Source organism: Malurus melanocephalus, unplaced genomic scaffold (assembly GCF_030028575.1).
Source record: "Malurus melanocephalus ecotype Western Australia unplaced genomic scaffold, MMel_1.1 scaffold_35, whole genome shotgun sequence".
NCBI lineage: Eukaryota > Metazoa > Chordata > Aves > Passeriformes > Maluridae > Malurus > Malurus melanocephalus.
In genome coordinates this window covers 1,603,547-1,675,635 of record NW_026623267.1, presented here as the reverse complement: position 1 = coordinate 1,675,635, position 72,089 = coordinate 1,603,547, and the positions used below count along the sequence as shown (strand labels likewise).

At 38.5% G+C, this 72,089-nt stretch overlaps 1 protein-coding gene across 1 annotated transcript; it reads right to left on the bottom strand.

Annotated features, from left to right (window-relative positions):
* Positions 1–47,062: 47,062 nt before the first annotated feature.
* On the bottom strand, positions 47,063–69,324 carry MCHR2 (melanin concentrating hormone receptor 2). Its single transcript, XM_057364117.1, is given in 6 exon segments — positions 47,063–47,872; positions 48,311–48,390; positions 50,617–50,692; positions 50,695–50,803; positions 65,371–65,495; positions 69,204–69,324. Coding segments are annotated over 6 exon segments (828 nt in total). The 3' UTR covers positions 47,063–47,555.
* Between the last annotated feature and the right edge of the window lie 2,765 nt (positions 69,325–72,089).

Below are 72,089 nucleotides of genomic sequence, written 5' to 3'. Positions count from 1 at the left end.
CAAATTGTTCTTATTTCGTCTGCTAGTACCCCTTATGAGTTAAGAAGCATTGTGTACCAGAGGGAACATGCACTGAGCAGAAAGTTCTAAGACATGTTTACATGATGTCTGGAATACCTGAAGTTCCTTCCTCATACAACATCTGTGTGTTCATTTAAATATCTCTTTAATTTACCGTCTGAAAGGTGACAGGACCAAGAGGAGTAACAGAGATGTGAGTTGCACATACTTCTGGCCTCAAGAAAAGGACAAGAAAGGGTTGGGGGGGAACAGTACAGTGTACAAAAATGGCAGATGCAGAAAAATGGAAGAAATCTGCAATAGTGAATCAATATGCAAAAGTGGGAAAATATATAAGCCTGGAACAGTTATGTTAGTGGTCTGGCAGTGATATTTTTCCCTCTAGTCCTCTGTTTGTCTTGGCTCTACCTAATTCTTACTTTCCTTTTTACATCCACCAGGACCAGGGGAAGACACAACCTGATGTGCAATGGTCCTGGTAGGGACCTGAGACTTTGAGAGGGAAAATGCTGACCACTGATGGATTCTACTTTCAATTTCCCTGTTTCTTCAAAAACCTTGAAAACCTTCCAAGCAGGCTTTTGTGCTTTTGCTGCGATCCAAGTCTTTGGGCAGCAGGCAAGTTTCTCAGTGCTTTGAGCAGAAAGACTGCCAGACAAAATGTGTCATAAACAGAATCTCTTTTTAATGTTCAGAGTGTTCATTTATATGTATAAGCTCTCACTGCAGTTGATATCAACTGTGAGGAGGAGCACCAAGAATTTTTGCTGTCTTTAAGGTCCTTTTCTTTGTGATTCATTGCCTTGAAGATCTCTGCTCCTCCTGAGCTCCATGATTTAGCAGACAACACAGGAGTCTCATGTTTTTCCATTCCCATGCTTGCACAATATCAGTATGGTTATCTAATCATTCCCCAAAGTCTTCTAAATGTCCTGCTTTGACTCCCTTTAACTGCTGTGTTTGTCCTTGGCATCTGAAATGCAAAGAAATGTCTCTTTGACATGCAACAGACGAAAGAGGTGAAGGTCAGGATGACTGAATGAATCAGTGGAATAAGGAGCAGGTGTCTTTGATGGATGGCTGTGGTAACAGCGATCAGTTGGGCAACCTTCTTCCCAGCAAATGACCCCAGTGTCCAGAGGCTGCCCCCTGACCCACCACTTTCCTCCAGATCTGCATCTTTCCATGCTGCTTCCCTTTTTCCTTTCACAACACCTACCCTGAAGCTCCACTCCTGAGTTAGTTTGCCTGGTTTAGAACTGGATAATGAGACAGAAAGATGGAAAGTAAGGCTGCATCCTTGGTTTGTGGGAATTTAAATGGAAATCATAAGATAAGAAGAAATAGAGAAACGAGAATCACTGCTTCTGCATTATCCTCATCCTGCACACATCCACACTGGCGGATGAGAGTTGGACATGAGCCTGCAGTGTGCACTTGTAGCCCAGAAACCCAATTGTATCCTGGGCTGTAGCAAAAGCAGCGTGGCCAGCAGGGTGAGGAGGGGATTCAGCCCCTCTGCTCTGCTCTGGTGAGATCCCACCTGGAGTGCTGCATCCAGCTCTGGGACCTCTGTACAGGAAAAACTTGGACCTGTCCAGAGCAGGACTACCAGGATGATTAAAGAGATGAGAACCTCTAATATGAGGAAAGACTGAGAGAATTGGATCTGTTTAGCCTAGGAAGGAAAAGGCTTCAGGGTGACCTAATTGTGGCCTTCCAGTACCTGAAGGGAGCCCACAAGAAAGCTGGAGAGGGATTTTTCACAAGAGCGTGGATTGACAGGACAAAGAGGATTGGATTCACACTGAAAAAGAGTAGCTTTAGATTAGATATCAGGAAAAAGATTTTTATTGTGAGGGCAGTGAGGCACTGGAACAGGTTGCCCAGAGAAGTTGTGGATGCCCCATTCCTTGGAATGTGCAAGACCAGGCTGGAAGGGACTCTGAACAACCCGGCTTGTGAAATGTGTCCCTGCCCATGGTAGGGAGCTTGGAGCTACATGATCTTGAATGTTCCTTCCAGCCCAAATCATTCTATGATTTTATGATAACAAATAAATATATTTTGAAGAGAAAATGTGGCTCTAATTCCTAGACCCTCATCTGGCTGAGTAAAGCAGTGCAAAAGAAGATGATGAGAATTTTGAATAAAGATATATCTCATACAGTTACACTTGAGTGAGACTCTGAGCAAAATTCCAAGAAACTACTTTTATATTAACAAAGTGGCTGTTGTTGACAAGTGGAGCATGTGGTGGAAGGAGATTGTTGTCAGTGTAAATGGTGGTTACTGGAGATAGGCTGTCACTGAGATAAAAATGAGGTGAAAAGCCTTCAGTTGGTGAAAAATGACATTGGCAAAATTGGTTTGTTTCAGCTGTGGGGGAGCAGTGGGACTTCCTAGCTGTCATGACATGCTGTTCAGTAGAGTGGGTTATCAGACACATTCTTCATTTATTGAATATTCTGTTAAGGACACACATAATACCATTAAGCCTATCCATGAAAAGCCAATAGAAACATTTATAAGTCATACATTGCGAGCGCTGTTGTGTACTGTCCTTCTTCCACACACACAGCTCTCTCTAATGTCAGCTCTTCACAAATCTAACGTGGCTTGTGACCCTGAAGTTTCATCCTTTCCACATTGCTAGTGCATTACTTATTGGGCAGTGAAAACAGGCAAAAGCCTTGGCTTCTTTGGAATAAGAAATCAGAGGCGTTACTGGGAGACTAGCAAGTATTAGAAAGTAGATCAAAGGGGCAAGGCACCTTAGAAAATGCTCAGACGTGGCCTGAATCAAAAGATCTTTGCCATTGTTTTTCACATAAATGCATGTGTAAAGTACTGGGCATGAGCAGAAATCCACCTGTTTATGCACCCCAGCTTGTTGGCATTGGCTTGTTGAGCTGCACCTCAATTGCCCCTTTGGAGAGCTTCCCTGGATTACTGTTACAACTTCTGGGGAAAACTGAGACTTCTGTGCTGAGGAAAATTTCTCAAGCATTATTTTTCAGAAGCCTTAAGTTCATTTTTGAGCAGGAATGCAAGCCCAGACATTAAGAGGGAAGTGTGCATGTGGTTCAGTACAATGCCATTCTCTGCACAGCCAGAGTGGGTGCAGCGATGGAGCTTGCCAGAAGATCAACCAGAAGTTGGCTGTGATGTGGATAACTAATACTGTGTGAGGAAAGTCTTCAGAATGTTTGGATGTGGGTACCAGCCATTTGCCCATCTCACACTGAACAGGAATCTTGTACAGTGGTAGAGAATAAACACACTTCTTTATGAGGCACTGTGAGATTAAACACATTTAATGCCTCTTCTTTGACTGATGTTTCAGTCTAGACTTCTTGACAACTTTAGTTAACTTAAAACATTGGGAGGAGAACCCTCCCCTAATTTTCTGAGGGCAGGAATCTTATTTTCTTGCTTGCCACATTTGTGTCTGATGTCTCAAGCGGTGTAGCACTGTGTAAAGAGATGGAGAAATCCAGGGGGTGGGAGGTGACACCCCCCCCTGGTTTACCATCTACCCCGTCCAGCTGAAATGGACTGCCATGCAGGGAGTTTGCTCTTGCAGCGGATCATGCCTGTACAGCCTTTCCCCACCTTTCTCCAGATTGCAGAAAGAGGTATGTGCCTGAAAATTCATGGATATGTGGATATGATTGAGTTGAGAACAGGCTAAAACTCCTATCCCTTGAAGGTTGTATTTATTTCCCAATTTATGATCATGGTAACCCCTAAATAGAATAAAAACTATAATCATCAAACCAATGAGACACTGAAAGACACAGCATCACCTTTTTTTCATTCAGGAATTCAAAATCTGAGGCCATTCTCATGCTGAAATATGAGATATTCTTATGCCTGAACGTTTTTCATTTTTCAGGTGCCTTTAGAGCCTTGTTTCCAGGTGCTCACTTTCACCCTTGAGAAATGAGCAGCAGCAGAACTTTGTTGCAGCACTCCCTAGACCCATTTTGTTCTGCTGCCCTTGCACACAAATGTTAAAGTTGCAATGATAAAGGACAAGTAGAAAATTGACAGGAGATAATTATCATCTTGCTGGTCTCCAGCTGAAGACCTAAGGAATTTCAAAGTTTGACAGAAGCAGTGATTTTAATGGAGAATAGAAGGTGGGGGACAAAACTTTTCTCATAGTAGCTTGGAAATAATTTCTGATGGCCAGCTTTTTCTTGCTGCTTTTGATTAGAGCTACTCACTGGCAATTGCAGGTGGTTTTCGGCAAGCTGTTGGGGTTGATGTGATCAATATATGTAAAAAATTATGATGAACATTACACTGTTCTCATGTCCAGCTGTCATTCACAAGTATTATAAGTGGGCACCAACAGGCTGCAGAAACTCTTGTGACTGCAGTGATGATAGAAATCTTTGCAGGGATTCGGTTTTTTTTTTTTTTTTTTTTTTTTTTTCCCCTCACTATGCTACAAGATAATGGGATGGGCTCAAAACAGGGATCTTCAACTCACTGACAAATGCCATTGGCATCAAGTAGATCTCTTCCAAGAACAGGAGGAAATTTCTCAGTATGCACTGTTTTTTACTGACAAGGATTCCATGCACGCTTATTTACTTTGATAAAACAGAAAAAAAAAGTCAATTAAACAGCAGAGTTTGAAAGGAGCAGTGCTTCTCAGGACCAAGGAGAAAAGAAGAAAAGAAACCCCAAAACTAATATAGGATAAAAGGATAAGCTTAAAATTTGGTCTGTATAATATCAACCTCTCTCCTAAAGAGAGGAGGACAAAGTTACATTCCTGTCCAAGTCATTCCTCTACTTATACTATTTCAGAAAAGGAAACTAGTCACTTGGAGGAGGGAATCACTTGTCACTTGTGCTGAGGTGGGAATCACACTTAATATTTCAGGTATATTCACAGCTTGCAGAATAAAAAAAACATTAGTTCTAAAAAAAATTAGTTCTAAACCTATTCATAAGAGCCACTGTCTTTGAAATTTAAGGAAGGGACATGGGTATAGGACGACAGAATCCTCCTCCATGGTTGAGAGCTGGGGAAACTGGTGATGACAGAACTTAGGGAATCCTTGGGGATGTATTCAGAAACCATCCCTCCAAGCACAGGGATCAATAACCCAGTTTCTCCTTGTTTCACTGCTTGGGTGAGCCCTCAGTGCAGGCAGACTCAGCAGAGCTTTTCCTTTAATTGAAGTTAGTTGAATGAACACAGAGGTAAATATTGACATAGTGTTTGTATTTCCATGGGTTTGCTCTTTCCCTCTTTTCCGTTTTGTCAAAGAGAACAGCGATGCTGAGAGATTACGCAATTGAGTTCCTATTTCTTACAAGAACAACTACCCACAAGCTCACTGACCAATTTCCTAAAGTGCTGGTAAATCTTGTTGCAAATGGGAGCAGCCACTGTCAGGCAGGTAAGGCAATAAAAATTCAGGCAACATTTTTCTGCCACAAGCGAGGCAGAGGAAAAGGCCACCGTGCATCAAACAGGAAGATAAAAGCCATGCCAGCTATGAGTGGGGACTGAAGTGTACTACAGCATGCATTTCCATGACAAGCTAAAATGACCCTGTGTGAAGACCCTGTGTGAAGAAGTGTGAATTTTTTTTTTTAATATTGTACTTTCCTGTGGATGCCACTTTCAGGGTTCAAACACTCATCAGATGTAGTATTATTTATGGGTCTTAATTTAAGGCTATATGCAAAACTACATGGACTTGAACTTTTTTGCTTTTTTAGTTTTTTTTTTTTTTTTTTTTTTTAATTTTTGTTTTTGTTTTTGTTTTTTTTTTTACTGATGCTTTGATGTTTCTGAACACCTGCAGATGTGTTGCACATGAAATTCAGAAACTCAGGACAGCACTGAATTAACTGAGACAGCTGTCTCAAAAGCAGTTATACTGTTGAACTCTATTATTCACCCTCATGTTAATATCAGGACTTTTGATGATGTCAAAAGATTTCACCTATGGTTGTGAGAGGTCAGAGGCAATGGTACAAACTGCTCTCTGTCCTAGGATTAGCTGAGAACCCGCGCTGCCCCTGACAAAAGACAAATCTACCAAAATGCTCATAGGGGAGGAGGAACAATGCAGAGGAACAATGCTGCTGCTCTTTCTTGAACAGTATCCTTTTACTTCCCCTTATTTAAGGACTCAAGCTCTTCCTTAATGCATCCAATCTGTGTCCATATCTATATAGAGGTTTTAAAAATAGCTGCGTCGTCCTACTGGAGGTACATAAACAGCTTGGCTGGATCACTAGATAACAAATGTAAGAGTCAATCTTTGTGGCACATAATAGAAACATTTACAGATACGTTTTAGACTTGCATTTAAAGGGTCTTCTGTGTACATGGAGCAGTGTCCATGAAACTGCACAGAATAATGTGTGAATACTGCCAGCAGTTTTTGACTGTCAGTTCTTGGACTGGAAAAAATGATTGCAGAATAAGTGTATTAAAATAATTTTTCAGTGATTCTTTCAGTAAGTCATCCATGTCTACAGTGACCTTTTCTCTGAAAGCAGTTCTAGTGTTATGATACCTGTTCACTGTTGTAATATATTTCATGTATTCTGAACAAGTTAGTATTGTAGGATTTACTATTGTATGTTTCTGCTCAAAGGTTTCAGATTTGTTAATCTGATATCACAAATACAGCTACAACTCAAAGCTTCTCAAGGCTTCGGAAATCTGGAAAAATGGAAAACTTTATGTTGAGTTATTTTAATGTGATATTCAGCTATTGGTTGTTATGTGTTTCTTTTCATACAGACAAACTATTGTGCAGAAACAAATATTCTACAGAGAGAAACAGACTGAGTTGGAGAGCACAGGCACAGTGTTGGTGAAGAGAAAACACATAATCCTGTTTCATGCCCATTTGCTGTTTGAATTTCCCTGTGCTGGCTCAAAACCCTACACAGCAGGTACTTTAAAAATTGACTCTCCTTTCAGGGGTTCTAGTGTAATAGTACTTAAGTAGGCTTTTCTGAGCTGAATTATCTGTTTCGATTTTATGTTTGGCTTCAGCATTACTATAACTGTCTCTCTACGATGAAAAGCTCAATTTCCCTACCAGTCATGCTCTCTTTGTACCCTTTACCCACTACAGAGCTTGGCAACCCTTGGCAGCCTGCTCCTGGCAGCTGGAATTTCCCTCTCTGCCAGGTTCTACTCTTTGGAAATTCTTTAAACCAGATAGGTCAAAAGCACAGGAGGTCAAAACAGAGTCTGGAGTTTCTAAACAAATGTAGATCTAAATGGTTAAGCTAAGGGACCTCTCCAGTATATTCTGTGAAATAAACATGGCCAAGCTGATTATATGGCTCCTGTCTGCTGCCTGATCCCAGAAGTGGTTGATACTGCTCCAGCAGTTCTTCTCATGAGAGATTAAGACAGATTGCTCACAGTCTATTTGCTGCTGAAGGAAAAAGGAGCTTCCAGAAACACTCAGCTTGATCTCCCAGCACAGAATAACTTCATTTTATACTCTGAGGCCAGATCCAAGATGCAAAAATGTAAATGTTGCAGGAATGCTACATGGTATGTCTATGACTTTCACCATTGCGCCTTTGGAATTATTAATTTAATGAAAAGGAAGGGGTTTTTTTTTTTTTTTTTTTTTTTTTTTTTTTTTCTCAGAGATCCCAATCTGTATTTATATAATAGAACATATTCAGATAATAGAACAAATGTGCTTTCCAAGGGTGCTTTAACATGAGGTCTGCTCAAGTACTTAAAAAAATTAGGTAAGGCCACATGACTGTCAGAGAAAGAGGAATAAATGCACTCTTTTTATTGCAGAAACCAGTCCAGTGATATGGGATAGTAGCTTGCAAGAGGCTTCCTGCACATAAGGAGAAAACCCCTTACTTCCTCTTGTAAATATGTAAATCTTGCTCTCTAATCCTTGTCCTTAATATGGTTTATGTATATCCAATTAAAATTAAACAGGGAAACTAAACACTAAGGGCATCACAGTCAAGCTGCTTCATATTTATTCCTTACCTTGTCCTGTTGGGTTTCTTTTCTGCACCCCTCCTACCTGTAAACACCATGTCCTACCTTCCTCATGCCAACCCCTCTGTGCCAGGTGATATCCCTGGACCTGGGGAACATGGCATTTTTACTAGGAATTAAATCAGTTGATGCAAATAATCAAGTGATAAGATTTCAGGTGCATCTGAAGTTCAGGATTCCTGCTGGCCAAGATGGCATATAAAAGATGCTGTCACCTTTTCTATCAGCTGTCTTCTACTGAACTTGTGTCTGATTTCTTTAATTTTAAAGCAACATGGAAGTGATTTTGTCCAAACACAAATGGCAATTCAAATCCCCTGCACTAAGAGTCTAAACCAGTATTTTTAGATGCAAATCAACTCAGGTTAAACCTTGGATGAAATCTGTTATGAAACTTATTGGGTAATATAGCTGATATAATAAGAATATTAGAGTTCCTTTTTACTAATTAATGACTAATTAACTTCTAATAAAAAGTGAATTTTATTAGAAGTGCATTTACTAAATATTTTACAGATGTGATTTCATTTAGGGCATGATTCAGCTATAGAAAGAACCACTTTTAGTCTTACAGTTGTTGGACAAGAGCAGCAGCGGTTTTGTAAAAGACATATATGGTATGAAAGCCCAAAGGGAAACACATTTTTTTAGTGTAAAAAGCACCATCCAAGTGTCTTTTTCCTATTTCAAATTATTTCTGAATTTCAACGGACTAATACTACAATATAGATATTTAATTGACAAACGGATAAGTACAAAAAAACGTACAGAGATGAAACTAAGCCTGGAAAAGGCAGCTCAAACACGAGCCGAGGGCTCCATCTGCTGCTGGACTGCAGGGCGGCACAGGCTCGGTCTCTGCAGAGTCACAAAGAGCAGGGACAGTAAAGATGTCGATGTTAATTAGGAATTTGAATACTTTTAAGAAATACCTACAGATAGAATTTTCTGTATTTTTTCCCCAGTCTATTTATTTTAATTTTCCTCTTTTATTTGTTTCTTTTGTTTTAGACCTGGCACTTTGACATCACTGCTAGCACTTGCATAATATTCTTCTATAACAAAATATACGAAAAAAATTTCCCACATAATCCTGTGGCGTAACCCCAAACCTCTTTTAGGCTTAAAACTCTGCAGCTAATTTCTGCATTTTCATGAGTGAAGGTCTTTTTTAAAAACTGCAGCAGGCAGATACACTGTCTGCTATTCTCATGCTCAGTATTCACCAGCATCTCTCTCCTCTGCCTTGTGGTTTCCCAGTGCTTTGCTTAGTAAGAGCATTTTGATGACAATGCAGCATCGCTGTTTGCCAGGTTCAGCACCAAACTGAGAATCCTCTGTGTCTCTATCAGTGACGACTTCCTTGCATTCTAAAAAGTGAACAGAAGGTTGACATATTCTGTCATCTTAGAAAGGCATACAATTTACAGCAAAATAAAGTGCAGTTTGTTCTGTGTTACAACCACAGCTGAATACCTAGACAGGGATAATATGCCTCTGGTCTGTTCCCATGGACTTGCTGCCTGTTAGCAGCTGAGTCACAAGAGGAGAAAAAATTAATTCAAGACTTGAAGATTGTTTGGACAGGAAGGCCAATATATTTGCTTCATCAATAAGAAGACCAAGTTTATCCTCAGAAAGAGGGACTAATGAAGATTTTAGTAAAGATCCTTTCAATCCAGAAGAGAAAAAGGGTGATAAGAATTAAAGAGTGGAAGCTGAAGCCAGGGAAATGTAATTTGGAACATATCAGAATGCAAGCAGTGGGAGTGAATAGCACTGAAACAAACTACTGAGGCAGCAGTGAATTCTCCATAATTTTAATTATTAGGAGCTGATGCCTTATGCATTGTTCTTCAGAAATGTAATTGTTTCTGTGCATAGTAATTTTACTTCAGATGGAATACTTAGATTTATTGTACTTATGGGGCATATCCTTTATTAATTTTTTTTAAAAAAAATATTAATGTGTAATGAAAGTTGACAAGAATCGTACTTTATAAAGGTAGAAAATGACAATGTTGGGCTAAAATAGTTGTTTTGGCTATGGAAGAAAGAAAATTTGTAAGAAATGGTATATAAAAGGAGTTATGTATACCTTAAAGACTTCCTCTGAGGAATGGGATGACTGGAAGTTAAATTGAAAACAGCAGCTGTGAAAACCTTATTTGAATCCATGTGCTGAAGTGAAATCACATCACAATTTTTCTCCCTGCTAACAATTTCCCTTAACCTTTGTGACAGAACTTTTATTGCAGTCACCTAAACTGAGAAACCAGAGTGAATGGAATAGAGAAAATATTCTTGAAATTTATTCAATAGGATTCTTAAATGTAGGAATTGATGTGACAAAGTAGCAGGCTTGGCTTATGGTAGCTTGATTTTGAAAGGATTTTTGTGAAAGAATTTTTATTTCAAAGATGATCATCAAGTAGCAGCAAACCACAAGAGCAGAAAAATGACTGAATTGTTTCTACCTATCATTCTCTCTGTTTGAATGACACATTATATAGATGTGACACCTGAGATTCATATTTTAGGATATTTCCAGTCTTCATCACAACAACAAGTCTGTGCCAGGAGATCACAGACCATCCTTAGCTGTTGCCAGCTCTTCCTTCAAACAGAAAAAGTGAGACCTTGTTAGCTGACCCTGGAGACACTCATAGATCTTCATCAAATCATTTCTGACCTCCTCAGAGTGATCAGTGTGTGTTCATCAAGCTATGTGCTAGTCCATGGCACTACTTTCACACAGTCTTCAGTTTAAGAAGAGGGAGATAATTCCCCATGTGGAAACAAGCTACAGCACATGTATTTTTCATTCTTTTCTGCAGATATTTCTCCTGCAGGCTGTGCAGAACAACAAAGCAGGAGCAAATGGAACCATTATGCCTATTCACTGAAATCTTTGCTCTTTAGTGTTCTGTTTTCTGATTTAAATGCCCCGTGGCTGTGAAAACCAATCCAGCTTTCTCAGCTGTGAGAGAACTCTTCTCTATTTCGGGAGCAGTGGACACTGCAGCATCCTGGGTCACATCTGCCGTGGTGAGCAAACTCCTCTTAAACTGCAGCTCTCAAGAGCCGAATTTTTGGAAATCCTGAAGCTCCCACTACAAAGTCTGAAGACTCTCTCCAGTTCTTTAGCAGGACCAGGCACCTCTTCAGCCTGAGCAGAGCCTTTCACAGGAGCCAGGAACACAAACCACCTGCCAATTTTGCTGAGTCCATCAGCGCATCCATAGCATTCCTTTGGACACAGAGAAGTCGACCTATGGGGAAGAAGCTGAATATTTCACCTGCACCATTGATCTCCTGAATTCACTGGGCAGTAGATGGGGCAGGTCTGCAGTTCTGGCCTAGGGACATCGTGTTTTCTAAGTCTCAATCTTCTGCCATATCATCCCTTTGGTTTAAGTGGTATAAAGTATAAGAAAGACATCCTGCTCAGGCACTACTTGTCTGGATTTGGGAAACCCTTTACTGATTTGAAACCGACTTTGTTCAAAAGCCATGCATAGTGCCCTCTCCTACATATTTTAAATGTATTTAAAGTGCTGTGTTTCAAAAAAATGACAATTTTCAAATGCTTAATGACACAAACAAGGCCTATATTGATGAATTACTGGTGCAAGAATGGCTGTGCTGAAGTCAGAGAGAGGCCTGGAAGTGGGAAGAATGCATTGCACTAGCAAGTACTGAGAATTAGCATCCTGTCTCTAGCCAAGAGCAGAGCCTTAGGAAAAATCCTGCAAGAACAGAGCAAACAGGAAGAGGCACTCCCCTTTATGCTCACTGCAAGTTGTCAGGTTTTTGAATGCAATGCTGCACCCCAGGTAGGCTCCACTTCCATGCTGTTGACTCTTTGCTTTTAACATCCATTTATACTTTTAGCATAAACATAGACTTTATCTGGTAATGAGCTCTGTGTCCAAACTGCAGATTAAAAGTTCTTATTTAAAAAAAAAAAGTGACTTGCAATTAAGTAGTTCCTAATTCTGAAAAAAATCAATGAATGAGTACTCAGCAAACTTTCAATATTATAAACACCAAATAAACATAAACTAGCCATTTTCTTTACTGCCTTTCTACACTATATAATATAATATTTATCTGCATATCTATATATCTATATTTCTATATCTATATATCTCCCTTTATTCAATGGAAAAAGTTTATCTGCCCTTCCCTTATCTTCTGTCCTGGAATTGGGACAAATTAAACCCTAGCATTTTCACATTACCCCTAGAGCTGTTCTTGCTCTAACCCCTTGCTTAAAATCATCACAGAAGAAAGACAGCTGCAACATCATGAACAGAAAGAAACATAAAGCCAGCTTAATAGAACCCTTGGTTTGCACAATGATGCAATTTAAATTCTTTGACATTTTAAGACAGTGAAACATGCACATGAAATCCCTAGCCTCACTTTACAAATATTTCATACTATTTAATCTTTTTTTTATTCTTGGGAAAAAAAATAAAATCCAAGGGAGGCAGGTTCCCTTGGAATTACAGTAAAATATGTACTATTTTCTTGGCATCCTTTAGGAAATCTGGAGTTGCATGTTAAAGCAAAATTGTGCATCAACAGAATTAATGCTGGAAATGTTACAGGTCTTTGTGACAGCCACTATGTTATCATGTCATGATAAAAATAAGTTGGAAAGATGGGTTTGGTAATTGGTCACAAGGACCAACATCCAAAGATAAAAAGGTCTCTTTATGTACAGGGTACATTGCCCCAAGCTGGTATTACTGTGTAATTTTTTCAGATTTAAATTCTTGTGTTGACAGGTTTTTCTGAAGAACTGCATTTGTGATGCTAAGTGCTACAGAAGCTCCTGCAGAAGGCAGCTAAGGAAAGAGAGGAGCAGGCACGATAGAGAAAGCTGAAGACAGCAGAGCCTAATGGAGCACAAAATGAATTTTGTCTGCCAGGGGCAGCATTTGGTGACAAGAAAAATTTGCAAGTATTTTGAGGCCACAGAATTTGGGACCTTTAGGGTTCTGTCTTATTACCGACATGGTTGCTTAGTCCAATTACACAAAATGTTTCAGCCAGCTAGTTAACACCAAATGACAATAGAAATGAAGACAAAGGGCAGAAAATTAATGAAGAAAAAGAAAAATGAAACTGGTCAGAACAGCTATATTTGCAAGCACGCTTACATATGAGGACTCCAAAAATTTCTGGTAGCTGTAGATGTTTACATCTTTTTCTTATGCTCTTCTTTCTGACCTGACTGAATAGATGCTCAGTCTATGTGCAAGAATTTTCCTTCTTCAGCTGCTAGGAAAGAAGTGAAGACAAAAAAGTTATAGTGAGAGCATTTAAAAAGCTACTGACTAAAAAGCTGCTAAACTAAAATTTAGAAACTCTGAGGCTATAAGGGACCTTCAAAATAACTCAATAGCTAGTAGCCTGATAGGATTCAGAGAAAAAAATGGAAGAAGGATGAAACATTAATTAGTGCTGGGAAGAGAGGTATAAAAAGTTATATACAAGGGGGGAAGGACTGAAGGGTTGATAGAAGAAGGAGGGACAAAAACTGAGAGAAGACAGATTTACAGTATAGAGACTAAAGGGACAAACATCTGGAATCTGGCAGAAGAAAAAAAAGGGGAGAAACAAGACAGGAAAGGACACGGAAGAGTAGCAAAGAACAGAAAAAAGAGTAAACCAAGAATGAATATGACAGATATATAGTCTAGTTTTCCCTGCAAACAATGCATTTCCATACAGAAGTGTTGCTATCATAAAATCAAGACCAAGCTGATTTTGTACAGTTTTTGTACAGTACAAGCAAAATACATCAATATTCCTTTTCTTCTGGTTGCAGATATAATTGGCCTCTTATTGACCTGATGTTTTACTTTGGATGAAAATTTGGACCTCGGAACACTGGTCTGACCAGTTTTTGCATTTCATTTGAAAGTAATTTTGGAAGCCACCTCATTTGCCCTGGTCATGCAGCAAATTATTTCCTCAGGAACAAAGTTCAAGTGTGGACTGACAATCAGTTTTGAGTATCCAGCTTTTGTTATTGCTGTAACGTGATTTTAATGTATGTAGCTCAGAAAGACTTAAAGAAAGCATATACAAACTGTACTAATGTCAAACGGACCTCCTAAAGTTTAAGAAAAGCACTTTTAATATTGATCATGCCTTGCATGAAATTTCCCTAAATCAGTAAAATCCATGCAGACACTGCAAGCATATCTTTGTTACAGTAATGTGGCATTGCCTGACACCATTATGAAACATTTATGGCTAACTGAATGACTTAATATGCATTTTTTCACAACAGCATATCTGAGCCTCTTTTGAATATAACAGTATGTTTTAGAATCTTGACTATGAAGACAATCAGAAATTTCTTTATATATATGTATATATTTTCAGTTAACCTCTCATATTTATTTCTGTTTCACAACTTCAATTTAGATGACTAGAAAAGAATCAATACCAGAAGTTGGTGGATCTTTCACAATAGCAACTAAGTTTTATAACCAGACTTTGTCTCGCCATTCATTTAGGGATATCAAAGAAGGAAAGGGCAGAGTTAATAGGGTAAAGCACAGTTAACAGAATGTTAGCTTTCCTCATTGATGAAACCAGAAAATAGGATCTTCCCAATTTTCTTTTTAGCACATGGAATAAAACCAGAGCTTGGTAGAAGTATGAATGAACCAGGAAACAATCTTTTCCTATTTTTTGGTGACCGATGAATGCATTGGCTATGTGAGCAGAGCTCATGCAACCCCCACCAATCCTGCTCCCACCTCTCACTGGCTCCCTTTGGGGGACTTGAAAGGCACTTTTGTCATTAACAATCCAATTCCTATTCTGGAGCACTCTCATAAAGGAGTCATGGATGTATTGGCTGAAAGATTCTTACCTTCTCCAAGCTGTTCACAGAAAATTCTCTGGCAAAGCTCATGAAATGGCCCTCTCAATTTTTATTTCTCGATAAGACAGCAAACTGGACCCTAAGTTTAATTCTTAGAACTGTTGTTTGCTAGTGCCATTTGTCAGGGCACTGATGGGCAGAGAAGAGCCCCGGGGGAGCAGGAGATTGGCACTGCTGAGGTTTTGCTGTGGCTGCTGCAGGACATTTGGTCCCGTAATTCCCGTGTGAAACGCGCCTTCCACCTCGGTAGTAAGATCAGAGACTTAATTAAAAGTCTGGAACTTCTTATTATAATTTCATAGGTTAAGTAATATACTTTTATAGGAAGATATCAATTTTATGTGTGATGTAAAAAAGCAGGGCTTGGGAATTTCAGGGTATGAAAAGCAGCTTGCTGTTCCAGATGGTTTATAAAGTCTGATGACGCTGCTTCACCCTATAGTGCAGTTTTTGGAAACTGTCCCCAGCTTACCAGCTGTACAAGAATGCAGTGACAGAAGGGAATACTTGACATATTTATAAGCAAAATTTAAATTATTTCCTATCCTTAGGGGAACACATAAGCATCTCCAGTCTAATAAAATGCTATTAAACACCAGAAGAAAAAAGATGCAAGACGGACCTTTCAGTGTATTTACACTTTATGTATCCGACCATGTGCTTGTTTCATTTGCTACTCAACCCCCCTCATTGTTAATTTATAATTTCCGCCCCGTCTCAAGGGCAGAGGCGGGCATGCCTYAGTTTGAATATCCACCGGGTGTCACTGTTTGACAGAAATAAACTTTGGAAAGCTGAAAACCTCCGGGTACTTTCATGACTGGTGCGCTCGAAGATGCAGATGTCATTCTAAAATTGTCTTCCCCATCTGGCCTCTGCCTGTGGATGGAATTTTAAAGAATATTTCGATTGGGATGCTTTTTAAAAAATGGATTTTGGTAGGTGTTTCATTGAAAAAAAACCCAATAAAACAAAAGGCAGGGGGAAAATGTGAAAAATAAGGCATCTTCTGAATATTTGAGAGATGCTGTGCTGCTAAAATTTGTCAATCATATTTATTTGCTGATATCAGAATCCAAACTGCAGATAAAGATAGTCCTGAATTAATATGCAAAGCCTGCTCCCCCAGATTTTTCAATCCAAAGTACTAGATTTCTAGTGTTTTTCAGACCAACACTAAGCCTAGTCACACTTGTAGCTAGATGTAAGAGAAAATGTCCGATTTGAAATGGGCCAAAAGCGTAAAAGAGCTCTTCAAGAAAAATCTTCTTTCAAAAAGATTTAGGATGCCTGCCTATTTAAAGGAGAAAATACTTTGGTACTGTTAAGGGAGGGAATACACTGTTGCAACTTCAGACCCTCTTACCCAGATGATGAAAGGAAAGCAGAAAAAAAAAAAAAGAATTTTCTCTCTTAACACATAATATAACTGAATGCCATGCCCTTATAGTGAACAGCTGAAAAGTACAACCAATTAATTAAAAAAAGGGGTAGTAACCTCGAAAAAGAGGATAAATTAATCCCAGGAAAATGGGAAAATGAAGACAGTACCTCAATGAAATGTACGTTCTGAGTGGAGTAAAATCATTGAGTGTGATAGAGATCAAAGGATTTATTGCCTTCTGTCTAATAGAAATTGAAAGATTTATTGCCCCCCAAACCTGCGGCTTCCAGAAGAATGTACTTACCCCAGTGTCTGCTAAATGTGGGTAAATTCCTTCCCTCACAAGCTTTCTAAAATGTGGAAAGATTTACTTCCTTCTGAACAGCCTGCCTCAAGTAAGCAGCTACAAATTACGCCACAGATGGTGAGTTTTCCTTCTCTTGAAGGGGAAAATTTCACGGAGGAGAACTAAAAGCAAGTAAGCATTTTTTATGGGTTTAGAAAAAGAAATAAAGCTTAGACAGTGACATCAAATATTATGTATCTACAGAGGTTGGGTAGAAAGACTTCTGAGGTTGAATCAAGGTTGAAAAGAAGGCAATGTAATATGACAATTCAAAGACAAGGTTATCAAGCAGAAGGATGTTTCACTTTATAATGAATTTGATAATATTCTCACATAGTTGTGTAATTAACCATGATGATCTAGGGGTATAACCAAAGTAAGTTTTGCAGGAACTCAATACTTTGTCTTCTCGCACTTCTGGGAAACAAGACAAGACTTCAGACAGCCATGATCTGCTTCAGAACCCAAAGAAATGGCAAACATCAAGCCACAATTTTGCAGCTTCTGTTTCAAATTCAGAAAAATATTTGGGTGCCCAAAAGCAAGTCTGCATTTTTCCAACTACATCATTGGGTCAATAAAAGTTATTTACTCTGCCCATAAATCTTTCCTTGCTATCATTAAAATGTTAGGAAATGTTTAAAGCTTTCAGATGTTACTGGTTGCTATGTAATAAAGAAGTTGATTATCCATAAAACACTACTTATGTGGAATAGCAGTCAGGTTCAAAGAATCAGTAACTTCAGAGACTACGAGGATAAATGAGAGCTTGATCAAAAAATGGAAGCCGAAGTTGAGCATTCATTCAGCTAAACAATTTTATCTGCTGTTGGGTTTTCTGAAGCAATTCCCAGCTTCCAAGAGTTATTAAAGGCCAGAAAGGTGGAAGTGGACAAGCAGAGATATTTGGTCAGGATTTTACTATTTTAAAAACTCAGATTTGTACAGTAATCCTGAAGTTGTGGTATTCACTGTGAAGCAGTTCCAATGCTGGGGTAGATATCTAATGGATGCCTGGACTGTCTGCCTCCCCTGGGACTCAGGCTTGAGCCTGATACCCCTAAATGGAAGTTGTACCCACCTAATTACTCTTGTGGGAACTGTAACAAAAATAGCTTGTATCAAAATGTTAAATATTCACTGGGCCAGTGAGAAACCAAGAAATACAAGTTGTCTGAATATTGTGAGCAGTGACTGCTTGGAGGCAGTAAAATGAATCAGTGAAGATGGGAAAGGACTGAGCATGACTGAACCTCAGTGAAAACCAAGTGAAAGTGCTGCCACAACTTAGCTAAGGAGCTGAAGGTGGTAAAAGAATAAAACTGTGTAATTGGACTTTGCTTCCCACATCTCAGATGCGTGTTCCTGAAGTGACTGTCATTTCTTTCCATGCATTAGCTCCTTTCTCATTTAGAAAAGTGTTGTGGTTTGGGAATGGTTCTCCCCAATTCAGTGCCCCCACCAAGACTCTCCAAACCACACTTTCCCCTCTTGCGCCTCCTGCTTTCCTCTCCCCTTCTCAAGGACAGAAGAATTAGTGATACAAAAGGTAAAGATCAGTATGAAGAGAAGAATTAGTGACACAAAATGTGAAGAACAAGGGTTGAGATAAGAACAATTTAAAGGAAACAGCAATGAAGTAAAAAAATGAATAGTAACAGCAACAATACTAATGACAGAGTGGATAAGGAAAGAAACATTATTGCTTTCTGGGGAAACCCCTGAAAATAGGCAGCACCCTACACCTTCCTCTGCCATGCTACACCCATCATCCCCCTCTGGCTTGGAACTGGGGCTGTCCTAATTGAAGGAAATCCTTGTCCTTGGAAAAGGATCCCTGCACCCATCCCTGGCAATGAGATGATTCCTCGGAGAAGTGAAGATTATTACCTGTGGACAGCAGTGCATACATATGACATCAGCAAAGACATCAAAGCTGTCCAAGTACGAAAAATGCTGTGGAATGGTTAGTAGAGTGAATGGGGACTGGAAGAGATGAGCAGGCCTCTTCTGCCACGGATTTTTGGAATGGAAATATTCTTCCTCAGAAAAGTGTTTCTGGTATCACTTACTAGAAAGTGCCCTGGTGCCTATATCATCTTATCTTTTCCTTCTCACTTGTGCTTTTGTGGGGCTTGACTTTCTCGTGAAAAGTACTGATAGCACAAAGCCTTTAAAGAATTATGTGATAAAGACAAAGGGGCAAAGATGTTGTAATTTGCAAGTAAGCTTGGGCACACCAAAAGCTCCGTGGGGCTAGTCTATCCTGCTAGCTTTGCACTCACAGCTCCAGAACTCTGAACTAGTACATGAAATCAGTTTGTGAAGAGCTAGTGCAGACATCACAGAGCTGCCTGGCAGTGTAAATGTACCCCTGGAGCAAGGGGATGATGCTGCTGTCCCATTCCACTGCTCTCACTGGTACAGGGACACCTGTTATCTGGAGCAAAACAAATAGGAACAATTCTTGCCTCATTTTCATTTTTTGCCAGTCTGAACTCATACTCCTTATTCAGCACAGGTACTGTGGTAAGCAGCTGAAGAACAGGACTGGGCAGGTACTGGTTCTCAGCTTTTCTCACGTCGTGCTGTGTTTGCCTTGAAACTTCATTACAGGGCTCCACAGCTGAATGGGAGAGAAGTGACGCTGCACTGAAGAAGCACTTAGAAAAGCAAAAGCCCATATTTGCTGGCTGACTGGTTTGTTTATGCTTGGCATGGGAGTGGTGATAACCTGAATCGTATTGTTGTCTGGGGAGCACTCAATCAAACTTCTGGAACCTCCGTTCTGGTGTGTGGTGAATCTCACATCTCACCTTTCCCCAAGGGGAACAGACTTTGGGGTAGGAAGGGGGAGACTGAGAAAGCTCGCGGGCTTTTTGGATCTGTTGTGACACAAACACTGAGGAAGAACCCATGTTGAAGTGGGAGGGAATCATAGGAAGATGGAGCACAGCTCCCACAGGCCCAGCTCCCACAGGCAAAGCCTCACCCCCGCATTCCACACCAACCACAGCTCCCAAATTGTGTCCGTACGGTCACAGCCAACAGGGACAGCACAGTGGGTGGCTGTGGCCTGTGCTCTGTTAGACAATAATGTCACAACCATCCTTGCTTGGTTTTGATGCTCTCCTTTGATCTCCTGTCAACGTTGGTTATTCATTTCCCACAAGGACAGCCCTCCTGACACCCATTTGATGCTCAGCAGTGATGAGCCAGCTCCATTTCACAGTTTCCCTGTCCCTCCTGCACCTCCCCATCTGAAGCAGACCTGAGCTGCAGCTCCTGGACATGGAGCTCTTCCCAAGGGGCTGCCTTGGTGGGCCACCATTCTCAGCAGCCTGGGCAGACTGAGATGCACATGGCCTGGGATAGGGCTGGGAGAGGTTCAGGGGTGTTCAGAAGGGAGGGGGGACCTTTCAATGAAAAATGAGAATCTTTCTCCAGAATGTTGCACCCCAATTGCCACCTTTTGTAGCACCTAGCATGCAGCTTGATAAAAGCAAGCCTTGACCTCAAAACATAAATAAGAATCAGATTTGAGAAAAAAAATGCTTCAAAACCAACACTTGGAGTTGTCTTCAAGCTGCTATGTAATGTTAAAATTGAGAAGAGATTGCATTTTGGAAAATTGCATTATATGGGTATATTTACTCTCTGTACATACCCCTGCTATTGTGTGGCTGAGCTCCTATTTTTATATATCCACTCAAACACATAGACATTTCCAATCAGAGCAAGGCAGAAACTGAATTTCAATACAGAGTATTTTTCAACTCAATAAGCAATACTGATTTTTTAAACTAATTTTTGAGTGATGGAATATTTTTAAAAATATATTTCTCTCAGCCTGTGTGAGCACGCTAGAATATTTTGATGACAACTGTAGTCCAAATGGCAAGGTCCTGTTACAAGGAATTCATCACAGATTTAGTCCTTAGGCCAAATTATGACCGAAAGAAGACTGAAAATAAAATGCTAAGAAACAGCTGATACATTTTAATTTATGAAATGCAAACTGGGCACGATCAGTAGGTTCTGACATGTATTTACTTGCTAGTAGCACTGTGGGGTAATGCCAGAGCCATCGGTGAAAACTTTCAGCTCCAATCCCCCTCCCCTTTGGCAGCTGCTGAACATCATTTCTCAATCAGGTCCACTTCTCCAGTATGTCAGTGAGCTTCAAAACTTTACTCCAGATGGCTGTTGAAGCTGGGAGCCATGACTGCAAGCTGCATATTAAATATCTAAGTTCCTTGCACAAAGCTTCAGCCTGCGAATTCGTGCAACCTTGTTTTTCCTGGAGGTATCAGTGGGTGGATGCAGCTGAGGCAGGGACAAGGATGAAGTGTGTAGGAACAGGGCAGTGACAGCAGTGGCATATCAAATCCATGAAAGTGAAAGGATTACCATTGATTCTGTGGGATGTGTAGCAGGTTCAATGCCTTATGTTACTTCAGACAGGGGTTGAACTTCCAGGCTGTGCAGAGCCTCTCGCCTCAAGAGCATCCCTGGGGACTCTCTGCTCCATGGCACACATGGCTGTGCAAGGCTGTCTCTGCCCAGAGTATCTCTGTATTCTGGGAATATTGCCAACTTTTCAGATCCCTGTAGCAAAGCCAGGAACTTTGTGTGTGTTTTCTGCTCCTGTCATGGCACTTTTTTCAGTAAGGGAGAGACAAAGAGCACACTTTGTATTTTCTCAGGAATGGTGATTACTATTTCTTTTGATCTGCTGTGAGGTCCTGGTTCCTGGAGGTATTATGCAAGCAGGGACCAGCTTTTTATTACCATCAGCTAATCCTATATTTTCCTGAGCTCGTTGTCTGGGATCTGATCTCAGGATAAGATTCTCAGTAGCTTGGCAGCTGAATTTCTCTCTGATAACAGTTAAATGCTGTTGATCATTTATCTGCTCACCTATCATTATCATTGATCATGATCTGAGTTTAGGCAAGTGAAGCATACATGGATACCTAAATGTAGAAGCATAACCTCAGTTGTTTTAACCTTAAACTGAATCACATTCACTGTTCCTCAGAAGCTTTCCTTGTAGCTGTTAAGCAGTTTTCTCATATCACACTTGCTCTCTCTCTCCATTTCACCCCTTCCAAACACGCAAAGTAGACAAAGAGCACAAATAATGCTAACTTCCACCCAGTTGTGTGCTATTTCAGTTACAGCATACACATTCCCAGTCACTCTGATTGTAGAAGACTTAGGAATTTCTTCAACATAAAATGAATCTATATTAAAAATACAGCTTGTCAAAGGTGTGGTGGGACACCTTCCATCCAGTGTGGATCCATGATTTTCAGTGCAGCATGTCCAGATTTCCCTCTCTCTGAAGCATGTGGTGTAGGGCGAGTCTTGGCCACCTGAAATATTTATCTGAAGCTTAAAGATCCAAAAAGGATGTCTACTGTAAAGTGAAGGGTACAGCTGTACCACCATCCCACAAGGTGAGAGTTAGTTCCATTCACGTGTTGTGTGGCTGTTTGGCTTTAACAGAGTTGTGATCAAACCCAGTTAACTTTGGGAAATACAGTGCTGGGATTGTGGTTCTCAGATTTTTACCCCAGGCCCTCCCTAGGGATGCTTATTGGATATGACAAAATTCTACTGAAACAGAGAAAATATGTTCAAATCTGAAGGAAAGCTTGCATATCCAAATACTTCTGTCTTATTTTTTTTCTTTTTTCCCCCCCAGCTGAATTAGTGGACTATTATTTTTACTCCAAATCTTTGTTTCATGAAAAATTTATGTCTTCACAACAATCAGCTCACAACTGTGTTCCCTGCAGGACAGGCACAAGAGTATGCAGTATACAGACACTTTGGTGCCTTATAGCTTGCATATTATTTATTTCCTCTCAGTAACCACTGTTTTGTTTGTTGTGTTTGGTTTGTTTTAATATCTTCCTCCAAGTAAGACTTTGATTCAACCCAAAACTTTATGGGGAGACAGGAAGAGCATCTGCTGGACCTTGTTAATTATGGAGAAGGACCCTCAAGAAAACCATGCAATTTATACAAATATGAGATTAATAACACCTGTGAACTGAGATCTAGACTCCAGCTCTTGTTCTCTAAGTAATTTAGAACTTCTTGAATTTCTTGATAAGCAAACTCATCATGTCCTGGGCTATTACAGATTTACTGAGTAGATCACAGTGATCCAGGAGTTCTGTAGTCAAATTGTAAAAATCTGCGTTTCTGCTAAGATGTGGCCTATGTTTCATTCAGGTTTGAACTTCTGCTCTCTAAGAAAACTCTGAGCAATTTCCAACAAGTTATTTCATTGGGGTGAATTCACTATATTGTGATGTCTTCTGGGTCTTTCTTAGCCCCAGAACAATTTATTTTCCAGTATCAAGGGGCGATACAGCCATTTTGATCTTGCTGCTGAATCTGAAAGGATGCAGAGGGAAAATCACTTATAGGATGGAAAAATAATGTACAAATATTTCCTGTGTTGCTAAGCATTTCTGAAATTCCTCCCCTTTTCTGAAGCTAACCAGGAGGACAGAGCAGCTGGCTGCCCACATGAACTCTCTGGTGGTGCTGAGGAAGGCTGCTGGTTATCCTGCTAAACCATTTGGAAGTGACAGCTTGCAGGCTCTTGGGATGCACAGATACACGAGAGAGGAGCTCGAGCCTGTTGGAAGCTGGTAACGTGTGGATGAGGGGGAGAGGGGATGAAGTGCAATCTGTGGTGTGGGAGGAAAGGGAGAGTCCTAGATTTTCAGCCAGGCTGGCCTTTATTTCCTTCATCCTATAGGTGATTTATTGTGTAACAAACATGAGCGGAACACTCGACATCCCACACATCTACGGGGTCTCTAAGGGAAGTACCATCACTGCTCTCTGCAACCACGTTCCTTGTCAAAGACACATCCAAAATGTGGCTAATTCCTCTACCCTCAGCATCCAGACTGAGGTGTTTATGTTACACAGGTAACCTCGAATCTGTCATGTCAACATTGTGATAGGCCCAGCAAGAACCCTTGGGGTACCAGGTCAGTTCCACTGAACCCATTTTTTTCACTGGAAAGTTGTACCAAACTCTGACTTGCTATATCCTTCTGTCTAGGATATTTTCTGACATCTTGTGCATTCCTGATCCCTCTAAGCTCTCAAAAGACAGAAGGTTTATTAGAGATTTGTTTTGTGTGGAAAGGAAAATCAAAGGGAAAATAAAAACCCAAAGGGAAATCAGAGAATCATGGAAAGTCTTAGCTTGGAAGGGACCTTAAAGATCCTCGAGTTCCAACCCCTCCTTCCTGTTACATCCCCCTGCCCCTCACCCTCCTTCCACCCCCTGCTCTTACCCCCTCTCTCCAGCATGTGATACCACCCCCACAGACCAAGCTGCTCACAGCTCCATCCAACCTGGCCTTGAACATTTCCAAAGATGGGGCATCCACAATTCCTTTTGGCAACCTATTCCAGTTCCAGCTTCACCACCCTCTGAGTAAAAAATTTCTTCCTAACATCTAATTAAATCTCTCCTTTATTTTAAAATTAGGCAACAAACATAAGTATAAACTCAGCAAGGACTTTCCAAATATAAACTCTATTTTACCTAGACTCAGGAAAAAATACAATTATTTTCAAAGTCACAATTCTTTCTCATAAGCTAGAAAAGTGAGCTTTCAGCAGTGTCAGCTACTTGCTCAGCATGTTTTAGACACCACCAAGCATTTAGCAAACAAAAATCCTTAGAAATCTGGAATAACCAGCTGGTATTTGCTGGTTTTAGCTTTATTAAGTAGGTCATATTACCCAAGCGTCAATATGACCACAAAACACAAAATGCATCTTTTATTTCCAGTATGAAATGCTGTTATTTTAACAGTATTTCAGTTTTTAACTGTTTTAACTTCAGTGGAAACAACAATTTGCTTAAGTGTTTGGTACTGCAGTCATATATTTATTTGGAGGGATAGTAGTTTTTTTTTTAATGGGAAAACCAGTTTATGCTACAAAGATTAAAAAATTTCCTTCTATTTAGAACAAATGAGTGTGTTTGCGTGTTCTCCAAGGCTAGTCCAAAGGGGAAAATGTAGCAGAACCTGCTGTGACAAAGGAAAAATTTACTAGTCCAGAAATTGCTAATGTAGAAATTAGAATCTCAAAATAAACCAAGACAAGGGATCTGCCTTGAAATATATGTTAGATCTAAATGCAAAGAACTATAAAAAAAAATATTTTGGGGATGCAGCCCCCTGAACTCCTGTGGAGCTCAAGTATTAATTGAATTTTGGGTTATTGTACATCTGGTGTACTGGATGATGCAATGGCATCTAGTGGGAAAACAATTAAGTACATTCAGATCACTGCACACTGAATTCATGTTTCAATTCTTAATGCCAAAATATCTCTGTCACACAGGTGGGTGATGCTTCCAAGTGCTCTGTTTACTAACTGCAAACTTTTGTAGGAACTGCCTACACAAGACAAGCAACCCTATTATCTGTGCCTCTTGTTTTTGTCTTTGGTTTTTTTTTTTTTTTTTTTTTTTTTTTTTTTTTTTTTTTTTTTTTTTTTTTTTTTTTTTATTTTTATTTTATTTTATTTTATTTTATTTTTTTGACTGAACACCAGGTGGCTCTGAACACTCGCAGGTTTTGTGCTTGCAAATGCAGCCAACAAAGATTGCTGGAGCCCTGAGGGCTGTGTGAACACATCACAAAGTGCCTGGCTTGCCTGCCTGGGCTCACAGCAGATGGAGCACTTCACTCACATAACACACGCCAGTGGGGCAGCAGGAATGTAGGGTCACAGGATAACAGTGATGATGTTAATTATACTCAGTGCTGTAAGGCTCCTAATGGGCTTTGTTTTCATTTTTGTCACTGTACCCTGCATACTCACAGTCTAATCAGATGATACTATTTTAATGATGTTGGCAAGGCCAAATGGGCTTGTAAAAGCTTGTGATGCTTTTGCACTTTACAGCAATATATTATTGCAATTTGTCCAAGGAATGGTCTAAATCTGTTCATTTTCCTGCTAAAAGAATGGAATGTTGAATACATTCAGAGCTTTAAATGTTTGCAAATTTTGTGGAACCAGACCATAACCCAGTGTTTGGAAGTGTATCCCTTGTCAATGTTCCAGACCAGCTAAGACATTTTCCTGGTGAGAAGTATTTATTGCTGTTAGAAATATTGCAGGCTTTAAAAATGGAAATTTAGAAGTCCATTATACAGCTAAGAAAGAAAAAAAACATATGCCAGCACTGTAAAAGACAGTTGTTAGATTGCTAGACAAATTAATGCAAATTAGAAAAGAGAAAAAAGGAGCATGAAAGATGGACTACGATACAGATAAAAACTGAAATAAAAACGTACAAGAAAAAATGAGTCAGAGACGTCAAAGAAACATTCATATTAATTTAGAGAAGGGAAAGAACAAAATTCATAGTGACAAGACTGTGATCCCAAAATGCCTTTCCTCTCACATCTTTCAGCCTGCCTAGTGGCCCACTGCTGTGAGTCACACTTGCTGCCTTCTTGCAATTCCCTGAAGTACTATCAGCTATGATTACTGCATGCAGTCAAGTATTCTCTAATCTTGAGCCTTGTCCTATTAACTTTCACTGGTATATGAGACAAGAAACTTGTTGAGCTGTTCTCCTGGATTTAGGCACCTAAATTCAATCCATTCCCCAAACAAAGCTGTTCAAACCCTGTCCCCTAGTTCTTGAAGTGAGAATTGGGTAAACCAGAGTCCAAAACTGGGGAAATAAAAAAAAAAAAAAAAAAAAAAAAAAAAAAAAAAAAAAAATTCTTCATTGCCTTTTCAGCTGCTGAGTAGAGCATTGAAACACACAATCACTTCACTTCGTTGTTGAAATTGCCATTGCATCTCTGACTGCCCCCGTTCAAATATCCCAGTGCCTTGGTCAAATCCACGACAAATAATAATTCAGAATTTTTAAATCAAGTTATGAATTAAATCCAGATCGCCTTCGCTTTGGCTCTCTGTCGGGCTTGTTTGAAGAACAAACTGCACACCTGCCACAAGGACAAGATACCCCTGCAGCATCTGATTGCAGCCAACTTCTTCTAAAGGGTATCTGGAAAAAGAAATAGTGCCTTATATTCATACAGGACTCGGGCCCAATGAATCATGATTTTTTTTTTTTGTGTAGTGATGCAGCTTCAATAAGAAGGTTGGAAGATCTTCAATGCAAAGAGCACAGCCTGGCTGTTAAGGCACCCTCTTGGCAGATGTCTTCTGTCTCCACAGGCTGTAGGAAAAATTGATTTCAGGTCTGGATTCCTTGACAAGTGTTTGATTTTCAGACGGGGAAATTAAAAGAATTGTGGAAAAACTTTTAGACTGGGGAAGTACCACTGCTCCTTCCTTTACCTTCCACACCTGTAATGGTTTAAGAGGCATCTCTATCAATGGTGACATACTCAGAGCATAAATACTGGTTCAACCAGAAATTAAAGGGAAAAGAGGTAAAATAAAAGCAATCAGCCAACAAACCTGTGTGTTCACCCAAACCAGCCTCCTCTTTTTAGTTAGCAGAGCTCAAATATTCCACTTGAAACCCAAAGTAAAATGGGACAGATGTAAAAATGGGAATATCCAAAGCACCTCTCTCATTCTGACTGGGACTTGTTAAACTTGAAAATTTAGGCCCTTCATAAAGCATTACAAGGCTGACCACTGTCAGATCTGCTTTCAATAATGGGATTTCCAGAAAAAGGTTCTGCAGGTGTGTTGCAAACGGTATGTTTGCGAGTTCTTGTGTTAGAAGTAAATAAGTTACGTCTATCGAGAGTCGTTGTAAGAACTCTTAAAATGTTTTGCCAAGCAGAAATTAAAACACAAAATGACACCAATTCCCTTTAAAGAGGTTGGATTTTAGATGAGGGAAAGATTAGGCCTTTGGCATAAATGTAATGCTGCTGGCAGTAATGAATTACCCCACCCCCAAGTGAAGTGTAGGATGTCTAAAATGTTCTGAGAAGATTCAGCAGATTTGCATAGTCCCTCCCACTCACAATACATTTAACTGATTTTCTCTTGCACAGGAAAATTTGCAGTTTAATACCACTGAAATCTTCAAAGCACGTGAAACAGGAAACTTTTGCAGAAAGCAACTTAAACTTTCTGTATTTTCTTGTAGCTCCTGTAGTAAAGAGGACAATTATGATAACAAGACTTAATAAAATCAGTCGGAACAGAAATTTGAATACAAACCCATGTACCACAACCAGAAGTAGGAGAAATCAAAAGAAGACATTGAAATTTAATAGTTTTGATATGCACAAAATTGTTAAGAACTCAACAGAAAATAAAAATGGTTGTTTTGATTCAGAGCAGGGCTCACATTGTCCGGTGCTCTTCCACTGACCAACAGTGATGGTTAAAGACATGCTGTTAAAAATAGAACAACAACACAAATGCTTTTCACAGTGTACAGTTCTGGCTTTGGCTACAGGAAAGAGGATTTCAGAAAGAAAAAACAAGGAAGACAACCAATGGTTTATAGGACCGAAAAAGGAAGAGAAAGATGTGAAGGATAAAAAAACCCTAAAGTAATAAAGGAAAGTTTAGGGAATGGTAAGAGTCAAAGGGCAGATGTGGCAATCACTATTCTTATTCTGTACTCAGAGAGAAGAGTTTGACACATAAAAAAGAAGATGATAAAGAACATTCTAGTATTGTCCTCCTTAATAACTGTGAAGACCATCACGGCTAAGTTCATCACTATTTGAACAATCTACCAAGAGAAGCAATGAGGAGACCATCTAGGAATTATAGAAATGCTTAGGCTGGAAAAGACATCTAAGGTTATCAAGTTCAAAGTTAACCTGCACTGTCAAGTGAACCACTAAAACTATGTTCCTTTTCAAATGTTCAAATATATTTTTTAAGTGTACATGTAATTTTTGGGTTCATATTTTTTTAGCAGAACATTCTATTATTTCTATTCCTTCCAGTATTTATTAGAAAAACACAGTCTGGTATCCCATGGTCTGGCATAATGACTGCCATTTCCAGCTCCTCTGTCCCAAAGCCATTACTTCTTGGAAGTAGATATTGCCCTTTATCACACGATATTTAAATACTTATCTCTCTGCCAAGCTGTAGATGCTCCTATTGTGTGGAAGCAGGGGACAGGAAGTTTTTCCTGGCAGACAGTTCTGGGAGTGTGCTGAAGAGCTCACAAAGCCTGGCTGTAACCCTGCTGGTGATGAGTGTGCCCTGCTAGGCACAGGTCTGTAAGATGGTTGCCAGCAAAGTACTGAGCAGTGAGATTGCATAAAGAAAGATGTTTGTATTTTTAACGGGTGTTTTGTTTACTGAGTGTTTCAGGGAGAATGGTGTGTCAAAATACCATTGCAACAACTGTGCCTCCAGCCACGGTGAGCTCATGACAAAACTCTATCAGATGGAATGCTTCAAGGGACATTTTACCCTGAACTCACCTCACTTATACGTCATATTAAATGACGTATAAGGAAAAAATAGATCATACTCCTACACATATAGTGGATATCGTGTGTCTAAAACCTATTAAAAATCAGCTTAAAAATAATATAGGAGTTTGAAAAACCCATATCTGTGAAAGACAAGTATATCTGGGGTAATGTGCAATCCATATGCATGTCAAATCAGTAAGATACTTGAGCCTCTGTGAATGTAAACACATATGCCATTCCTTTTCCTCTTGACCCTGGGACCCTGTACGGAGGAGGGAAGTAGTCTCTAGTTGAGCATGTTGGTGAAAGCATCCCAAATGCCCAGGTTCATTTCAGATGAGAATGCCACAGGAATGCTTAGAGAGAAAATCCCTTGGTTTGGAGACATTGTGTTAGGGGGAGGAGAACAGGGTTTTTTTTTTTTTGTTTGTTTTTTTGTTTTTTTTTTTTTTTTTTTTTTTTTTGAATACATATGGGGAGAGAGGTCTTTCTCACCTTCACCTTTTCCAGGCTGGCTTTCTATTGTCACTGCAATTATGTGAATTTTCTGGACTGTTGCTTGTTATTTATGTTTGGTTTCAGAAACCATGGCAAAAAAGGAGAGTTCCCCAAAATAAAGATGGTCACATCTTCCCGTCCTTACCCACTTGACTCTAAGGAAAGAGATTTTGGTTTGTTTGAGAGTAGAAATTACAATGTCATAAATCTGTCCTGCAGTTTACTCACTGTGCCAAGATGCTTGTTCTTGGCCACTGTAAGTGATGACTAAAGGCAGCCTACTAAAAGAAGACCACATGAAAACTATAAACACACCTTATGCAACCAGAAAAATCCCCTCCTTGGATATAATTTTGGGGACCCAGTGGCAAGTTAGGTTATTTGTTCCTGTAGTGTCATTTACTCAATTATATTCTTTAGCTTCCTTGCTACCCATTATATTACAGGTGTACACTTGTAGATGTGCTACAAAGCCAGAGTACATTTTCAAGTACCAGATTGGCCTTTTGCACACAGACTGCCTGTGATAAACAAGAATTAATACTGCTTTTCTGTGTGAGTATAATTAATCCATTATGAAGGGGAGATGCAACATGTGCTGTGTATGTACAGAATTGTGTCATGCTTCTGCACTGATCTATTGTTTTTGGAAACCACTGGGTCCACTGAGCAATCACAATGCATTTTTTTCCTCAGAATGCATTATAAATATGGTGGCCTACCACTAAAAATCGCATTTTCAGAAAGACAGATACTATTTAAAGTACATTTTTTGCTCTCAAAACCCTTCAGAAAACAACTTTGATAATGGCACCAACAGCCTGCAGCTTGCCAGCTGACTGGTGAATTCAATGCAATTGTTAGAGACAGAAACAGACAGTTCACCAGGCAGGTCTTGCCAGAGAACAAGAGCAAACATCTTTATTTTTGGTCTTGGAATTTAGTTCCAAGTACTGTGGGACCATGAAGTTAGGATAGACACTTTATACAGCTGTGTAAATCTCCGCTCCTTCATATGACACATCTGACATCACTGGAAGCCATCCCTTCTCCTCAAAATGATACGGTAACATAATTCTGCAGCAAGCTTCCTAAAAGCTCCAAAAAGGGTTGTGCACCTACAGGAGTAGGGAAGCATTTGATATCTGCCACATTTGTCTTTTGCAATTTGTCCTTGGTGTCCCTGTTGAGTGTTCTCAGTAATTTCTGTAAGACATTTAAGTCTCTTTCTGAGGAAGCCACCTCATCTGTTTGACTTGCATAAGGGGGCAAAAAAGGAGAGGGGAGAAAAAAAAACCTTTGTGCAATATAGAACATCAAATTAGGATGAGTTGCCACATAATCCACTGCAGCAGAAGTCTTACAAGATATTCTCTGCATTGGTTAGAAAGATTGAGCAGTTCACTGCAAATGTTTGCATTTTACAGAAATACCAACAAAAACAGTTTCTGACGTATTTTGGCAAATTAACGCTGACAGTGGAGTCAGTTTTACTTGGTGAATTGCATACCTGAAAGTTTGAATAGCTTCTGTGGACAGAGAGAATCAGTCAATCCAAGCTGTGGGTCTCTATTCGAGCTTATCTGGCTAAATTTTTATAGTCTGTGATGTATAAGAATTTAGACTACAGCAGGCAATTTTTAGTTCTGGACTTGAATCTAGCTGTATGTCAATAACCTGTGGGAATGGCCAGAAGTTGTGTCAGGAGAAGGTTAGATTAGATATTAAGAAAATGTTTTTCACTCAGAAGTGGTTGGGCACTGGAACAGCTCCCCAGGGAGGGGGTCACACCAGCCTGGCAGAGTTCCAGCAGCATTTGGAAAATGCTCTCAGGTGCATGGTGTGACTCTTGGGGTTTATTCAGTGCAGGAACTGGTCTCTGTGATCCTTGTGGGTCCCTTCCAAGTCAGCATATTCTGTGATTCTGTGATAGATTCACATAAACCGCAATCCTGAGGGATTTCTCTGGTGGCTGTATATTTGAACTTTTTCTCCAGCTGAGCATCAGCCTCACTGCTGGTAGAATCAACAAAAGAATTGCTCTGAGACAAATGACAAAATTACTGTGAGCACCTGGTCAATAAAAGAAGTAAGATAAACACTGACCATTTTAAACATTTCAATATACTGCAATTTAGCTGTTCTCTGTTTTTATCCAGGTCTCTTCTTTCACAGCAAAATCACAAATTTTTGTTTCTTCTGTAACAAACATTTTAAACACCCTGAAGTTCTCAGCAACACAGAGCTGAACTTGACTCCTGGAGTCAGTTTTTTTCTAAGAACTACAATATTTTGGTGTCAAGTGCTGTGTAATCATTCTCCATTCCAGAAAGAATGCACTGGATACAGATTCAACACAATCTTTTTTTTTTTATGACAAAATAATCCTTTGTAAAGGCAGAGCATTTGTGCATGCTTACAAAAGTTACCACCAATGTTAGTTATGATTGTTTTGATTCCTCACATACCTGTCTGCAGAAGAAAATAGATATTTTCACTGCTGTTTACATAATGATAAAAAAGTGATGAAATGAAGCTGTGATCCAGATGATTGACATGGAGCTGCTGGGCAAAATTACCACCTTCAGCTAAACTCTTAAGACCTTTGCATGAACTTCTGCCAGAAAAATGGTCTCTGATCTTTTTGACTTTCATGTCCAGCAGTTCAGGACTTGCTCCAAAAGAAGTCCTGGAAAATCTGGTAGTTAGGCAGTTGGAGGGAGATGCAAAACAGAATGGGTTAAGCTTTCTAGTTGTTCCCTCACTTAGAATTGCATGGAAGATGAAAATAATTTGTTCTCTTCCTCAGTGTCTGATTTTAACAGAAGTTTCAGATACTTCCTTTATGGAAATGGGCTTTAAATGGTGATAATTTAGTTAAAATGACAGATTTATGTTGAAGTATAGTAACTGGTCTTTCATGGAGCAAGACATTTTGTAAGGTTTCATTATCAATAGGCACATGATGAGACTGAGAGTCTACTTAAACAATAGTGTTAGGGGCATAATGAAAGTTGTCTAGCTGAGATTAGTGGAATTAATCGTGTTTTTTAAGTGAAGAACTGGTGCAGAGTCTGACAGGGCTTGTTAAAGTTCAGGGTGAGCAATTAATTTGTTTTTGAATAAGTTTTTAATGCTGTGCTAAACAGAAAGACTCAGTGCCTTATACCTCAGGATCCAAAACTCAGGAGCAGCTACTTGCTACAATTAAATTCTTATTTTTCATAAAGATCCATCATTGGTAACTCATTGGGAGGCCATTAGTGACATTCCATAGCAATATTTGCTGCATCTTGTTCATGCTATGCAAAATGTTGATCTAAGTTTGGATTTTCCTGTTGCATCTGCAGTCCAAATCGCTTTATTGAGAAGCAAGCCTTGCCAAGAGCTTGTCTGTACATAAAAAATTGCTTCCATAAAGTCTGAAATAATTACCAGCTGTGTCTTCTGAAATTCATACAGGCTACTATTCATCATTATTGAAGCTGGACTTTGGCTTCTTGTACCTAGAGAGTTTTTTTTACCAAACTTATCTATTTTTCCAAGTCTTTAAACTTTTGCAAGTCATTGGATTCTGCAAACATGATGAAAATCAAATGGCCTTTTTGAAGTGGATTTAATTTATTTGAGTTTCCTGATCAAAAACTACTGGTTTGGATACATACTTGTGGCACACAAATTTGTTTAGACTTTTCATATCCTCGAGTCACAGAACGCAGTAGGGAACATTCTCTGATTTTCAACAGAAAACTTCTAATAAAAGGTTCTTATTTTTACATATGTATTTAAGGCTATGCAGATTGCCTATGAAATGAAGCAACTAGCTTGCTTCATTTATGCTTATCAATGTGTATTCAATGTTAAATACATAAAATTCTTGTAAACTTTACTGGATTACAAGGTAATCTTAAATGAGTGGCACAAAAATTTCTCAACCATTTGTGTTAGGGCAGCTCCTTGCAGTTTTTGAATGATCAGAGACTCCCTTCCCAGATAGCAAACACTTCCAGTCTTTTAAGAGCCCATTTGCTCTGAGTCATGACACAGTGATTTATAGCCATGAATACATACATATATATACCTATATAGACATATATATACACATATCAACATATACATACTCATACTGTTTATATATAGACCCTCTCCCAGATAATAAGAAGAAAAGAATTGTGGAAATAATCAAAAGTTTTGAGTTATGAAATACAGAAAATTGGTAAGGGAAGCTGTAGAGCTCAGGCTGGCAGTGTTTCCAGGAGTGAGAGGGTGGGGAAGAAAGTTGAAATGGTCATAAAAGTTGGAACAAAGTGCAGCAGTTTATTAGAACAGATAAGGGACAATGGCTATAGGAAGAAAAACTGCTACAGAGTGCTTAAGAACAGAAATTTCACTTGCTGCAGATGAATCGTTACCTTTTTAGAAAAGAGAGGACTGTCTAGATTTGCCATTGTCATTGCAATACAGTTTCTCATATTTGATATTATTTTTAAGATTCAAAGTCTTTAATTTGATCTAGTCCTCTGTCCACTCCAGGGGGGAGTCACAAGAGTCTGACACAACTCAGATGTGCCAATATGAAAGGCAGCATTGATCCAAAACTTCTGTAGAGGCTTGAAAGAAATTCCCAGGGGAACTGAAGGTAGTTGAGAGTACACACATGAAGAAAACATCTCATGTCAAAAAGCTTAAACTATTAATTCTGGGGAGCGTAACTTTATACCTTCAATGAGTTTACAGGGCCAGTGATAGACATTAAAATCACCATCATGTAATAAAAATGGCAAGTATAGTAAAGGCGACTCATAGGTAACTCATCATTTTAAGGGGATGATACAAATGACATTGAATTTAATTTTCTCCTCTTCAGATATTTCTGTAAAGACAATAAGAAGGGAACTGCATGTATTGGCCTCCAATGTTTTTTGAACATAGGCAATTACTGATATATAAAATGTGTCTCAGCTACTAACAGCAACAGTTTAAAAACCAGAGGGATTACTGTATCTCACAATTAAATTTGGAGTATTGTAAGAAAAGAGCATGCTCATTTTTTGCAGTCCTTTGCTTCTGCCACTTTTTTTTACCTTGTTTTCTCTTAGCATCTGCATTTTCCTTTAAAATCTTGACTAGTAACTAGTTACTGAATTAGATGGGAAGATTTCCTAACCCCAAAGCACAATTATAACTGTAGGTGCATTAAAAGAGGGGAAGACACGGCAGTGTGCTTGAAGTACGGATATGAGCAAAGATCTAAGATGAAAAGTTTTTAGCGTGGATCTGAATGTCTGAGATAAATTTGTCTAGTTAAAAATAACCAAAGACATAATCAAAGAGGGATGTTTGCAACAGATGTTTGCATTTCAGATACCACTGGGGATGATATGAAAATAGATGGCCAAAATCTTTTTGGTTTCAAGTGAAACACTGCTACCTTTTCAGTCAACCTTTTTCATTTTTCACCTGGTCTGTTTTTGGTTGGTTTTTAATTTTTTTTCTGTCTATGAAAGCAGCCAGATATTTCTGTCTATTCTTTGGAAAATTGAAAATTTGGATGTTTTTGTTGAAAAATCTTCCTCTCTTCATCCTGCAGAAAGTGATAGTGATAGAGGTTTGGTTTGATTTGCCTAAAAAGTCACAAAAATTTCCCAGACATTTAGAGCAAAATACAGTGAGACTTGTCATAAAAGAAATGTTTCAACCCCTTCTGTATTATAAGAATAAAAATAGAAAAAAATTTCAGGTATAAGAATAAACCAAGGCAAAACCTAAAAACATAGGTGTGTAGGGGACACAGATGGCTCTAAAATATATTTGTTTCCTGCTGCAAGAGAAATTCCTTTTGTCTTTGATTTTAGTCAGCAGCAGAACTGTAGGAAGGGCTACCATAAAATTGGCAAGCTTTTTCTCAGCTCTATAACAAAGAATAGGAGGGATGTTCCACACCTGTAATTTTCAGTCATTGAGACTTCACTCATATAAAAGTTAACTGTTTTGTCTTCCAGAAAAAAAAAAAAAAGAGTTTTCAAATGTACTCAGTTAAGGCTGCTATGCAGGTTTGTATAATAAATCCTTCAAATTTTCTGCACTGACCCAGGTCAGTGGTTTGCTCTTTGAAGCTGAAGTTGTCTTCAATGCAAATGTTCAAAAGAATTGCTCATACAGAGATGTCTGTTTTAGAGAAGGCAGGATGCATTGTTACTAGATTTATATTTTATTGCAGCACAGATCTTTCCAAAGGTATGCCACCAATTTTTAATCACAATGGAGGAGAAGTGGTAGCACGTCCCAAAATTCCTTCAAGGGAACTTTTTCCCTCAACACTAACTTTGATTTGGCATTGATTTAATCTAGACCAGAGCTTAAATGCATCTGAATATGGAAAGGATATTGTTGTATCTCTGTATGATGCACTGTTTTAACTGGGGGAATAAGAAAACTTTCAGGAAAACCATCCCAATTTGTGGCAGGGTAATTTAAGGAATTATGATCCTTAGTTTCCCTCCTTTTCTCTGGTGAGTAGAAGCAGGCATGTGCACATGTCTAATGCTCCATGGGTCTCACCCTGACAGTGAGGTGACAATAATGAACTCTGGGAAGTGTGGCAACAGATGAGTGAATACAGGTTTGTTTTTGCTGATTCTGAGGGGGCTGAGGGGAAAAGCCTCTGGTAGAGGAGTAGTAGATACCACCCTGAGGGTATGTGGAGCTCGAAATGTTTGAGCATCTTTATCTGCAAAAGAAAATATCTAAAAATCACAGTAAATAAACGGTCAGTTATGAGGAGTAGATGAGGTCATTTGGCTTGCTCAGCCTAAAGAAGAGACTGAGGGGAGACATCACAACATTCTCCAGCTTCCTCAGGAGGGGAAGTGGAAGGGCAGGCTCTCATCTCTTCTCTGATGACAGTGATAGAACCTGTGGGAATGGCCTGAAATTGTGTCAGGGGAGAGTTAGGGTTGACATTAGCAAAAAGGTTCCTCACTCAGAGGATGGCTGGGCACTGAACAGACTCTTCAGGGAAGTGATCACAGCTCCACCCTGACAGAGTTCAAGAAGTGTTTGGACAATGCTCTTGGGCACCTGGTATAATTCTTTGGGATGGCTCTGTGCAGGGTCGGGAGTTAAATCTATTGGCCCCAGGGGCAGGACTCAGCCCTGAAAATACTCCTCCATACTTTTGTCAATCTAAGCTGGAAGCCAACAGCAATATGCCACATAATAAGTAAAGTTTGGCTTCTTTTTAGGTTTTTTTTTTTTTTTTTTAAATTCAAGTAACAATTGTAAAGCTTTAAAAAATTGGTAAATTCTATTCATCAAGCTCTTCAGTGAAAAACTTACACTAGCTGAGGTCTTGACATCAAATCTCTTCCTTTTAGTATATTGTCAATGCTTCAAACTTTATTTTCTTTCATTTCTCCTTTTGAAATACTGTTCTGTAGAATAATTTTCCCAAAAATGAGTTATTCCAGGAGAAATGATCATGATTAAATAGTGTTGAGATCTACCACTTGTCACTAATTACTTGCAGCACTATTTCATTGAAGGTGAGGGGCATGATGAATGTCATAAACCTGAGCCAGGCAACAGTGTCAAGAGCTCTGTATCTTAATTAAACTTTATTTGATCACCATGGAAACTTCCCATCATACAGTGATAACCAGACAAGGTGAGATTTCATTATGAGCATTTTAAGAAAAAGTGAAAGTGCCCACTAATGCCATTTCTACTCCAGAAGACATTCTTAGAGAAGCGATTTCTTCACCAAAGTTATCCACCCCTGTGCCTCCTAACTCACACCAAAAACAGGAATTGAAGTTTATTTACTTGAGATTAGTCAAAATTCCTTCAAAGGGAATGTGCTATCATCAAGTTGCAGGCTTTGGAGAGGATTGGGTATGAGAAGCTAAAAATGAAGCTTCAGAAATATGCAAAGTCAAAAGTAAAGAGAAAAGGAGCACAAATACCAAACCTGGCAGTTTCAGAACATCTTAGGGCTGATGAATTTCTGAACCTGTTTAAGACACAATATGCCAAAAGTCCCAGAAACAGATGCTAGGATATCAGAATAATGACCAGTTGCCAAAAACTGGAATCAGATACTGCCAAATGATTGACTTCGTACACATTTTTTGTACTGAAGGTGACTATTGGTTGAATAGTGTAGAGAAGCAGTATATTTTCTTTCTATTGATATCTGTGTATGAATCCTATTTACATTTTGGAAAAATTCTTTAGCTGAGCACAGCTTACATTTTATCAAACAGAAACTACAATTGTAACTGGAGGTAATTCTAACAAAACCCAGGTTAGTGGATCATTCTGTTTTTAAATTTTAGGAAACCAGCATGGTTCCCTGTGTTCTCATTCTGTACTGAAAAAACCACTAAACTCATGCAATACAGATGATTAATAATAGTATACATTTATACATAAATTGATATGTAAAGGCATACATGGTAGCTTTGTACACTCATTAAATTATTCTGAGGCAAATCTCTTTCCACTTTGACAGCATGATATTTAGTAAAATGTTGTGCTATTCCTGGTATAACACTGATACCTCACTGAATGTACTCCAGGGACTGAGAATTTAGATTTCCACATGACATGGCTCAAAGCACTGGGAAAGTAAAAGCATTCTTTTCATATTCACAGTAATGTTTTGTACACTTATATTTACAGGTTGTACAATTGTGAAGATGACACTGCCTTGTAGATGTCAAATTCAGGTTTCCAGTGCTGAGCAATGATAAATTTAAACTGAGCTGTCACAGTTCAGTAGACCAAATTTACTTAAAGAAGTATCAGTTGCAATAAACCTTTGGAAGCACAATGCCTTTTCTCAGTAGTCAATCCAGACTTGGATATCTAAATCCTGCAACCCTTACTCCAGGCCTTTGGTGAAGATGGTGTGGGATATTAACAGAGCAGTTTGTTTTACCGAGATATTGGCTGAGAAAACAACCTCTGAAAAGCTGCTCCACATGTTCCATAGCCTTGGCTGTCCTCATGTGACAGGTGGCTCCTTTTCCTTCTCCTCTTCTGTTGGAAGTCCAGAGTGCCTATGTTTGGTTAACCCCCATCTCTGCCTGCACTTCTGCATCCCCTGTTCTCATCTCTCTAGCCTATTTTACTTGCTTGAACAGCCCAAGTCTTCCTAAAAGAAGACTGTCAGATATCTTTGAAAACTCCTTTATAATTCCACCCTCTCTTTCTCACCTTAATGGTCATATCTTGACATTTTTAGTTGTTCTGCGCTACAGATGAATTGCTTGAGCAAATTAAGACCTGTCTTTCCTACATGAGCTCTGGGGTCAGTCTGCACGCTGGTGGCATGTCAGTCACATGTGGTCTTGATTCAAAGATCCTTAACAGGCTTGTGGCTTAGACAGAAAAATTGAGTTGTTTTCTAGCACAGCTAAAAGTCACCCCAAAAAGCACAACTCAGGAAGGCAGAAAGACCTTTTTGCTGCTGTCAGTCATGCCCAGTTGTGGTTTTGTCAGCTTAGTGGTATCAGCTAGCCAAGCTGTGTAAACGTGTCCTGGGCAGTCATGCACAATCCCTGGTTGAGGGTGTCTTAATTCTTTACTCTAAAAAGATGGGTTAATCTGCCCTTGCAAACTTGGGCATACTTGAAGTGTTTTAACCTCCTTTTTTTACAGTCTCTCATATATTTTTTTCTGAAAAAAAAACCATTTTTCTGAGCTGAATAGTGAGGATGCAGGACCAACTTTCATGGGCTCAAACTGGACAAATTATCTTTGGTGCAGATCTGCAGTTTTACAGAGAGAGGTTGCCCTGGACATTTATCATCAAATATCAAGTTGAAATACTCACATCTCACTGACTTATGACAACCCTGTATTTGGCTAGAAATTTCAGGAAACTCACAAAGCATGACAGCAAATGGACAACACATAAAATGGATATGGCAGAAAATAGACATGGCAGAGTGGGACAGTAAAAAAGAACAAGCACTTAACAGCTTACACTTCCAGCTGGGGGCCTTTGCCAGGGCATTGTGACAGCAGAAGGAAGCCCCAAACCTGACCAGCTGTTTAGTGACTGGCCATCAAGAGGGATGAAATGCACCCATATATGATACAACTATAAGACAGAGATCCCTTGAATCTCAAGATGCATAGGGCAGTCTGAATGAGGTAATTGTATATACTTAATATCCCTCTGTCAATAAATACTTCTTACTTTTAAATATCTTACAGGTGTCCCAACAACCAGCTCAAATCTAAATGCTCATTTCAGTCATTGAAATTAGTACAAGTCTTTTTCAATGGTTTTCCCATGTTTTTCTTGAACACTAAGTCTTATGATCATCCACAGTGCAGATTAGCGCTTATTCTGACATTTGTTCCATCTGTCAATGAACCTAGTTTGGTTTTCATGAGGTCTGAATTAGCAGTAGGGTTTCTTTCCACTTCACCATCTTACATTTTTCAACTGGTTGCACATACTAGCACAAATTATGTTTTTGAGGTGTCTGTCTTTGGGTGACTTGCCTTATGTCACAAACCTGTCATGCTGTGCCTCCTTTTCCCCATGGTACCAATAGCCCAGCTCCCTTCACAGGGTCTGGGTGTGGGACCTGACCAGCTCCTGCAAGGCTGTGCAACCTCCAGAAAACGTGGACTGATTTGCAGGTGAGCTGTAGTATTGGAACTACTGCTTAGCATGTGTTTTAGTATTTTCTCATTAATTGTGTATTAGTCTATGCACACCTAGCTCTTATTTTGGGGGTAGGTGTCGAACCACAGCAGAGTGTCTTAGAGTTCAAAATAAATTACAATATCTACAAGTGTAAATTATAAGGTCTTAAAAATCAAGTTATTTTAAAATTAGATAGTCAATACATATTAGTACCCGTATATTTCTAGGTGTTCTGGTGAAAAAGGTTGACATATGCCTTCTCAGTCACCCTTACACACACCTAACTTCATCCAAACAACATACAAAAGATTCTAAATGTACTTCCTAAATTTACATTAAAATTAAATTATCGTTATTTTGTGCTATCAAATACAGGAGGCTTGTATTGTGTAAATTAGTCACAACTTTTTAGTTGGTTGTTTTTTAAGAGCATGAAGAAATACATTTCCCAAAGTGACATGAGATGCTATGAGATCTGCTCCCCCAGGTTTCATTCTAACCCCAGCTTTCAAGGATCAAATACTTCAAACAGTTGAGAAGTCAGAATTTGTTTTGTTAGCTCTTTTTTCAGGACCCATAATTTTCTTGAATTGAATCACCATTACCATTGTGATCACAACTGCTAAATTGGTATAAATCATCAGCTGTATTATATTCTATTTTGATTTTAATGTCATCAGGAGAGCACCTGAATGCTAATAGTTGAGTAAATAGCATAATATTTGGTAGGTATGAGTAGTTTATATATGTTCTACTCTAAAATTGACTTATTAGGTGTGATTCATCTAATGAAATGCTGCATTTGTGATGGATGCGTCAAATCTGAATAGACCCCTTGGACTATAATCAATGGAAGAAATGGACAGGAATCATCTCGTTCTTAGACAGATGTCTGCAGTAAACCACATGAATTGTGCCAGACATTGATTTTCCCCTCCTTAGCTTTCAAAGGTTTGCAGAAGGATGACAAAACCTTCTTGCCTATTTCACTACAAATCTAATATTGTTGTGTGTTGGTGAGGTGTGAAATAACAAATGGTGGTTTGATCAAAATACACTGCAGCTTTTTTAGGAGCAAACCATTATTTCCCAGTGTTACTGACTTTGAGTAGTAGTTTGAATAGACCTTTTAATGTAAGTAGGCTCATTTGTGCAATATAGCATGAATTGACTAATGGCCAGGTACAAATTCCTCTCAAATGCAGTTGAGAATAAGCTACATAACTTCACCCATTATTGTTGGTTTACTCAGCCTTTTTTGGGGAGATGGCACCCTGATTTGAGTCTTCTCTGTAATGGTGGTCACAAGCTAAGGATGGCTTTCCCATACACCCAGGGGAATTTTAGGTATTGACACCTAAATTCAGGTCTCCATGGAGGAAATTGTTTATTTAAACAATATTTAAACATGAAACAGAAAAGGCACACTCCCTTTCTCAATCACTTGAGCCCATTCCAACACATCTTGAAGACTGAAATTATTTGGGGGTTCTTCACAGACTTAGTGGGTGCTCATCACCAGACTGCTCATAGTTGTTTCTTGCAGCTTGCATTCACAGTGAATTTCATTACAATTCATTTCTTTTCCAAGAAACAGATGGTATTTTTCTACACAAAGTAATTACCAAAGTTTTGGAACCTGTTCTGGTAACAAGCTACAGGAACTTTTCACTTTGTTGGTGTTCTGAGCTGACTCATTGAAAATGTTCAACTTTTTGAAATGCTTTCATTTGTGTTGATTTTAAGGGAGAAAAGGAGTGATAACTTGGAAGGGGTGTGTGAGTGTGCACACTGTGAGTTTGCCCAAGTGAAGGATCCTCCACTGCAAAAGATGAATGCTCAGGAGCTTGTAATAACAATCTCCCTTATGATACATTAGCTGGGAGTTAAACTCATGACAACTGAGTCCTAGAATTTCTGGAAATATATTGTGCTGCTTTTCTCTTTATGTAGATGAGTCTCTGATAAGTGGCTAGTTGTCTTACTAAAGGTGAATTAAATGTGCTCCCACAGTGATTTATTAAAAAAATGGTATTTCAGAATTCACCAATAAAATACTGAAATTTAGAAAAAGTGTTACTAGGACATTTTTATTTGTGCCTAGTGCTGTAGGTAGTATGACAAATAGACAAAGCTATTCTACGCTATAAAAATTCTGTGAAAATGAGGAGCTCCTGTTAGAACAGAAAAATCATATAATTTTCCCCCAATATGTTGTGTCAAAGATGTTGTTAAAGAAATGCCAAAAGGCAGAGTAAATATGTCTGAAGAGTGCAGTCCATTCTGCTACAGCTTGGCTAGAGCTGGCACCCTCATCAGTCCGGTTATCTCTGCTTGTAGTACAAGTTAAAGTAGAGGCAAACTCTAGCAAACATGGTGTTTGCAAGGATGGGTGAGCAAAGGCCAAACAGCGTGGACATGTAAAAAAATATCTGATTACAATTCAGATATTAATTTCTTTTTCTTCCCAAAAATCAGATTAAATGTTTCACTGATATAACTGTAAATTCATTGTTAGGTCTTGAAGTCCAAAAATTTACAGATTTCTCATATGAGATATAATTGGAAAATTGTAAATGAATTTCTCTTTCTGCTTGTAAAGCTCTACTGTATCACTATTTCTGTAGTTAAATTGCTGTTTTACATCCATGCAAATTAGAAGGTGCAGAGCACAGTGCTGAAAACAGCCAGATATTTCTCTCCTCCTAATTTTCTTTGTGCCACTAATGCTTACTGAATTTTTAGACCATACATATAAACTTTAGAGAAAATAGCTTATGTTCCAAGAATGCAACTAATCTCTCTCCAGCTACAAGCAAGGATTTAATTTCTTTTTTTCATTTTTCTTTTTTGGTGAGATTTTACCCCAATTAATTTAAATAGAGCAGATTATGAGACTATTCAAGCTACTTTTGTTCTCTTTTGCTGCTGGCCTAGTGAATGGCAGCAGTTTAAAATACTGCTAGTGAAAAAAAATGGAAAAACCCCTGAATCCTCAAGTTTAAATGAATGCATTTGTTATTAATTATTTTCTCTCTGTATTTTCCCTCTTAGTGAAAATGCTTTCAAGAATACCATGCTCTGATTCTTCTAACACTGATGAATTTTTCTCCTATGTCTTATCTGCTCCCTCCTGCCCTTTGCTGTGATTTTTGAATCAACACTATATCACACATAGTTTATCTGAATTACTGAATAATAAACATCCTTCTACCTTTACATAATGCACTTAGCTGTGTGGAAAATTCCCCCACAAATATCCATAGGAAAATGTGTTGTATACACAAACAAATAGGATATCCCCACATCACTGAGATTCCTGTTGATTTGGATGGTGATATTTTCCTTTAAAGATCCTCTCAGTTGATGAATATCTTTCAAGGCAAGAGGAAGCTGACAGGGAGCACAAGGGACAGGAAGCACCACTGGCCACGATAGGGCACCCTGGCCAAATGCAAACGTGGGTATAAATTCAGCCCTTGGAAACTGAGCCCCAGGAAATATTTCTGAAGGAAATATTCTTTCCTTCTTTCTGAAGGAAAGAATAGTATTCCAATAGTATTTCTCAGCAAGATAACCTCTGGAGTGTTAATTATATCTGCGATGATTTCCTAACACTTACCTGCCACAAACTGCACAGACATTTCGTCCCTCTTTTCTACCCTTTGCACATACCTTTAAGTTGACCATTCTCTGTAAATTCACCTCCAGATGGTGCTGGCATTTGGACAGAAGGTTTGGACCCCAGTATGGCGAATCACGTAGTTTCATGCCTACACTGGTTTCTGTGAGACTCTCTACATGCTTAAAATGCAAGAAGTCTGTTAAGTGCTTTTTCTGGATAGGGAATGCTACATATATTTCCATTACCAATGGAAAGTTATCCAATTTCACTCAGGCATCCAGTTTTCTCATGCATGCAGTGTTTTAGACTGGATGATGGGATTAAATAGTCATCACAATGTATGCAGCAGGTGATATGATATTAAATCCCAAAGTTTTGGCATTGAATTTTCTGGAAGAAGTTTCTGGTCCACAGTGCCCTGGAGTACAATCAAGGCTATCTTCCTGAAGGTTTGGAAACTTTCATCTAGAATGACTGAATATTTGCACCCTCAACTTATTGCCAGAAGTTCAAATACAATAAAAGCTTGAAATGCTGAACTGGGTGGTAGTTGCAGTCCAGTGTTAACAATCCTGATCAGAAATGCTGCATTTTTAACAAGCATTTCATGCAAAATAAATAACTAAAAAAAATTATCTGAAGGTATAGGTGCATGCCTTATCTATATGCAGCTACTATTCACCAAATTGGAAGTAGGCATCTTGAAAAACTTTTTTAAATTATAACTTTTGGGCAGCTTTTATATGATGATATAATGGCAAAACAGCACAGAAAATATCAGTCATCAGCAGAGGATCAGTGTTCCAGTTCAATTTCAACACTGTTTTGCCTTTTCATAGCCTACCACAGTTTTTTTCTCTAGACCCCCTAGAGCATCCTTCCTTCAAACCCAGATTTTCTTCAATGCTATTTCAACTGACACACATAGTGTTTCACTTACTTCTAGCTTTTAGAGCTATTTAAAATCCAACATGATTGATATATCTTCCTTTCCCCCTGTCCCGTGCCCTCCCACCCCCCCCGCCCAATTTTTATTTCCTGATGGACTGCTTATTCTAGTTGTCCAGGAAACAACAAAATCAAGATCAGATGCTCCAAAATATTAAAGAAAAATAATTGTTTCCATTATATTCCTTTATGGGCATTCATTAACATAGAAAATTTAGCTAGCAAATAAAAGTTTTAATATGTACATAAATTTCCCTGAAACACATCCGGTTTATTTTCAGATGCAGAGGACTAAAACAATATGAAGAAGGTGAGAAAAACGCTGAACTTACACTAATTTATTAGTAATCCACTTGTTAGTGTCCCACACCATTCAATGTTCTGTCAAACTTGCTGTTAGGATAATTTCATGAAGTTGTGTTTCTGTGGTTCCTTTTGCTGCTATGATCTCAGAAGCAGAGGGACTTTAGAATGGTGGTAGGACAGGCAAAAGACAAAAATAACAAGATTGTTATAAAAGACTATTTTATCATTGTTATCAGTGCTAAATATCATATCATATCATATCATATCATATCATATCATATCATATCATATCATATCATATCATATCATATCATATCATATCATTAGTGACCTGCTCTGATTAAAAAGGCCAGGCAAGGGGAAGAAAAAGAAAAAGAGAAGAGAGAGAAGAGAAGAGAAGAGAAGAGAAGAGAAGAGAAGAGAAGAGAAGAGAAGAGAAGAGAAGAGAAGAGATGAGATGAGATGAGATGAGATGAGATGAGATGAGATGAGATGAGATGAGATGAGATGAGATGAGATGAGAAAAAAAATAAAAGAAAAATCTGTAAAGTCACAGTTGTAATTCAGAAGCAAAGATGACACATGCAGGCACAGGCTGGAACAGTGAGCTGACAAACATGCCTTAGCATGATCAGCCATCTTGTGTGCAAATGGTTAATTAAATAATTAATTTTAAATTACAAGGCCTGGAAGCAGAGATCAGATGTCTAATAGACAAATTTTTACTGCTGGGAAAAGTAGGAGAACTTTTCAGGTCTGAACAAATCCCAACAGTTTGAAATCTTACCATTTTGCAGCTATCCTCTAGAGTTTCACCAAAACTTTTCTTTCACTCATAAAGTTTATCTTGAGTATTCCCCTAGGCTGCTATAGTTACAATAACACCATCATAAATATTTTGTGTTGCATTTTCTGTGTAAAGCTTTGGCTTTGAACTTCAATCAGTGATTTCAAACTCCTTAATCTCCTTTTACTGTGTGTGTCAGACCCTCTAGGACTCACAGATTTCATGTGATGGCAGGATAAGACAGAGTGATGTCTCAATTCTCGGTTTGGGAATGTGCAGTGCCAACTTTTTCTAGTGAAAGACATTTTACTCTTTCCTGTGTCCTGAATCCTGCAGTAGGCTGGCAGGATCAGGGAATGTGGTCACTAAGTGTGACCTTGACAGTGCTGCAAATAAGTAAATAAAAGACCCATTTGGGGGGGATGAACAAGAGGGAAGCTGACTGAAATATTAAGGAGGTGTATCCTAAACCTTTCAGATTCACCAGGTCTCTGAATAACAAGAAAACTGTAGTGATAAAACCTCTGGTTCCAGCAAAATACTATCTTTATCTAAAAAAATGATAATTGAAGTCCTGAGATAAGAGAAAGTGGTCTGAGAAGAGAACATGGATAAACCCACAGTGCAATGAAGTCCAAAACTGTGGACAACTCTCAAGACCATCAGATTTTTCAACAGAATTTTCTTTCAGCAATTTTCTGTATCAGCTGACAAGACCCTGATAGTGTTGCTTGATTACATCCTACTATTAGAAACCTTGCAGATTAAGTGTTGCCAACAAGTAAGCATTCTTCTACTCCTCTAGAAATGAGGGAGAGAGCATCCTGGGCAAGCACCAAGTTCCTCTTGGAGCTTGTAGTGAGACCAATGCTGAGCTCTTCAAGAAGGGACGACCCTTCTTGGGGTTGTCTCAGAAGAAGGGATTTTGAGAAAAGAGGAGCAAAGACATATCCTTGACACATGCAGTTCTTTTCAAAACTTAGGTTTAATAATTTCTAATGCTGCACTCTGTGAATTCACTTGTTTACAAGGTTATATACAAAGGTTAATTCAAAAGTAATATCTTTCCAAAAGGGTTTTTCATGTCCCTCCCTCGACTTTAATTGCTCAGATGTGAGTGCCAGATGAGACAGCTGTAGTTAGGATGAAAATCAACAGTACACCTTTCTGACTCATCAATAGCCAAGTCACTTTTTTTGTCATTCACTTACAGTTTCCATGATCTCATACACAGATCCCAAGTGCCCTCCACAGTCATTTTATCTTACTATCAGGGTTGCTGTCTTTCAAAACTGACTTTGGTCTCCATCCTTTTGGGGGCAACATATGTACAAATCATCATAAAATAGACAGTGTCACAGTAGCAAAGAATTCTTTTGCAGAGAATCCCTATTCTAGGAGATTTAACCTTGAAAATTGTGGTGCAGATTCCTTTCTGATCCTCAGCTTGACACTGCTGTGATTCAGCAATAAAGCCACTTCTTAGTTTCAAACGAGGGAAGTGAAATCAGGCCCATCTATTGGAAACAAAAAAATCTACACATAGATAGAACCTTTTTTCTTGGAAGAAGAACCTCCTTTCAAAAACTTGACTTGAGCGTGTTTTCACTGTGATTGACATTCTGTTCTACCATCCTGACCTCCGTGTTTGTGCACCACTGGAGATCCTGGAAGCTGTGAAGCAGGATGTAGAGGAAGGGATTAACGCTGCTGCTGGCACAGCTGAGGCACATGGAGATGTAACAGCTCGTGCAGAAGGTCAGGGCTGGCTGAGAAGCTCCAAGATTCAGGAGCTGGATAACATGGAAGAGGGCAGTGCTTGCCACAAACACGCTGATCAGAGCAGGCAGCGTCCTGATAAACCTCATAACTCTGCCTGGGGATACTGGTGGTGTAACTGCAAAACAAAGAGGAATCCGTAGTGTAGAAAATCGAGGTGAGAAGATGATGGCATGGACTGAGTGCAGGAATGAACAGCAGTTGTCTGAGATCAAACAGTGCAAGCTATGGCCAGATCTCAAGAGCTTCACTTTTTTGTTGTTTGCACAATTATTGTTTCTTCTGCTATGATCCCATGCCACACACTTAGGATCTGCTGAGAGTTGTTCACATTTACTTAATGAAATACTGATAATTATTTTGATCAAAAATAAATGCTTACTCTTTTTCAGCATGTCAGCCATATTGCTTTGCATCCCTTTTCACCTATGGCTACATTTTTTTTTTAATCAACTGGTACAGAGGTATCCAATTAAAACTTGACTCTTCTGAACTTAAACGAGACTCAGAGCAAAGAAGGAAATGATCCTCCTGCCTGAGAAATTAAAAACCACACTGTAATGGAAATCAACTTCCTTTTCACAGAAAACTGGTGAAGGAAAAATGAAAGTTATTATGGTAAGATAAAGTGTATATCTGTAAAACAAAACGCAAAAAGAACAAACAAGGCCATTATACAGACCATGTCATAAATGTAAAAATAGATCAATGACATTTCTCCTCAAGTGGTCTCTGATTAGTGATCCTTGGTTAGAGATACACGGTAACAGCAGGCATCTAGAACTGCAAGTGCTTCTAAGAAGTACAGTCTGCATTCCACACTTCTAGGAATACAGTTGACAAGAAGATAGCTATAAATTATACCTCTCAGTTCTCCAAATTCTGTATGTGTATGTTTTTTTCCAGCTCTTGTACAATTAGAGAATATCCCTTGCAAGCATTTATGCAGGACATAATCTGCTTAGTCCTCTCATACTTTTCTAATCTGATAGTAGATAAGTGATAACCACCTTTTCAGCCATCTCAGCCTTCTCACCTTCAACCATTTTTACATTGTGAGTGTAGTCTGATTGACACCATCTTTCCTAGTTAGTTTGCTGGCATTTCATATAATTCAGGTTATTTTATTTCTATTTACTCTTTATCAAGTAACTTCCGTCAAAGAAGGAAATTAAATTGATTTGTTATAATTTGTTCCTATAAAGTAGACAGTTTCTCTTATCACACTACAGAGCTTAGTTATTTGCCAAACTTTTTGACTACTGATGTTTGTTTTTTTATTCTGCCTACCAAGGTGTCTTTTTACTTGTCTTCAAACCTTTCTATGCTAAAGCCTTTGATGTGGAATTAAACAAGCCTCTAACAATTAGTCATGCTATCTGAGAGAGTATGGACTAGACTGAATTCCCCAAATCCTTTCAATCCTAGTTTCTCTGATTTCCTTCAGGCTATTTGGGGTCTCATGTCCTTCACCAGTTGCTAAAAATAATGAATCATACTTCATGGATTTGTTTTACTAATGCCTTTAAGTCCTCAGCAAGGAACACCATCAAGATTTTCTGACATTAAGGTATTTAACTTCTCTACCATTACATATTTTCTCTCATTTTCTGGTGCCCTGGAATTATAATTAATTCTATCAAAAATCTTGATGCAATTCAGTTGGATGGGGGAGGAGGAAGAGAGGCTGGTACAAAAAAGTCTGAAATAAACTCTGTGGACATCATGAAGTCATGCAAATGAGTGCCAAAGTCTGTAGAGTGAAGTACTTGACATTTAGAACATGACATGCCATGCTCATCAGGCACATTATACTCATCTTCAGGAGTTTAAATTTTCTCTAATTGGATGCTGCAGTTTGAGGTCTGAATATACAAAAGAGGTTGAAGTCCATTCACTGAGCCCTTGGAGCACTTTTTCTAGTCTCATTTCACCCGAAGTGAATACTCTGAGACTGCCAAATAGCGTGGACTCTGGCATGTTAGTAGAGAAAATTGGCATACTCACCCCCAAAATACGTTCCTTGTTGTTCCTGGCCAATCTAACGGCTTTCTATGATTAATGGCAACAGTTGACAAAACATCACCTTCCAGTATATTAAGTGGCTTAAAAAAAGGAGGGAGGGATTTTATATAGGGACAGATACTGCCAGGACAAAGGCAATGGTTTTTAAACTGAAAGAAAGTGGGTTTAGATCAGATGTTAGGAGGAAATTTTTTGCTCAGAGGGAGGTGAGACATTGCCCAGAGAAGTTGTGGTTGCCCCATCAAATGTTCAAGGCCCTGAGCAGCCTGATCAAGTGAATGGCATCCCTGTCCATTTCAGGAGAGCTGGAACTAAATAATCTTTAAGGTTGCTTCCAACCCAAACCATTATACGATTCTATGATTCTATGATTCTATGATTTTATGATTCTATGATTCTATGATTCTATGATTCTATGAGTCTATGATTTCATGATTTTATGATTCTATGAGTCTATGATTCCATGATTCCATAATTCTATGATTCTATGATTTTATGATAGTCTGCCAGGTCAGAAAGGGAAGTGAGATCCCATTTGTGAACAATAGTTACCCAAATGCAGCATGAGAAGACAAGGGGAAATAGCAGCCCACCATTGTTACAATTGCTATGTGGGGGCTGTGTTGCTGAATTTGATGGTGTTGGGGCTGCCTCTGTAATGTCATTACAATTTGAGATGTGATGATTTAAATGATAAATGGCTCAGCTTCAGCCTTTAATTCTATTTCATTCATTCATCCATCCAACCATCCGTCTGCCTGCCAGGATGTCAAAGACTAAAGAGATGACATCCTCAATGCCAGCTAAGACATGATCCCCTGAGCTTTGAAAACTTACCAGAGAACATCAGTAGGTGAGATCAGGTCAAAAGCACAACTTTCCAAACCATCTTTGAACTTTACCACTTTTTGAGCATGTGCACAGGGAACATCAGAAGTGATACCACCCATAAACATAAATCGACTCTAATTGTCTTGGATTTTGGTCTCGTGTGGATTAGGTGAAATGGCTGAACAAGAGCGAGTTATCTGTAAAAGCAGGTAACAGCAATGCAATAAGAAAACAACAAAATACTGTGGTTAATAACGTTCACTACAAAATCAAAATTCTAAGAAAAGTCATTTCAAAGGAAGGGAACTGCATTTTTAGAAAAGTTGTCTAGTACAACACATCAGAACAACTTTTATTGCAGGAATTCTCTTAACATTCAATAAGTGTTGGTGTAACTGATTATGCTCTGGGTCACAACATTATCTGACTAATTTGATAAGAGTTTTTAATAAATTATAGCGGATTAGCATGTAGGAGACAGAGTTTAAAAAGTCGGTCATAAAAGAAGCAAGCAGAGATGTAACCTGAGATGAAGCTAATTTTGGAAAACGATATATTTTAATATAGTCAAGACTTCTAATTAAAAAAAATATGGAACATTCTGGTATACTCGATCTCTAGGAGTGTTCAAGTTTTTCGTACTTGTAGTTCAAATGTTTAGTATTCACATAACTGAAGAAAAAACAGAAAGACTTTACTACCTTAGAAGTAACCTTCATCTGGCAGTGACTTATGATACCAAACTAATTCAACTTCTGTTTCATGACCTTCACATTTTGTAAAATATTAGGGTGAACACTAATCTATCAGACCAAAATGGATTAAACTGGATAATCTTTGAGCTGAAAACAGAATATTAAATGCAAAAATCCACACGTCATAAAAAGGACAGATATTAAAAGGGGGTATAATTTCTCTCTTTTTTTTTAGGAGTGACAGGTTATATAGAAAATCCCTTGCATTTGGTGAACCTTCATTTGCAGATGAGATCAGACTACCTATTCACATGATCACTAATTCACAGTTTAACAAAAATGTTGTTTTAAAGAATAGTGTTGAATCATCTTAGAATAAATTAAAGAAACCCAACAAATTGTTCCTACCTTTTTCTGTCCATCCTTTGCACATATAGAATCTGGCATGCTGGGATGAGCCTTCTTCTATTATATTGCACAGGCCTTTTCCTGTGCAAAATTCTGGAAGTAATTTAGATAGTAGCAGTGAAACACATTTGTCTTGTGGGAGTTAGACTGACTCAATTCCTTTCAAAGGACTGAAAACACTGAGTCGTAGTCACAAAAATCTTTTGGAACTGTAATTTTCTCAACTGAACTGAAAATGAGTGATTTACTAGCTGTTATGATCAATAAAAATTTTTAGGAGTTTAAACAATATTTAACAATAATATTCTTGATGAATGACTATTAGCAGCTTCTCTACCAAATTGCATTCCGTAGACTTCATTATATTTAAGTATTAAGAGCACTTAAGGCACGCAAAAGTTGAAAGGATAAAACTAAGAAATATTTAAATCCTGGCTGAAATTGTCACTGAACTTTCAAAATCTGTCATACTTTATCTTTGTTACTGTAGGTGTGCAAACACATTTTATACATTTATACATTTTATACAATGTAAATATCTGATACAAATCAGATAATCTTTGTCTGTAGATGCCAGCAACATCTTGCCTGCAAAACCTTGGGATGTTGCTCAATGCTCCTGTTTTTGCATTTCACAGATCAGGTTCTGCAGTCTGCCAGAACAGGGTGCCTGCAGAATCTTAGTTGTTTATTATCATTGCCCTTGGGCCAATGACGATCAGGAATTGTTGCATAAGATAAAATAAATGGTATTTTGTGTAATAATAAATTATTTTCAGTCTTGCCTGAATACAAGTATGAAATAGATTTTTTTAATTATTCAATTAAAAGCTTTGTAACAATCACTAAATGAGGTCAAAGTAATGGCCATCACTTCTAGAACCAGCAAGACTCCTCTGGCATATGATATCTTAAAAAGCTCTGTCTGATTTCATGCAGTTATTCTCAGTCCTCGTGATGGTGACAGAAAGAACAGAAATCCTCCACATTTGTCATGGCAGAACTACTTTGTACCATTATTGGTACAGTGAGTTCTCCTGTTTCACTGGCTGCCTCATGGAAACAGCTTCTGACACTGATACTGCTTACAGGATCTGTGTAATTGAGAGTAATTTACAAGCTTCTCAGGTTCTTAAATTATGATTGTTCCTCCTTCACACAAAATTTGACCTCTTAGTCTCCATGTAAGCACAATGTAAGCAAGCTTTGAGCTTGCTTTCATTTTTGTAAGTGGTTCAAGAAACTCTCTGCAAAGTAAGTGGACAATACTATAATTTTTAAAATTGTCAACAGAGCTGATTCAAAAGAATGAATGCTGAAAAAAAATACAATGGAGGTTAAAAAAAACAAACAACAAACCAGTAAATAAACTGTGAATTAAAGGAAATGTGTAAGATGGACGAGGAGCAATGCAGGGTGTTCGAGGCAAACATCATTCTCTGTGACTGCTCCAGTGCTGGGATTCATGGTTCCCCATGTAAAGCTTTTCCTACAGTATTAACATAGTTTTCATTAGGATTCTCTTACCAGTTGCTCCTGCCTATGAGGCTGCTGGTGTTGTTGAGAGCATGTTTTGCTGAGGCTGCACACTGACTTGCTATTAAGTTTGGGGCACGCGTGTTTTCAGGTCAACTAATGTCAACCAGAAGCTTTGACCACAGGGTAGAAGGAGGGAGGGGAAGCAGGGGTGATTCTCACGCTGGTGGCAGTCCCTTCCCACGAGAACCCCCTGTAACAGCGCTGCTGGGTCTGCAGGTGCAGGGCAGGGAGGATAACACTGCAAGATCCATAGCGTGGGAACATGGAGAAAGTGCTGCCCTAGAGTCTCTGGGAAAGGCTGCCACGGTGGCTTGGGTGACTGGGCATGGAGCTGAGAGCTTCAGAGAGAGGGCTGTGAGCAGGGCAAAAGGCTGAGGCTCTTAAGGCACCATGTGACGTGTGGCTTAGCGCATGGGGTTGCCTTTGCTCCAAGGACCAGCACAGCTCAAAACCCTGAAACAGCAAATGTGACCCATTTCAGCAGCAGCTGCACAGGTTATCACACTCATGCAGCTTAGAATGAAATGAAGTGTGTAGATGGGCACTGGAGATCCTAAAGCAAAGGCATGGCACCTGCAGAGGAACTCTCTAGCCTGGGATGCTTCTAAATCCACATCCAGATATGCCCATCACTACTTATCTGTAGGGTGACCCTGGCTCTTGCTGTGTGGGCACTATTTTCAAAGGATTCTTACAAAAGTAAAGGGTGGGTCACCACAATGCCTTCAAATCTGATCTTCAGATATATGTATTTCCCTAGGAATTCCTTTTCATGCTTTCTGGATGAATTATTTTGTAGGACGTGTTCAAATGTGTCTATAAAGGATAATTTATTGGGGTTTCTAATTCTCACTTCTAATATTCATCTAACCAAAGGGAAAAATAAAAGTGATTTAAAGAATTTAAAGACAAAAAGGAAATCATTAGACTGGGTGGAATGAAAACACCACAAATTCAATTCAATGTGAAAGTAAATAATTCTTTTTCTTGCTAGAACTTAAACTTATTCCAGCTTGTTGTTCCAACTTACCCTTCCTCAGACAATAAGAAATTAATCTCATCCTAACCACTTATCAACCAGTTTTTGTCTCCATTCTTTTGTAGCAGCAGGTTTCTATTGGTTCTTCCAGTTTGGATGTAGTTTTCAATCTTGCCTGTTGTCTGATGATAAATTTGTGAAAGGAAGCATGAGCGGTGCGTTTGAGAAAACGTTGTTTTTCAAGTAAGGGCTGATTTTGTCTTCCGAGAGTGGAACTTAAAAGTGGATATGTGTACTCATCTCACAAAGTAATTATCAGTAATAAAAGTATTTTGTTGCTGAATAATACTTACCTGAGACAAACAATAAGGGGACTGTCTAACAAGGGTCTCTGACACAGAAAAGGGGAGAAGCAGGCAGTGATGGAACTTGCTGGGCTCTCAAAAAGTACAAGGCACAAGGTACGTGGTGCTTGTTAGCCATGTCTTTTGCTGCATTCCTTCTGCCCTTTCTCCCAAACTTCTTGTTACAGTGTTTTCTGGAGGAACATCTACAGGACCAGCCACAACCAAAGGACATGATATAATTGTGAAAGCCAACATGACACTTGGAAAGAGAAAATATTTCATGAGAGCATGTGCTCCTAGTTGATGTTGTAGCTAACTACAAATTATCTTCTCTGATTTCTAGCAAAGGCATAAATATGTGGTTGTGTTTCTCTTAGGAATACAGGAAAAGGAGAAGGGAAGTGTGTCTTAGGCCTTGATTTTCCTCACTTTTCTCTTCATGCTGCTGGATGTATCTTATTTTATGGTCTATCCTATCCTAGCATTCTTACTATGTATTTCATATTGTCACAATAGACCATACTGACACTATTATTATTATTATCATAATCATCATCACAAATGGCTATAAATATTCTTATTAATGTTAATTATCGATATTTTGTCTGAACTGGCTAGAAATGGACTGCTGTCAGGCTTGCCCAAGTGGCAGCAGGGTGCATTACAGTCTAAGGCAAATGGGCTGCTCAAGAGACTCAAGTTTTAAGTTTTTACCTTTTCCTCTGGCAGGGGATCTGTAACTGCATGTGAATTGAAGCAAGGAGTGACTGAAAAAGGAGTGTGAGGAATGAGTAAATGGATTAGTCCATGCCAAATCAAGTGGTTCTGGTTCTAAATGACTGAAAGTCCATGACTTTATAGAGTTATGGGTCCACCCCACCAACAATATTGCCTTGGTAAATATTTCTTAGAGCATCATTACAACAATGGGCAAACCAGGAACACATTTCTCATGCTTGTCAGTCTCAGCTGCTCCAAATGCTTGGAACACCTGTCTGCTTCTTCTCAGCTGTCACAGAGCTACTTATTCCAGATTTATCTTCTCAACCTTGCTTTTCCATTCATGTGCTTGCAGATGTAAGGCTAGAGGCTGAATAAACGTTTATGTAGCCCTCAAAATTGACTGGTACCTGCATTACTCTGAGACTTGAGGAACTTGCTCAGGAAACTTTTCTGCTGCACAGAGATGTTTTTGCAAACAGTATATTCACAAAAGCAATTATTTATTGTCTACTACAATAGGCAATGGACAGCTAGGACAAGCAAAGCTCTTGGGCTAAGTATTAGAACTTTTACTGTATGACAGCACTGGTTCTTTGCTGGACAGGTAATGAAGGGGCACCTTCAGACCCCCTAATTTTCTTTAGTATTTTGTATTTCCTCATGCCAGTATTTCTCTTTGTGAGCCCCTGAGGGAGTCTGTCTCTGCCTCAACAAACTTGTCTTGGGTTTCAATCCATCTTACTTAGCACACATGGTTCTGCTCAAGGTACTTTCACACAGCTTAGAGTTTATCTGCTTTCTCAGGATTTTGAGACAAGATTATATAACTGTTCCATACCAAAAGTACACCTTAAATCACAGGCAACTGAACACCTATCACGGAGATTACACCTTTTCTTATAATCAAGGTTCACAGAAAAATTAGTCAGAAGCTCGTAGGGTCTGTAAGAATGGACCCAAATACTGGTATTTTCTTGTGGAATGCTCCACTGGATTCATGCTGCAGGGAATGAGATGTGCCTCCCAGCCTCCTGTCACAGAAAGAAAGCCTGGCATAGGCTTTACCTGCATCTTCTGTGCCATGAAAGAGCAAGCATCAATCTGTTTGAATGTGCAAGTCTTAGCTCTTTGTTGGCAGTGTCATTGTCCAAATCATTCCTTTGCCATTTTAATCACTAACATTGCTAATTGCAATGTTCATCTACAATTAAAGTCAAGTGGCATTCTGGAATGTTCCAAGTGGTTCCTTCAGAGCAGGACATCATACTGGACCCCCTTTTTCAGCCATCTCATTGTTTCTCCTGTTTCACCAGAAACAAAACCATAAAAGTATGTTGATAGTTGGGCTCAAGGAGATGTTGTCTGCAGCACACATAGTTCTGAATTTCACTTAGGCCGGATTTGCATAGTGATATTTTTGTTGAACAGTCAGATTTACTCTTAATGGGTTTAACTTGTATTAGAATTGTTGTCTGAGTGTAACTTTGTTCATCCTTGTTCAGAGAACAGATGCTGTGAGTTGCTTCATACAAAACTTTTTTAACCCATAGGCAAAAGCTGTGCTACCAAAATTACATACAGGTTTAATTTGTATTATATCTGCCTGTGGCATAGATATAAATGTGTATTAAAAAAATGTGTCTGATGTAATAAATTTTAACATGAATACTTGACTTGCATAGTTTTACAGCTTTCCTTAAAGTTTTTTATTTTATATTAAACTGAGTAATGAAAACCAATTTTTTACATTGTATCCCTCATAAATTGACCCCTAAAGCTCCATACAAGAACAGCTGGTTTTGCCACTTCTGAAGACATTATAAAGACATTTTATTTGCAAAAAGAAATGCTGAAATACTAAAATCTCTGTTGGACCATTGTCTAACATAGTTCACTCCTATTATGAAGCAGAAGATTTATGGGAATAAAAGCATTTACCTGCTATATGTCAAATATTAATTTGCATGTGGTGCTCATTTTATTCAGCTCAGACTTCTTCTGCAATTGCTTTCCCAGGTCTGACTTGGTCCTGTCTTCAATTCTAAGGCCTTTTATTTTCGAGAAATGTGAAAGAGAACATGAAGATGTCCAATGCTTCATCAGTCATATAATTTACTAAGATAAGTTATGTAAATGATGTTTCTTACTTTTATTGTGAATGTGGGGTGAATTTAAAGTCAGTCAGATAAACTGGCATTTTTTTCAGCAAAACTGCTGGTTTAGTATTTTTACTTAATAAAACCTTCTAGGTAGATTCAGAAGTGCTTTACTGAAACTATCAGGTTCTAAACAGTTTGGAAGATTTTTATTAGAAAAACCTTTGTTTCTTGACTGTAGTGTCATAATTAGTGTTTGCAGGGATAAAACTGGGAGAGAAGTAGTTTGAAGAGCTTTCCCTAGGCAAGTGTATTTGAGAAGGAAAAACTTGCCTCAAAATTAAAAAGAAAAAGAAATTAAGAAGAAAGCACAAGCTTTCTTTTTGGAAAAAACWAGTCTCTTTTAAGACATGGCTCTATTTCGCAGATAAATCATTTCTCAGATAAGGTTTTTGAGATTCTCTCTTTCCTCATTTAGGATGTCATGTCTTACTCTTGCCTAAACACTTACTGTCTTTCACGTATGTTTTTCCTCTAAAAAACAAGAGTAAAGATGCTATATGTAAACACTTTAGAAATTTGCAAAAAAACTTTGTCACGTTACTCAAATATAAGAGCAGTGCTTTCAAAACTGAATTTCGAAGGATCTGGTAATTTCTTGACTCTTTTTTAACTTCATGTCAACTAAATTAAATTTCTACTATAATTCTACTAATGTTTAGAGTCAGGAAAGTTTGTCAGCCAAAAGATATTTCAAACTAAATATTTTAATCTCAACAAAAATACATTGTTCACAATTTTGCTTTCTAGTGAGTTTTGAATAGACTAAGTACTTTATTAACATCAGAAAAATTATTCATATTCTCCTTTGAAATCTATGGTATTCCAAATGAACATAGGTCTGGTGGCCATCTAGAAATAGCAGCCTAGCATAAACAGAAGATATTGAAGATTTCCTGCAATGCAGTTAATCCAGGGCTGAATTCTGCTTCTCCTGGAGACAGGAGATTCTTGACTCTCAATGTAAAAATAGGAACTGCTGAAAGAGGAATGAGCTTCTGGAGGGAAAAGAAAATAACACGCAATCAAATATTTAAAGTTAGTCTCATTAAGTTTATACATGCATACATAGGAATTGCAGTTGAGTTTAAAATTTATGCAGAATCTACACCTAAGCTTAGTTTTGACTTTGCCAGTTTCATAATGTCTTCACTGTGTAACTTTTGTGACTATATGCTTTTCTAGATTCCTTTATCAAATATAATCTTTTTCTTAGTGCACCCCCAGATTTAGGCTTGGAGGAATGTTGTACACACAGTTCAAAGAACTCCTGGCTTGAAATTGCCTCATTTTATACAGATCAAGGAAAGGACAAAGTATCTTTTGAAATAAATCAATATTTATAACATACTTTATAATTACAGGACTTTAATTAACAGACCCTTATCCACAGTCTGCGTATAGAAACCACCATACTTAAATTCACTTACAAATTAGGTGTCCAGTGTAAGCTATTTGTCTCAGCTGCCTCTCAACATGTCTAATCAATTTATTTTCCTCCAGCTTGCTGCAAAGTACCAGTTTATTTGTCAATCTTATTGGAAGATGCAGAAGAACCTGCAGCTGGGAGAGCTCCACCTGGCAACCCACAAACCACATTCAGAAGTCCAACTCTATGACCATCATTTCCCAAAAGAACCCGTGTGAAAAGAGTTCCTAATTTCACACTTTTCATGTTGCCTTCCCCGCATGCTACAAGTTATGAAATAGCTATGTTTTCAAAGAAAAAAATTAAGCTAGAGGGAATGAACCAGACAAAAGGGTTATTTTTCAAACATTTTAACTAAATTACAAAGTATAATTCACTGTCATCTGGTTATGATACTGAAACCAAAGCCAGGCTGCTATAAAGTGTATCTTCTGGCACTAAGGACTCATGGAGAGAATGACGCATATGTGATATTTTTCCTCCAGTGCCTTTAGCTCTGTGAATTTTGAAGGATGCAAAATCTACAGGAAAAGAAAAGCCTCAAACTGTGTTTCCTGCAAGACGTCAAATGAGCATTATACTCCAACACACAGGTTTCAAAGCATCTGAAAACTGCTTGTCTATGTCTATTTAAGAGAAAGTTAATTTTTTTTCTGCTTTATTTCTTTCATAGTAGCAGGATAAATAATGCTAAATTGGAAATTACTTTTGGAGTCAGAGTGAGCATCTCAAATTCTAAAGTTGTGCACATTAAGCTCTTCATGATTTAACCCAGCCAGCAACTAAGCACCACACAGCCAGTCACTCACTCCTCACCACAGCAGGGAGAGGGAGAGAACTGGGAGCATAAAAGTGAGAAAACTCATGGGTCAAGATAAACACAAATAGTCATTGAAGTAAAATAAGATAATAATACTGAGTTTTAATGAAGATGAAAATAATAGACCTCCCTGGTGTTAACTCAGAGCTAGGGGGAAGGTAATGCATCTGGGGGAGAAGAATGTATTACTGATAATGAACACAAAGAATGCAGAATTTATGGGCCACAGGGAAAGCCAACTCAGCAACTGTGCTGAAATCAGCTCTGACTGGGAAAAAGGAAGAGATTGTAGCTCTCACTGCCCACCAACCCAAGAAACCACTGACTCAAAAGAAAAACTGAACATACAGACTAATTAGCATTAGAAAACTGTAGCCAATTAGCATGAATTCCTTTGTTTGCTAAGACGTATAAATAGGGAAAAGTTTTGAACCATGTTGGGTTCCGCATCACTGAGAAGCTCAGGGTGAAGAAGGACCTACAGGACACCACTGAATCCACAGGTTGGGACTATCTTCTACTTGGTCTCTCTCTCTGCCTTATTGTTAAAGAAAACCTGTATTATTAATTTCAGCATGTGGTCTTGTTTGCACCTTAATTCAGGCTGAGGCATCTCTCACTAACCAGGTCACAACAGTTATCCACATTGTTCCCAACACAAATCCAAAACACAGCCCCAGAATGTAGCATCAGAAGAGCACCCATTTGCTCTGAACCTCAGCAGACCCTTCAATTTAATGCATTAAAAGACCAGAACTCTTGCCAGTTATTTGTAAAGTTGATGGTTTTTTTTGATTTTTTTTTTGGTTTTGTGGGTTTTTTCTTGTTTATTTGTTTGGTTGTTTTTTTTTTTGTTTTGTCATGTTGATGAATTAATACAGCTCAGAGACAAGCACTGGCCTTGCAAGTTAAATCAATGAGAAGGTGGAGTGAAGTTCAACTCGCCCATATTTCAAGAAACTCACTCATATGAGGGAGACACCGACCCCTCCCCACCCTTCCTCCCCACCCCCTGAAAACAATAGCCAATTGTTTCAATTTTAAATTTCTTTTTGTCCTTTCAGTGTTTTCCACTCTCTCACCACAAATTTCAAATCTTCTCAGTGGTTTCTCATCCTTCCACACATGCCAGGTTAATTTCCATCTCTGAAACAGCCTATGAAAAATGTACAAAAGCACAATTGCTGTTCTGTAAAATATGGGAATATGTCAAATCTGTCCTACCATCTCTTCAACTCTATTTCAACAGATTAAACTCATTAAGAATGGATCTAAATGTCCCCAATCCTGTATAAAAATAAGTGTTGAGCAGACATGACAATGTAATAATCCATATACTGACTGTCACTCCAGTGACAACTTCAAAGAACATGACAAATGTGCAACGTGTTGTCATCAGCCATTATTTAGCCCCTCTGACTGCATTGTGTGTTGTCATCAGAATTCACAAAGACCCTACTGGACAAAAAATCTTCATTAACTTGAAGGTTAAAAGTATTAATTTGGAAGTAATCTTCTGGATCAAAGATAAGATGGTTTATGGGCATCACACATTAAAAAGCACAAGCATATACCATTTCTTCACACAGGAAAGGTAAAAATTGCTTCTCTTATGGGTTTGAATGAGAATGAATTTTTCTCAGTATCAGTTAGTTATAAGAAACTGCACAAAGAAATGGCTACATCTTTACCTCTGTGCTTTCCTTCATTTAACAGTATTTAGCAATGAAAACTTACAAATAACTCAATTATCTCATTGGTTATTGGATAACAACATTATCTGATATTTAGCATTAGATTAACAATAGCTACAGAAATCTGTCCAGGGTATTCTGGTCCAAAAATATATTTCTCTTACCTAAGTCTCAGCATCACTCAGAGGTGTGTATCAGAGGTGTGGGAAATCCCACATTTCTAACACGAAATTGTTTAGGATTTCTGAAATAGATCTAAACCAGAATCTTAGAAATCAGAGCAAAACTGACAGCATGCTGTCGCACTGTAAAGACCTTTAGCTTTCCATCTCCACAAGGAATAAAGAACAGAACAGCTGAGACATTTTATAGAGTACTGGGTACGTTGTTTATGTGTTGTGATTTCTTTGTTAGATACAAGAAAGTCAGGAACTTCAGATTGAAAGATACAGCCCTTGTCACAGTGTCTACTTATCAGCTGTCACAGGCAACAAGATCAGCAAAGAAATCCTCATAACAAAGTAATTTCATCTCAGAAATAATTGTTTTATTTTCACCAGTCTTAGCAAAAGTTATCATTGGACATCCCTGTTCTGGAAGGTAAAAGACCTCCCAGTTATCAGCATTTAATACATCCTGTGTTCTACCCAATTGTTCTTGTACCAGTTTTGGCCTTTAGTTCAAACAATCCTTTTAGTTCAAAAAATCCTTTCTGCTGTTTCTGTTTCACAACTAGAGAATGCAAGCATACACCTCTGAACCTTTTTTGAAAAACCTCACAAATTTAGGTGAATTTGGATAGTTCTCCTTTCTTCTGATTCTAACAAATTTCTGTTAGTTTTTTTCTCTTGCTATTCCAGTCTGAATATCTTATCTTTCCTGGAAACAGCTGGTGAGAGTTGTATTTCAGGCCTTGTTGTGAGCCTGGAGAAGGGCATTAATATTTCCCTCTTTCCCCTGGAAAGGCAAAGCCTTACACGTATTCCAGCTGTGTGTGCTTCTCACGCAGCTTCAGCCTAATAACAGCCCGCAGTAATCCTGGGAGCTTTGCCTCTCTTGTTTCCTAACTGACAGAAGTGCTTCCTATTTATATCAGAATATTGGTAAAAAAAAATTCTATGGGTTTGTGCAATTGTGTGTTAAAACATTTCTGATGCTCTGGTCCCTCCTCTTTTTTTTATCTGTTCTTTCTCTTTGAGAGCCTTGTGCTGCTGCACATCAGCCACATATCCCCTGCGGGTGTCACTGGGAATGCTGTTGACACAGTCCTACACTTAGCCCCAGGGAAAATATGATATCTGCTAGCCCCAAATCATTCCCTGAAAATTCCACATTAACTGATTTTCTCCTGAAAATCTTTTCAGGAAGCTTGTTTTTTATATCAATATTTCCTAGTACTCTTCATGCTTTAACTATTTTCTTTTCATGTTGTAATTCATCTGCTCATTAAATTGTTCTTTAGTTTATTTAATGACTTCCACAATGATAACATATAAAATATTCTAACATAAAAACTAGTTCTCTGCAGAGGTTTTAATAGTTTTCTGCAAGTGACTCTAAATGTAGTTGCAATTGTACCTTCTCCAGCTGAAGAATGCAGAAAATTCTACCTACTTATCATCTATTGTAAGAAATGCTGTTTTACCACTGGCTATTAGTTACCTTATTAAAAGCAAGTTAATTTGAAAAGAAGAACTTACAGGTAATTGAAATTTTGATTTACTTTTCAGTAGCCTACTGTTCTAAAGAATATGTAGTATAATATATATATAATATATATATACAATAACCCCAGTATAATGGGGTTGTCTGGATTGTGTTTTCCTCCTTCCTACAAGGTCAGTTGTTATTGCAGCAGCTACTCCACCCAGCTCAGTGGGTTTGCATAAAATACTTGTCTAGAACTGTGGGTCTAAGGACCAGTTTTCTAGGTTGTTGGGATGAAGATTACTTGATTCTCCAGGCTGACACTGAAACCTTGCAGGATTTTCTTCACCATTTGTCTTTTTAATCAAATAGTAACAGATCTCAATTCTCTCTATTACTCCCTAGGGATAAAAGTCATTCACAAAAGAAGAGCCAGCAAAAGTCATCAATTTAGAAATTTTTAAATTAAATCTCACTGCATAGGCATATATTACATACAAGGTTCACCAGGACTTTCTCATATTTTCTCCCAATGAATTGCAGATAATATAATTTTAATTTACACTTAAAAATGTCTGTCCCTAGCTGGTAGACTTGCCAATGAAATTGGGGAACTGAAATTCCAAGGTCTTTTCTTTATCATTTTTTACCATCCGTAAAGCATTTCTACTAGAAATAACTTTCTGCTTTATTAGAGAGATAATCTAACTTCTTGGTCTCTTAAAAGAATTGTCTCTGTAAAGTAAAAAAAAAGTAAAATGTAGGCATGAGAAAATGTGCTCAATAAAGAGAGGACACAACTCAAAAGCAGAACCATTGAGTACAGTCAGATCTGTTCAGTGGAAGGTGAGAATTTGACACGATTGTTTTTCAAAATGTAGCTAAAAGTCAAATCTGAGGTTTGTGTCTGTCTTTTGTGGTGTTGGTAAATACCACATTAACTTTTTAACACACTATTTCCAAATTCTTTTCCTGAGTATAAATGTTCATGCCCATAAATTTGAATGCTTGTAATTTTCTCAAGCAAATATGGTTTAAATTATATTCTTTTTATTTCAAGACATTGTCTATGTCCTTTCCCTCTGCCTCTCATTTTCATTTAAGTTAGACAAAGGCTTTTCACCAGGGAAAAATAATAATCTTTGTTCCTTGTTAGTTTCCTTCTATTCTATTATTTTAGAGACACTATAACTAATTTTTCCCCTTTCTATTCATACATTTAAAAAGTCATATTGCCATTATGTTTACTTCAGATGTACTGTTTTCATATTATGAGCTACAGAGTTCTTGACTGCACCAGAACTAAATTTCCATTATTTTCAAGGGAAGTTTACTAAAACTCTGTGGCTCACAGGCACTTAGTCCTCAGATGGCCTTTGGAAATTTTTCCTATGAAAGCACATTATGTAGAGGTGGAGTGAATCCAGTCCTTGCAGAGGGTGATGAGTATTCACTTTGTGCACCATATTTCTTTATGCAAACTTTGCACCACAGATAAAAGCCACTTTTTACACGCTTATGCATTTGGAGTTTTCTGGACTTAGGCATCAGCATTTTGAGTTTTTTTTGCCTACACAGGAAAAAACCCCTTTGTTAAAATTAAGATATTAGAATGTATTTTCTTGCATAAAGGATGGTTGAGTCAGATTTTATGACCCCCACAAAAACCAGCAACATCAGCAATTTTACTTTCTCAGCACGCAACAAAAATATCTTGAGGTTATAATTCCTGCCTTGTGAGAATCCTCAGCAGGCACTAAGGCCTTGCTTCCAGAAGTAAGATGATGCTGGAAAACAGCAATGAGTTCTAGGAAGCTGCTGTAAATTGTCAAAAGTGAGATAAAGCTCTGTTATTAAAATAGTCTGGGGCAGAAATGCAGTTTTCAAAGGAGGAAAAGCAGTATTTCAACTGATCTTTAAAGAATTCTCTAAAACATTATGATCCCTCACTATTACCACAACTTATAAAGTTGGCAGATTAGTCTAGCTTTTATGAGTGCTAGAGGGAAAATTGCTCCCAATTCTAAGGGAAACCCAGGAAGAAGGCATGAATTTTGACTTCCTTGAAATGTTTGAAGTCAGTCATGCACTTCAGGACTTTCTTACAGCAGAAAAGGGTAAGCAGGCATAAATTACTGCTATGTATAGTCATGATTTAACTATTTTTCTAATGAAAATTAAGCCTCAGTGACTAAAGGGAACATGAAAAACTTGCTATTATTGTCCTTGCTGAGCAATTCTTTAGTGCAGTCATCCTTTATTTTTTCAGCAATAAATCTAGTTGAAAAATGTATTTCATTTCATATGTTATTATTGTGGATACAATGARGTTATTTCCAACTAAGCCTGTTGAACAGATAATCCCAATCAGAGAAGGAAGGATGATTGTCTCTGCAGCACTGATCACCTGGCAATGGTGCCATCCACTCCAAGATCTGTTAATCAAGCCTGGTGCACCATTTTGACAAAAATTCTCTCATTCTTCAGTGATTTTAGGACTTGATTCTGTAGTACCAAGAGAAATTAATTATTCATGGATAATAATTTGAATAACAATATCAGAGTCTCATATCAAARTAAATACTACTCTTTAATGATTATCTAAGTTTCATAAAAAAWTTTTCACTGAAAGATTTTGTACATCCAGTATTGTACTTGAAASAACAGGATGATGTTATTTTCAAAATTAAATCCATGATGTGATAACACCATTACAGTTAAAAAAAAAAATTATCATCCAAGATACACCTTTCAGTAAAAGTGTTTATTCTCAGAAAGTGCACTGTCAGCTTCTCTTGGCTGGGGTGATCCAAATCAATCCTCCAATCAAGYCCTCTAATCAAATCCTCCTTCATCTTAAGATCATTGGTCCTTGTCCCAACACTACGTGTCCTTGAGAAAAATCCCTCTCCAGCCCCCTTTAGGTGCTAGAAGGGTGCTATAAAGTCTCCCCACACCTCTTCTCCAGGCTGAACAGTCTCACTCTCATCCTGTCCCTATAGGAGAGGTGCTCCAGYCCTTTGATCAACTTAGTGGCTCTTTGGTCTTTTCCCAGCAGGTTCCAAGGTCTTTCCTGTGTTTGGAGCCCCAGAGCTGTACACAGACCTTCAGATGGGGTCACACAAGAGCAGAGGAAAGCAGCAGAATCACCTCCCTCCACCTGCTGGCCATGCTCCTTTTGATGGAGCCCARGGTGCAGTTGGCTTTCTRGGCTGCAAGTACATGAATTGCTGGGTCATGCTGAGCTTTTTGTCCACAAACACCCGCAAGTCCTTCTCTCCAGGACAGCTCTCTATCTCTGCCCAGCCTGTACTCGTGCTTGGGATTGCCTAGACCCAGGGGCAGGACCTTGCACTTGGCCTTGTTGGACTTCATGAGGTTCATCACTAAACTCTAAATTTGCAAAAGCTGAGAAATATCTTTCACTTTTGTTGATGTAGAAATAAAGGTGGAAAAGCATTAACTGGCTATTTTTCTAAGGTTATTGAAACCTTATGCAAAGATTTCACTGTGAAAGCTCCTTAAAATTCTGCCTACAAGTTTTTATAAAATAAGTGCGTTCTGAGCACATAGTCATCTTCCTCACAAACAAATCTTTTATCCTGTGTCATAAACCAGTTCAAATAGGCATGCTGGGATCCTGGTGATGCTGGGATGCTTTTGTGCTAGCAAGAGTGTCCTGTCCATGTTTCTGTCTCCCTCTGAGAATTTGCAGCCTGTTTGCTGCGTGCAGCACACCATATGTAACCCCTCAGCTTATTGTTTAAGGAGTCAAAATAAAGAGCAGCTGTGAAATGAGTAATTTTAATTTGCTGACACAAGTGTGAGAGAAATAGCAATTTACCTGTRTATCAGCTGTACCCTTCTTGCAAGAGATGAAGTTTTGTTTTTTTATTTCTAGGAAGAAATTAAATGAAATTAATAAAATCAATTAAAAAAATATATTGAATTGCTCATAAACAGGGCAGATTGCAACCAGAGAGAAGTGGGAGTGTGTGTGAGAAACATCTCTGCAGGCACTAAGGTCAGTGGACAAAGAGGAGGAGGAGGTGCAAAGACTCCCCTGCAGATCATGGTGCAGATCACGGTGCAGAAAATGGGGCAGACCATGGTGAGGAAGGTGTCCCCTTGCAGCCCACGTTGGCCTGTGGGAGGAGCCAATTTCCACGACAGAAGAGTGTGATGGGTCCTCCCTTGAGGAGGAAGGAGCAGCARAGACAACTTKATGAACTGRMTGCAASTCCTCTTTCCCSCTGAGATGCTGCARGGAGGAGGTAGAGACTCTGGAAAAAGAGGAGCCCAGGAATGAGAAGGGGTGGGAAAAGGTGTTTTTGAGATTTGTTTTACTTCTYATTGTSCCASTGATTTGATTAGCAATKAATTCAATTACTGTTCCCCAAGTTGAGCCAGTTTTACCCATTGTGTGTCCTATCTCTACGCACAAACCTTTCATTGTTATATTCTCTCCCCTCTGTCCAGCTGAGGAGGAAGTGATAAGGTGGCTTTGGGAGTTCAGCCAACATCAACCCTCCACAATTCTATATTTTGCTTTCCCACTGCACTGCATTTTCCTTTTTCAATGCCCTTACTGTACCACCAGGTCTTCACCCCTACAAAACCGATGTGATGGACAAAACTTCAATACCAGGTGATAGACAAGTGATGTCACATTTCCTTGTAAAGCATAATCTTCTTTGTTCTTTCTGTGTGATGCACTGCCTACAATCAGGAGAGGTATGAAACCTTCTGGCTGTTCCTGCTTTACTCACAACAGATCCTTTTTTCTTTCCTTGAATTCCCATGTAGGGTTAGAGACAAGTGCARTTAATCTGGGTTTACACTTTTCACAAGTACACATCTAAGAGAAAAAGTGTAACTTTCCACATGACTATTTAAATTTTCATRTTCTTAATRAGGCTTCCATCCTAAATAAGAACCTTGAATTAACAAACCACACTGGTGTAGATAAATATCTACCCTTTTGATAGATCCCTTTCTTTGGGGAGGTGGGTCAGGGGGTGGGGTAGAGATGGACTATAATGACAGAAACCTAGAAAATACTGAAAATTTTGCTCAATATATGACATTTTCATTAAGCTACTGTATTTTAATGACATCGTAGCTGAAGTTTTGTTTGGAGATTTCTGTGTTAGACAAATGAAAATTCAATAAAAGAAATACTTTCACAGACTTTTTTTTCTGTGAAAACTCTAGCCAGTCCTTTGCTGGTACTATAAGCAGGTACTTATTGGATCTGAGTTAAACTATTATTGCAGATATGTATCTTCACTAGTTATGACTTGACTTCATAAGAGTCTGATATCAAAGTGCAAGAAAGAAAGGCAAAGTACCAGAAAAAAAAGAGTATTCAAACAAAATAGCCCTGCCTAATTTTTACCCCTTATGTTAATGTTTGGTGGCTATTCTGCAAAGCAGCTTTTAAAAATCCCCTCTATATTTAATTTTTACTCACTTTCTCCCACAAATTAAAGATATTTGTGAGGATAATGTGAGGCAATGAATGACTAGAAAAAAAATATTTTTGTCTCTTTCCAATGAGTAGAAAATATAGGAAAGTTGTATTTTTTTCAACAAGTTGAATTACAGACTTGAAACATAGCTTTCATATCACACAAATATCTCCTTACTCTTTTTATTTGCTTCTTTCTATAGTCACTATCCAAAGCACTTTGTCTTAAATAATGCCACAATTTTTCTCTCTCCAGGGTTGGAGAGGTAGACTCTTACCATTCCTCCAGGAAACTAAACTTCTTCAGCGCTGTCTGAAGTCACAGGCACACCTTTCCACTAAAGGCAAACATCAATCCAAAAGCAGTCTGTTTTCTTTTTGTCATTAAAACAAAACAAACAAAACAACAGGCCAAACCAAACGAACAAAAAACAAAGGGGAAAAACCCTCAAGGCTGATAGCACTCAGAGCACAAAAATCCAGAAAAATTCAGAATACTGCAGCGTTCCGTCTTGCGCTCCACCTGCCGCTCCTGCCCTTCTGTCCCCGGGCGCTCCCTGCTCCTGCCGCACGCTCCCTCCGGAGCTCTCCCCCGCCTGCCCGGGGGTCCCGGCCGCTTTGATCCCCCAAAATCTGCCCCGGGTGGAGGGGAATTGCTGCCCCCGGGACTCGGAGTGAGAGCTCACCTGCCGCCGGCTCCGCTCCCGGTCCCCTCTGCTCCCGGAGCGGCCGCTGTGAGCGGCGACATTCGGCGGAGCGGGAGGGAGAAGAGCGGCACACCCAGAGCACAGCCTGCTCTGAGCCCATCCCTGAACGCAAAAATGTTGGTGCAAACCCCCAGAACACCCTGGAGGAAAAACAAACAAAAAATAAACAAACCAACCAATCAAGTCCCACTCTATGTGAGAAGATAAAAAATGACAGAAAATGATGACGCCTGTTTTACTGCGCACTCCGAGTTCCACACCTCTTACATCTTCGCAGTTAGACAGTCCCCCCTGAAACTTCAGGGAATCTTTCTTACAAAATAGGAAAGAACAGAGGGAAGTGGCAATTATCTGCTTAACATCCCAATAATTTCAAAGAACCCTGGGAGCTGCTGGAGTGTATTGAAGTAGACATGACTGCACACCTCTGATTCAGGCTTTTCAAATGATGACATCTGTTTCTGGTTCTGATACGCAAGATCGTTTCTTAAATTTTTTATTATTTTTTTTTTTAATTCCTCCTCTTATGTAACTACAGGAACACATGCTTTGTTTTAACTGTAAGGTTAGACCATTTTTTATGATAGCAAATTTTCATAAATAAATACCTGAATAGAAAACTTTTAAGCCAAGAAACTACCTTTCACACTGAATCTTTGTCAAAATATTTCAAATTTGATGGAAATTTATTTTTTTATTTGAAACATTTCTGTTTTTTCTCATTTCAAAGAGGCATCTCAGTTGAATAAATTTGAAGTCAATATTACCATTTCAGCTCCTGGAAATAGGAAAAAAAATATTAGACCAAAATTCTGAAATATCTTTAAAAAAACCCTATATCTTCTCAGAGAATTGCAGCACACACAAGAATATGAGAAACGTGAACTGTTTTTAGTAGAGTGAACACATGAGAAAGGTTGCTAGGAAAAACATAATCAATTTGTGAAAAGCATTCTGCATCCAAAGGAAAGAGAAAACCTCAGTGGTGCATTTCTCAGTGACACACCCCTTCCCAGCCCTGTGCTCTGCAATAGAATGTTTCTCAGCCTGCTGCCAGCTGCCTTCCCTTCCCTGTGGTTGAACCTGCCCTGTCACCTCTGATGTCCCTGATATTCCTGCTAGAGGTTCCTAACTCCTCAGATGTGCCAATATAACTGCAAGTTTCGTTCATCCCGTATGTTACAAGATCAGGGTTAGAAAATTTTGCCAACAGAAGAATTTAAATGAATGTCTGTCACTCCAATAAAGCAAGCTGATACTTGACAGGAGTAATTAAACACGTAACACTTGCCGATCTGACAGAAAAGTGATCTCTGGTAGGAGGGAGGTGATGGGCAGTGAGAATGGTAACTGCTCCAACAGAAATGATCGTGGTACTTTCTCCTTCATGAGCACTGGAAGGAAAAAAATTSAGAGTCCTCTGTGAAGAGAAGTCCAAATAAACTGAACAAATGTAATCAGTCAGCCAAAGACAAGGACTTGAATCGTATTTAGGGAGTGGAGGTGTATTTTTTCCCCATTACTATTATTATTATTGTTATTTTTATTGTTATTATTGCTATTATTATTGCTATTATTATAATTTAATTATTATTAATATTTGTTGTTATTATTATATTTCACTTTTTTACCTAATGCAAATTTTACTTTTGATTCTCCTTCCCATTTCAGTGGGGTGGGAGAGGATGAGGTTCAGTGAGTGGCTGTGTTGTCAGCTGGGCTTAAATAATGACATCACAATAAAATTTAAGTGAAAATCTGAAGAGTGAATTAGAGAAAAATCACAGTGGAAATAAGACATCACCTTTAAGATAAAAACTGATGGTTATCTGTCATTAAAACAACTCACCAGGTTGAAAGGCAGGTTCTGCAATACTGAAAGGATTCTTAGAGCAGTTCAAGTATTTTTTCTGCAATATATATTCTTGCTTGAAAGGGTATTAATTGCAAATTGTGTATTTTACAATATTTTTCAGGATGACAGACAACTTCTCACAGTTTCTGCACTAGATTTCTAATCCATGAGAAATCTAATGCAGCAATTAGGAAGTGTGATACTTGTACCTCTGGATGAAGTTTGGATATGGATTGACAGGTTTTGACTTTGCTGATAGTATCAGAATGGAAATCCTTTCCATTATTTAATCATTTCTGATGCCAAGTACCTTAAAGCAAGTAAGATAGCAAAATATTAAAGTACCTACTGAGAGGTGAATTGAGGCCAAGCTACCAGAAAATTTCTATGCCTCAGTGAATGTTATCACTGCTTTAGTCTTCTCCAGACATGGTATAACTAGAGCAATTCAAAAAGATTTTTTTTCCTTTCAAAAGAAAAACTTAAATTTCTACCAAATTTCTGCAAGGTGAAATTAATATCTGCCAGTCTGTAAAGGTAATAATCACACTGGTCATCATAGACTGTGATAAAGCTGAAAATCTGGCCGTTTTTGGCTGTGAAAGGTTTTATTTGTTTGTCTTAATCATTATGTGTCCATACACCACTTCATTTCTTTCTATTTTTAATATTTAATAGAGAAAATTTCCAGATRTTACTGATCTGTAACAGTTTGYTCATAATTRCTKACAYTGYGTAAGTTACCAAACCCTTCACTGWTCTGAGCTGCACACAAAATGTYGTATCAGATGGTTGSTCTGGGATAAGCAGGSAAAGAGTGGCTTTCAGACGACTCAAGGAAAGCTTACCTGGAACACAGCAATGAGAGGTKTAAGTATTGTGAATTAAGATTTAATTGAAACAGTGACTGGCATTATGGACCCTCTGTGTACTCATTCTTTTTTTTTGCTCTCCTTTTGGCACAGTGAATTTGAATTATTTCATGAGAAATGGAAGGGCACAAGGAGGAG